General features: G+C 42.3%; 2 protein-coding genes across 3 annotated transcripts; both read right to left on the minus strand.

Annotated features, from left to right (window-relative positions):
• Window positions 1-187: 187 nt before the first annotated feature.
• On the minus strand, window positions 188-8,487 carry LOC139651281 (doublesex- and mab-3-related transcription factor 1-like). The gene is made up of 3 exons (XM_071528146.1): window positions 8,449-8,487; window positions 3,220-3,459; window positions 188-394 (listed from the first exon to the last, which is right to left on the minus strand). Exons 2-3 carry the CDS (start codon window positions 3,436-3,438, stop codon window positions 188-190), a joined length of 426 nt encoding a protein of 141 aa, XP_071384247.1. The 5' UTR covers window positions 3,439-3,459; window positions 8,449-8,487.
• Window positions 6,968-38,609, minus strand: kank1a (KN motif and ankyrin repeat domains 1a). 2 transcript variants are annotated; one of them, XM_071528145.1, is made up of 12 exons: window positions 38,572-38,609; window positions 32,879-33,008; window positions 20,093-22,780; window positions 18,212-18,394; window positions 15,800-15,908; window positions 14,586-14,828; window positions 14,021-14,108; window positions 13,141-13,360; window positions 11,172-11,314; window positions 9,362-9,562; window positions 8,062-8,160; window positions 6,968-7,941 (listed from the first exon to the last, which is right to left on the minus strand). In XM_071528145.1, exons 2-12 carry the CDS (start codon window positions 32,913-32,915, stop codon window positions 7,879-7,881), a joined length of 4,074 nt encoding a protein of 1,357 aa, XP_071384246.1. In that variant the 5' UTR covers window positions 32,916-33,008; window positions 38,572-38,609; the 3' UTR covers window positions 6,968-7,878. The 2 variants fall into 2 exon arrangements, with proteins under 2 accessions (XP_071384246.1, XP_071384245.1); XM_071528144.1 differs by lacking the exon at window positions 38,572-38,609 and adding an exon at window positions 36,729-36,776.
• Window positions 38,610-72,089: the final 33,480 nt, after the last annotated feature.

Raw genomic sequence — 72,089 nt, forward strand, 5'->3', positions numbered from 1 at the left:
CCCACACAACTCCCCAACTCCCATACTTTTCCAGATTTTGTTTTTCAATTCCCAATTTAAGATTTGAAATGATTTTCCCAGCCCTGGCTCGGACTCACGACTTACCTGTACGCCTTCGTCATGAGCAGTCAGTGGTGTTTAGTGGTGAGACAAATGAGAGGGTGGTGGTCGGGTGGGTGGGTGGGGTTTAGTTTAGTGAATGAGTCAGCGATCCCTCACCTGTGACAGAGGGGGAGGAGGCGGAGGTGCTGGTGGCGGTCGGGGAGTGTCCCTCCACAGAGTACAGACAGTCTGCCGCGGCTTCGCTCTTCACCACCACCTCCGGTCCAGACAGAGCCACCGGACTACACAGACCGAGCTCCTCCTCCTGAGCCTGCTGCCGGCGCAGGGCAACCTGGGGAGAGGAGAGGAGGAGAAGAGAGAGGGGAGGAGAGGAGAGGGGAGGAGAGGAGAGGAGAGGAGAGGAGAGGAGAGGAGAGGAGGCAGAGGAGAGGAGAGGAGAAGGAAGTAGAGGAGGGGAGGGGAGGAGAGGGAAGGAGAGGAGAGGAGAGGAGAGGAGAGGAGAAAGAAGGAGAGAAGAGGGAAGGAGAGGAGAGGGGAGGGGAGGAGAGGAGAGGAGAGGAGAGGAGAGGAGAGGAGAGGAGAAGGAAGTAGAGGAGGGGAGGGGAGGAGAGGGAAGGAGAGGAGAGGAGAGGAGAGGAGAGGAGAAAGAAGGAGAGAAGAGAGGGAAGGAGAGGAGAGGGGAAGAGAGAGGCGGGGAGGAGAGGAGAGGAGAGGAGGAGAAGAGAGGTGGGGAGGAGAGGAGAATGAAGCAGAGGAGAGGAGAGAAGGAAGGAGAGAAGGAGAGGAGAGGAGAGAGGAGAGGAGGAGAAGAGAGAGGGGAGGAGAGAGGCGGGAAGAGAGGAGGGGGAGGAGAGGAGAGGAGAGGAGGAAAGAGGAGAGGAGATGAGCAGACAAGAGGAGATTAGGGGAGCAGAGGAGAATGAAGCAGAGGAGAGGAGAGGAGAGATGAAAAGCAGACAGGAGAGGGTGAGATTAGGAGAGGAGAGAAGGAAGGAGAGAGAAGAGAGGAGAGGAGGCAGAGGAGAGGAGAGGAGAGGAGGAAGGAGTAGAGGAGGGGAGGAGAGGAGAGGGAAGGAGAGGAGAGGAGAGGAGAGGAGAAAGAAGGAGAGAAGAGAGGGAAGGAGAGGGAGGAGAGGAGCAGAGGAGAGCAGCAGAGGAGAGGAGAGAAGGAAGGAGAGGAGATGGGAGGAAGGAGAGGAGAGAGGGGAGGAGAGGAGAGGAGAGGAGATTAGGGGAGGAGAGGAGAAGGAAGCAGAGGAGAGGAGAGGAGAGATGAAAAGCAGACAGGGGAGGAGATTAGGAGAGGAGAGAAGGAAGGAGAGAAGGAGAGGAGAGGAGAGGACAGGAGAAGGAAGGAGCGAAGAGAGAAGGAAGTAGAGGAGGGGAGGAGAGGAGAGGGGAGGAGGAGGAAGAAAGAAGGAGAGAAGAGAGGGAAGGAGAAAGAAGGAGAGGAGAGGAGGAGAAGACAGAGGGGAGGAGAGGAGGGCAGAGGAGAGGAGAGGAGAGGAGAGGAGAGGCGAGGAAAGCGGAGAGAAGGAAAGAGAGGAGAGGAGAGGCGCAGACACGAGAGGAGATTAGGGGAGGAGAGGAGAGGAGGGGAGAGATGAAAAGCAGACAGGAGAGGAGATTAGGGGAGGAGAGAAGGAAGGAGAGAAGGAGAGGAGAGGAGAAGGAAACAGAGGAGAGGGAAGGAGAGAAGGAAGGAGCAAACAGAGAAGGAGGTAGAGGAGGAGAGGAGAGGGAAGGATGAGAAGAGAAGGAAGGAGAGAAGAGGGAAGGAGAGGAGGAGAAGAGAGAGGGGAGGAGAGGGGGGAAGAGGAGAGGAGAAGGAAGGAAGGAACAGAGAAGGAAGTAGAGGAGGAGAGGAGAGGGAAGGAGACAAGAGGAGAGGAGAAGGACGGAGAGACGAGAGGGAAGGAGATGAGAGGAGAGGAGAGAGGAGAAGTAAAGAGAGGGAAGGAGAGAAGGAAAGAGAGGGGAAGGCTTCAGACTAGGCCTAATATCTGGCTGTTATTACAAAAAAACTGCTATACAGGCTACAAAAGAATACTAATTTTATATCAGTAATTAGTAAATGACAACATCATCTTCTTCTTCATTAGTGCTATTACTATTATATGAGAAGACAATCTAAATATACACTAAAGCTTATGGATGAGTTACTCGTCTTGGTTGCTTTAGGTATTGACTTCATTGACTTCGTTTTTTTTTTTTTTTGAGTGACATACAGTTGCACTAACAAGAAAGGGTCATTTGACTTATAGATTGCTTTTTTTTTATCTGTAATATTCTGTAATGTGTTTTGTCCAATGTCCTGTAATGTGCCTGTCTATCAAGTTATCAAAGGTCTGAGAGCGAGACTAGGTGAAGTTCTACTTTGTCGTTAGCATTTCTGAATGTGTAATGTTTTTTTTTTTAATGCAGCCTACAGACATTCAACAAGTAGCACTGAATCCATGTTATATCCACATCTCGTTTAGGTCTGTGGCTAACCTACCACATAGAAGGTAAAAATAAAACACATATTACTAGTGAGCTCTGACAGGTGACAATTACATACTAGTCTAGTATTCTGCTGTCTTCCTAAATAAATTCACTGAAAATGTGTGGCTGCTAAATCACTAATGCATCAATGAGCCCGCTGCACAAAAAAGTAAAAATTTTGAAAAATGTTGCTGGATATTTGACTAGAGTTAATGCTATGCTACAATGTAACTAGCCACTAGAGAAAAACAATTAATTTCTATTTATAAACAGTTTACTGTAGCTAGCAACAAGTGTAACAAGAAACTGATAACACAGACCTGAAAACACACATTATCAGCTTATAAACTAAGCTAGCTGTGTTATAGAACAAGCTAGCTAGCTAGTAAACATTTCTCCCCTTGGGCCTCTTCGGCTCCTCTGGCACGCGCGGTCAACAAATGAAAAATAACAAAAACAATACATAAATCCCTCTAATTGGAATTTAAAAATCAGGCAAACATGCATGATTAAAATTTGAAAACAAAATCCACAACTTGTATGTTTACACAGTAGCCCCACAGAAGCAGAAAGTAATCTAATCTCACTCCTGAGTGTGATGATAAACAGCCTCAATTCAAATTGGCTAAACTAAGCTAGCGAGTAAAAAAAAAAAAAACGGTTAACGGTTACCTGGGCCGCCATTACCCTCTGCCTCTCGGATATCAGTTTACACTTGGGACACTGGCAGTCTCTCCAGTTGCAGAACCGCTTGTGTCCCTTCAGAGGAGACACGTAGCCGTGGTTCCTGCAGCGGGAACACTTGGGCATCCTGGTGGGTTTCTGGCCGGGGGCCGGGGACACAGGCCCGGTACAGCCCAGCACCTGCTTGCCCTGCTTCTCGTTGCTCATTGCTGCCTGTACTAAACCTGACTGGAACTTGACTTGCACTTGACCTACCGGCTCCAGGTCTGATGACTCTGAGCTTGGCAAAGGATTGGCAAATTTGAACCCCGCTGATACCCGCCAGAAAGTTACAATGTTAACGTTGCTGTCCCTTCCCGCCCTGCAGGCACTTTTTCTGGCCAACCATGCCCAAGACATCCAGTGGGATGAAACAAGCTGGGAGCGGGGGTGTGAAACTGGCAGCACACTTATCCATGGCACAGTTGTTGTTTTTTTAACTGTTAAACTGTTATTAAGATATATATACATATATATATATAGGCTATTCTGAGGCTACGACATCATTTCCATTAACGCAAGAGCACAAAACACATACCATTTCCCCGTTTTGGTTAGTTTGTACGATCATTTTCATTATTCTGTGGCCATAATTTCATTATTCATGCTAGCAAATTAATTAACATGTTTCCACATACGTTTTTTTTTAAGCGCGTCCTCAATTTCCCTCCAGGCTGTTTTCACTGACGTCACTCACTTGCAATAACTAGATTAATTCACTTGATTGGATTGATTTAATCTATTTGAATTTGCCTACCCTAATATTTTGTACAGTAGCATAGGCCTATAGATGTTTAGTTAAATGAGGATTTTGATAAGGTACAATGGATAGATTTGTTGATAAAAATTTAACTTCAGGTGAGTTATCAAGGCATTAGGCTACCTACTGACAACCCTGCAATGCAATGTGTTTTTATTAGTAAGAAACAACTGAGAGCTAATACACTCTTAAAATGCATGTTATTTTTAACACACTGTGACTTCTTTGGGACATTGCACATTTATGTAACCTTTCAACACAACATACAGGCCTTTGTTAGTAGTGACATTAGGCAACATTTTAACACAACTGCTGTTTTTAAGATACTTTATGTCGAAAAGTAACACACATGCGTGCTATCCCAAACAGCTGTGTTAAAAGTGACAGGTGACAAATCCTTTTTAAGAGTGTGGGCTTCAGACTGGAGGGACACTATCGGGCTCCGAACGGGCTTGGTGTCATTGGCTCTAGCCTATATTAACTTATCACGTGCGCACGTTTTGTATCAATTTGTGTTGTGTTTCTTCTGTTACACTAACAGCAATAAAATGGGGCTTCCTTAATCAATAGGTTGCCAGTCAAATGTCAGAGGAAATATTGGTAGATAAAGCAGACTATACTCTGTTCTACTATTCTACCTCATAAATAACTAATATGCTGACACCACCTGATCCCACTTCTTCACCACTTGTGCTAATATTTCCTTCTTAGGGTGTTCATTGGATCCCATATATAGGAGAGTCCCATGGGTGATCACTGGGTCCCAAAGGGGTGTTCAGTCCGGATCCATATAGAGATCCGATTCACTCTCATAGGATTCCCATGGGAGTTTTCCATAAGTAATTCATAATTGGCAATAATACATTTTCAATCGAGGAAGTTAAATTTAACTATAGCCTATAGTTCCAAACAAAAACCCTCTTTGCACCATAAGATAAAACGAGTTTTTTTTTTTTTTTTTTATCTCTATGCTTCACACACCGTGTGTGGGTGCGCGAGCTGAGATGTTACAATCAAATGAGATGTTAAATGAATAGCCTATCTTTTTAATTTGCATGGATGAGTGAAGTGCAGCTGAATTACCCTCAACGCCCTGACAAAAATCACTATAATATTCCTTTACATGGATACAGTGTGTCTATCAATAGAGAGTTTATAGTGGTCTTATTATACTTTATGGGATTTATTTTGTCTCCTATGGTATTACTGTAATATTCCTTTGGTATTGTTGTAGTTTTGCTGTGATATTTGGGTGGCATCCTTCTAAAATGAACTACAACTACAGCTCTTTTTCATGAGGGAATTACTGATATATGACCTGGTGAATGAATACTCTTTTTTTATTTTTTTTATTTACTTGGCTTGAACGCGCTGAAACTGAATTAACCAGAACACTGACCGGTCAGTCGGGTGGATTTACAGGCTGAAGAGGATGAAGTGAGCTGAGACACACACACAGGCAGCCAATTAAAAGCCCAGGCAGAGGGAGGAGAGGAGAAGTTACCAGTTCAAAACACGGCCGTGGATCAGCCGGGTGAGACCAATAACTGACACGCATCATTGGCCGGGCTGCGGCTGTGAGAGCTACAACACCGACTTTAATTACCTCTATTACTCTAGTAGCATATTGTGATAATGATAGATTATAAAGCCGTAATGAAGTCGCACAGTGATTTAACCTTTCTATTAGCGTGACTCCTTTCCCAGCCACAGTAACAGGCTGCAAAAGCTGAAGGTGACGTCATTCATTCACAATATGGAAACGCTTAAGTGACGCTTTTCAATGTAAAATTTGCAGGAATTGTCTCGTGAATGCAGTGTTTTATATCATGAATACCGCATTCACTGGGAAAGGTATTTCACTGCAGCAGCTTTTGTAAAATAGCAGATTACAGCAGCAGAGGGAGCCAGTGAGATGGAAACCATCAAGTTGTGGAGTAGTGGTTCTCAACCTGGGTGTCGGGCAATATGACTTTGGAGGGTTTCGAGATCATTTATGGGATAAGAAAGAAACATGTTTCTACTATACACATTTTTCATCATGTCTATTTCATCATGTCTTTTCTCTTTTTTTGTGAAATACTGATAATTAAATGAAAAAACTTGGAGGAAAATCATTCTTTGGTTGAACTGTTCAGCTGGTGTAGAGGGCAGGAGGTCATGGTTCAAACCACAAATAACATTTTAGGTTTAAGGAAAATACCATTGAATTTCAGCGTTGAAATACACTGTTTTTACCATAAAAATATCTCTGTATTCATGAACAGCAGTGGTGGAACTCAAATCTTTTACTTAAGTAAAAGCAGCAATACCACAGTGGAAATACTCCAGTAAAAATAAAAGTCCTGCATTCAAAAATGGTACATAAGTAAAAATATAGAAGTATTAGCAGTAAAATGTATTTAAGTATCAAAAGTAAAAGTCCTCATTATTTCAGAGAGTTAAATTATTGAAGCATTAACCTGTAAGAAGTATTTTAATGTTGTCGGTCTAACTGCTCCATATACTGTTGGGGAGTTTAAACTCTAACAATGCAACATATTTTATGAGCTTATCGTATGTTTTGCGTGTAAAACCTTATTCTGCAAAGTAACTAGTAACTCCAACCGGCAGATAAATGTAGTGGAGGAAAAAGTACAAGATTTCCCTCTGAAATGTAGTGGAGGAAAAGTAGAAAGTCTCACAGAATGGAAATACTCAAGTAAAGTGCCAGTACCTCAAAATTGTACAGTACTCAACTGTAATTAGTTACTTTCCACCTCTGATGAACATTCACTGTTGTCTCCCAAAGCCAGACATAAGAGTTTCCCTGTAATATGCAGCAGCAGAGAGATGATGGAGAGGATTTTTGGGTGATCAACAGCAGTGATTTATTGTTTGTTGTGCTTATATCATGAAGACAAGACACTCCAGTCCATATATTCTTTAATTGACGTTTATTGTTATATGGCAAAGTCTCAGGCACTTCAATTCTCAATTTAAGATGAAAGTCAGTACCTTATTGAATACTAGTGGAGGACAGAAACAGCTTATATTACACTTCGGAGACAGAAAGAAACTGGACACAGGACAAAAAAAAAAAAAAAGATAACTAGATTCTAACGATCACAGTATATACAATGAAATACATATATCTGCATTAAAAACTATACCTCGATAAATATATAACTTCATGGATCGTTAAGTAGTAATAGGAAATATTCAAAATACTGTGATTTTTCTTTTTAAATAGATACAAAGGATTTGTATAAAAGTAGAATTTCTCCAGTCTAGGTCACATCTATTCATTGATGCGTTCATCCACATGGGTTTGTATTGTACTGTATGCTGGGATGGTGAGGCGAGCGATAAATATATACAGGGAACATTTACTCTAAAAAAAAAAAAAACAGGGGTGGATGTGAATATTATTACCCATCGTCCTCCTGTGATACTCAAAACGCTCGTAAAATGAATGATGACGATGTGTTGGTGCTCTTGAATGATCAACATTGAGCTTAAGGAATTTTGTAGTCAAATTTTAACAAAAAAATAAAAAAAAATAAAAATGGCATTGGTAGTTGAATCTAGCTCCATGGCAGCCTGGTGGTTCGTTGTTTATTCCCCGTGTTTCAGCTAGAAGCCGATGGGACTTCAGGCACCAGCTGGTTACATTCATTATCAAAGGGCACTTTGGGCTCGTCATGGAGGCAAGTGTGCATGTAAAAAATATTTCCAGAGATCTCATTGGTTGGTTGGTTGGTTGGTTGGTTGGTTGGTTGGGACCAGATCCCTCATCCAGCTGTGGGTAAGGCATCGTTCAGCGTGAACCAATAGCAGCGCAGGGTTTGTGGGCAGAGGCGGGACCTCTAATCAAACATGCTCCTCCGGGTGGGACTAGGCGACGTCTTTCTGCCGAGTCGAGGAGTCCCCTACGATACAGAGAGGAACACACACAGACAAAGAGTAAATATAACAATAAACATGTAAAAAAAAATAAAAATAAATTAAGAATAAAGAGTAGTGTAAATGTAGAGTGTTGAGGAACGCACCGGTGACTGGGCTTTGGAGAAGTTCACATGTGCATAAAGCAACACCGCAATGTCCTTGTGTCCTGCTTCCAGAGCGATGGACAGGGCATTACTCTCATCCTGAAAAGGAAAGAAGGTAGTAAGGGAGGGAGGAAGGAAGAAGGGAGGCATTACGGAAGGGAAGAACGATTGAAAAGAAAGAAAAAGGAAGACGGAGAAAGAGAAACAGAAAGAAAAAAAGTGAGCGTAAAAGTGTCAGAAAGAGAGAAGGAATAGCAATCAGTTAGCCCTCTTACAAGCAGACAGTCAACATAAAAAACATATTTTTAAAGATGCAACATGGATGTTGGATATTCAGTCCAATCAAATGAGATATTAAACAAAAATAAAAAAAAATAAAAAAAACGCTATTGTCTTTGAACAGGAAGAGCGATTTCTAGGCCTGCCCCAACTATTCAAGTTTGTGCATATTCGTTTATTAGGCTGACATTCAAACCAAGGGCTGGGCGATATGGGTGAAGTCAATATCATAATAATCATAAGGATTTTTTTTTTCCAATAACGATATTCTGTACATCATGATATGGCTCACGTGCGTAAAATCACATGTTAAATAATCAAATTAATGTTCATCCCATTGAACTGAATGGTAAAGTTAGGTGTGATTGAAATTGAGATGAAATTTTCAAATAATATTCTTACCATTTGTCTGAGTTTCTAAATAAAATTTGCTTGTCATCATCAGTTTAGACAGCAGAATTGTGTGTCATTATATCCCAAAATCACCATATCATCACCATATGATTCCACTAAAAGACGATAATATTGGATTATCGCCCAGCCCTATTTGACCCTAAATTTAGGATATGAATGTAGGGCTGCAACTAACGATTATTTTCACTGTCGATTAATCTGTCGATTATTTTCTCGATTAATCGATTAGTTGTTTGGTCTATAAAATGTCAGAAAATGGTGAAAAATGTGGATCAGTGTTTCCCAAAGCCCAAGATGACGTCCTCAAATGTCTTGTTTTGTCCACAACCCAAAGATATTCAGTTTACTGTCATAGAGGAGTAAAGAAACCAGAAAATATTCACATTTAAGAAGCTGGAATCAGAGAATTTTGACTTATTTTTCTTAATAAATGACTCAAACCGATGAATCGATTATCAAAATAGTTGGCGATTAATTTAATAGTTGACAACTAATCGATTAATCGTTACAGCTCTATATGAATGTTAACCTATTCCTACTGTACCCCAACACACCCCAGACCCCCCCCCCCCCCCCCCCCCCCCGCCCCACCACCCGGGTGACTCACGCTGTCGCTGAGCGTGGCGTCGCAGCCCGGCTGGCCCAGCAGCAGCTTGACGATCTCCACGTGTCCGTGCTCGCTGGCGCACATGAGCGCCGTGGAGCCCTCGTCGTCCTGGATGTTGACGTCGGCCCCCTGAGCCAGCAGGGCCCGAACCATGTCCATCCTGCCGTGACTGACCGCCAGCATCAGCCCCGTCTGACCCGCCTGGAACACAGACGGCTGTATGGTTAAAGTCTGTGTGATGTGTGAGTGTGTGTGTGTGTGAGTGTGTGTGTGTGTGTGTGTTCTTGTACTTGTAGTTTTAGACCTTCAAAGTGAGGACTTTTTTTGCAAAGTGAGGACATTTTGGCTGGTCCTGACTCCTTCAAGTGCCTAATTTGGGGTTAAAATTTAAGATTAAGTTAGGTTAAAATAAGGTTTAAGGTTAGTTTAGGGTTGGGACTTGGGTTTAGGGTTAATATTAAAATTAGGATTTGGTTTGGGTAAAGGTTAGGCATGTAAATCAGACTCTGTTCTTGCTTTTTATAGGTTGTTTCCTCACTGCTCCTTGTCCTCTCCTTTTAACTCATGGTTTTTATTGTCTTTTATAATGTATTTAACTGTTTTGTTTTGTTTTACTGTCTTTTATAATGCTTAATTGCTCTGTTACTACTCCTTATTTGCTGCTGTCTTGGCCAGGTCTCCCTCGCAAAAGAGATTCTGAATTTCAAGTGGCCTTCCTGGTTAAATAAAGGTTAAATAAGATAGAATGTAGTAGTGAGGGTGAAGGCTGGGGTTAGGGGGGTTTGAATGTAGTCAATGGAAGGACCTCACAAGTGCAGTAATACAAATGTGTGTGTGTGTGAGTGTGTGTGTGGTTTATAAGTGTTAGTGACACAGAAATAAAGTGGCAAGCAGTGAGGGCTTAATTGCTATAGCTTGCCCTACAGGATCTGTCACCTCTTGACTGACAGCTGCCTGCAAAGCTCCACACCCTCTCCAACACACAGAATAATTACAATCATAAAACCTTATAAAGACAGCAAAACAGACAGATCTTTATGTTTGACTTCCCCTCAAAGCTCCACACAGATCCCAGTCCTGCCTGTTCTTCATTTAATCCATTATTCATATAACATAGCTTGTGTTAAAGCTGCACTAGTCAGATTTTTATGTAAAAATACACACATCTTATCAGTCTAAATCACATTTGGAGGGCCTGCAGCAGAGAAAAGAGTCCCATCCCAACTTATTAATCCTGTTTGCCCAAATGAATTTCTGGTGTCAGTTATGGTCACTGGCAGGAAAACTTCTCTATCCACAGGAAGTGACGAATCAAAACTTAAGAGTAAAACTGTCTGCTAAACAGCAGCAAGTCAACGCTCCGTCCAGAGAAAGCTGGACTCAGCGATGATGACCACTTCCACCGGCCACTAAGAAGAGGAAATTTAGGTCTGAGCAGTTTAGTGTTGTCATGTTAACACAATTTCTGGGTAATGAAGTACTTCAAACTTTTAAAAAATTCAAACAGTTAGCTCGTGCTGCCACTTGGGGGCAGCAAAGTGCAAAGTATTTAAACCTTTTACACAGGCGTTTATAGGACAAGAAAGCCTCTAAAAACCTCTAAAAAATTTTTTCCTAATAAAACCTAACTGTGCCTGTACTTCACATTAATCTACAAAACATGAAAAAAGAGCCAGTCCCTTGAGTTGCTATCACTCCCTTTATTTGCCTGCTCATTGAAAGCTACAGTGAGTGTGTGGAGGGTGTTGGTGCCCTGCTACCGCCCTCTGACCCCTGACCCCTGACTCCTGACCCCCCCCCCCCCACTGACCTGGCTGGCTCGGGCGTTGACGTCTCCCTTGCTGAAGAGCTCCTCCACGACGCGCATGTCCTTGGGCGCCTCCACGGCCGCCAGCGCTGCTAGCATGATGGGTGTGTAGCCCGCCTTGTTCTGCTGGTTCACGTTACACACATCTGGAACACACACACACACACACACACACACACACACATCATGTTAAGCACTTTACAGTACCGCGAGGGCGTCCGTTTTCAGTATGGGTGGTCTCGCTGGGGATCAAACCCCTGTCATGCTCTGCAGCCGCCTGTAATCTTTGATGCGTTGCCGGTGATTGACTTGTCACTCCGCAGCCTGTCGTCCACGTCAGTCAACAACACAATAATGTACAAGGACTTCTGCCTTTTTTGTGACGCCTCAGTCAATCACTTCTCCTCCCTCACAAAACAACAGAGGCCTGCGATAGGGCGCCATTGTCTGAACCCTAAAGGACGCATCCTTCTAGACTTTTTACAAGCCGTCTATTCAAACCTGGAGCCTCGCAAGGAGACAAGAGGAGACGAACCCAGATACATCAGATGGGAATGAAGGGAGTGTGGGTGGGGGGGGGGGGGGGGGACAGGGAGGGCAGGGGAGGGGAAGGTAAGGAACTGGGACAATGGCTACAATGGGAAAAGGGGGTGGAAATGGGAGTCGTGGGCTGTCACACAGCACAGGGACACAAAAGGCGAGGGAGACAAAAGGCCTTTGGTGCAGCGAGTGGCCGGGACCTCATCACAGTCTATTGAGCCTTCAGAGAGAGAGGGAGGGAGGGAGGGAGGGAGGGAGGGAGGGAGAGAGAGAGAGGGAGGGAGGGAGGGAGGGGGAGAGAGAGAGAGAGAGAGAGAGAGAGAGAGAGAGAGAGAGAGAGAGAGAGAGAGAGCTGTGGATCAGTGAGGAGCAGCAAAAGACACAGTGGGAGGAGGAGAGATGAGAGGAGAGGAGGATGGGAGGAGAGAGGAGAGGAGAGGAGGATGGGAAGAAGTTGGAGGAGGAGGCATGATGGAGCAAGAGAGCAGAGAGAGACAGAGAGAGAGAGAGTGAGGGAGCTGTGGATCAGTGAGGAGCAGCAAAAGACACAGTGGGAGGAGAGGAGAGGAGGATGGGAAGAAGTTGGAGGAGGAGGCATGGTGGAGCAAGAGAGCAGAGAGAGAGAGAGAGAGAGAAAGAGAGAAAGAGAGAGAGACAAAAAGAGAGGGAGCTGTGGATCAGTGAGGAGCAGCAAAAGACAGTGGGAGGAGAGGAGAGGAGAGGAAGATGTGAAGAAGTTGGAGGAGGAGGCATGATGGCGCAAGAGAGCAGAGAGAGAGAGAAAGAGAGAGAGAGAGGGAGCTGTGGATCAGTGAGGAGCAGCAAAAGACACAGTGAGGAGAGGAGAGGAGAGGAGAGGAGAGGAGAGGAGGGGGATGGGAAGAAGTTGGAGGAGGAGGCATGATGGAGCAATGGGAGGAGGAGGTAGAGGAAGAGGAGGAGGAAGAGGAGGAGGAAGAGGAGAGGAAGGTGATGGAGCGTTGAAAAAGGAGAGGAGGTGAGTCGTGGAGAGTGGAGAGACGATGGGGTAGAAGAGCTGATGCTGTTGTAATGAGATAGCTGGCTAGAGCAAAGGAAAACTTAAGCTGCATTTTAAGCAAAACAAAGCTATTCTTAGTCTCAGAAGTTTGGATAACACACTGAAGTCTTAGAAGCACTGGTTGACAAGAATTCCTCTCAACTTGTTACCCAAACAGGAAATAAAATTCTGTAAAAACCTGGCACCTGTGCCAAGGTCCTTCAACTGTGTATTGAAGGGAACAAGTGAAAATTCAGCTATACTTTGTGAACAAGTATGGAAGAATACTTTTCATTGTAAAGCTGCATTTTGGCTATTGTATATACATACTTTGCCTTCATAAATGTGTTAGTTTTATCAGAAAGTTTACTAATGTTTTGGTCCAGGTTTCCAGAAGCAGCCCGCTCCTCTCACCTGCATCCAGCAGCTTCTTGACCACGTGGAAGTTGGAGTGCGAGACGCTGTAGTGCAGCGCCGTGTTGCCGTTGCCGTCGGCCATGTTGACGATGTGGCGGAGCACGGCCGGCGAGACGGCGCCGAAGGCCCCCAGGTAGTCCTCCACCATGGCCGCCATCGCCGCCTTCTGGCTGGACACACGGAACCACTCGTGCTGCACCGTGTTCAGGCACGCCCTCTGTGGAGACGGGAGGGGGAGGAGTTTCAGGGAACAGTTTCAGTGTGCAATTATTTAGGGATGCAGATGAGGGAATCAGGCCAGGAGTCATAAGTGGGTGAATGAACAAACAGACGTTTACATCTGTAAATTCATATTCTGAACCAAAAACTGAATGCATGCCTGATTTAAGGGTGGGTGAGCTTAACCAAAAGTTTCATCAATACTGACAGCTGACTTCCAATAATAAATACATCAGCCTAACATCAGGCCGTTGCCTGCAGCTAATAGCATAATGCAAGCTTCTTGAAAGGAGTGGATATGTAATCCTATTCATAGGATTACATATCGGAGTAAGCAAATTTAAGTATTTTACTTTAAGGTAAGTTCAACACTAGAACATGTTAAGCAGAATGTATGAATATAAAGTGTAATAAATAAAAAAATATATTGAGTTGGCTTGCAATAAAAATGTCAATATATCAGTATTAACCAGTCACCACAAGGGAATACAACCACAGCCAACTGTTAGTTGGACAGATGGGTATGATGATGATTTCCTGTAGCCAAAAATACATTGAAAAGCCCACTGGAATCTAAAAACTGTTAAATTCCATAGTCTCTTCCACCCAGGCCTAGAAAGGTACAGAGACCATATAGAGAAACTCAAAAACCTCTCACCAGATCTTTGCTGCTCACAGCCTTTGGGTCGCTGAGGTGAGTCTTGAGAACGTTGCATGCAGCCAGCATCTTCTCACTTAGCTCATACCTTTAAGGAGATGGAAGACAGGCATGGACAGGTACATATTGTAATTTTAATATGTTCTTTTTTTAAATGTACAGACAAAAGGCTTCATTCCCAGCTGCTGTATCCAATGTTACCTGATTCATATTACCCCCTATTGCAAAAATCCCAATGATTACATCCACTATAAATGTTGCTGTCAAAAATGTTACTGTTACTAATATGACATCATAAGATAAATTTTTATTACAGCAGTAATTTTGCAAGAGTAGGAATCAATTACTTTAAATGGTTCCTCTCTAGTGTCTCTCTCACCAGTCTCTTTTAATGCCGACAAGTGTATTTTCCCCACTTAGCCCTGCTTCACTGTGTAGATCCATCTCAGACAGGCATTTGATAGTGAAGTAGGTTCAGGACAATGAAAACACTCAAGTAGACTAAAATGGACTCATTCAACACAATCATTCAGTGGTTCTGGTTTCTTTTTCACTCTGCACCCACCTCTCTCTCGTCTCCTGCTTCTCCGGACCTTCCTCTTCCTCCCTCCTGTCCACTTCCACCGCTCCCTCATGCTGGAACTCCTCCCGGATCGTCTTTCCCTCCACGTTCCTGTATTCCTCCTTTCCTTCGTACTCCTTCTCCACCACCACCACCTCCTCCTCCTCCTCCTCCTCCTCGTCTTCCTCCGACCCAGAGGAGCTGCTGTCCTCTGAGCTGGAGTCGTCACTGGACGTAGTCTCATACCTGGACCAGAAGGGGGCGGCAAAAGCAGCACAAATTCAAGGCAAATGCGAGGAGGCTGCAGCACCTTGAATTTCACTACATTTGCATGCAGTGTGCTCTCATCCAGAACTCCTAATGGATCTAACAAGCCTGGGGTTAGCATACAACTGCATCATAGCTTCTCTGTAAAATAGATTTAACTTTTTTTGTCACATAGTACAACAGTTCCTTCAGCCTCACCTGGGATACCAAAACAAAACACATCAACACACAACAGGGATTCCATATTTAAAGCATTAAAAACAACATACACCACCAGTCAAAAGTCTGGACCCACCTGATTGAATGTTCTATGTTTTTCATTATCTTAAATCTATTTTGGTCTAAAGGCTTTTGCTTAAATGCCTGAAATGTGTTTCTTACACAAATATAAATAGTGAAGTTGATCCTATGTATGAATTTCTCTCCAAAGCCTTTGCCTTTCCATCAAGGCAAAGGGCGGCTACTTTAAAGAATCTAAAATATAACATAGTTTTGATTTGTTTAACACTTTTTTGGTCGCTGCATAATCCCATTTGTGTTATTTCATAGTTTTGATGTCTTTACTGTTATTCTAAATGTGAAAAATAGTAAAAATAAAGAAAAATGTGTGTCCAAACTTTTGACTAGTAATGTACGTACATACATAAGAAGCCTAAAAGTGTGGTATTTGCAAAAGGTAAGCACAATTTCATCTGCAGTTTAGGAGGCTCACTGCATTTGGAATAAATTATATCCTTCTTAGTTGCCATTAGCGACTTGTAGCACTTATAGGGACGAGTGTGTCACTAACAGAATAACAATACAGAAGTAATAGCCATTAACCAGTTCAAATAATTGACAAGGGTGCCATGGAAGGATGTAAAAACAAAATGTGATCTACTTAAATATTCATGATGGCATTTAAATATAGGGTCAAGCCCGAGAAAGTATGAATCCATTTTCCGACTCACCCTCCGTTCACCCCGACAAACTGCAGGTTCTTTTTGGTGCCGTTGGAGCCGGGTCGGCCATCTTTCTTCTTCATGATGGACTTCAGGGTGTTCTGACTGCACGGCTGCCCTGAGGGGGGGGGGGGGGGGGGGGAGTCACAGCAGCATTTTAGATGAGAGGGATATATTATTGTTACCGACCATAAAAGCTGACTGGTGCTGACGTCAAAGCAAAAGTAACATTTATCAATCCATCTAGTTTATGGATCATATAATATGACGCCCTTTCACAAGATAACCTCTGAAGACAAACCCCTATGAAGAGAGAACATAATGGCAAGGAAATAATATAATGGAAAATGCTTCTCATTCTCCATTTGTTGATAAATTATCAGCCCCTTCAAGTATCTGACTGTAGGCTTTCTTTCTATTCAGACAGCAAGCTTGATTTCAATGCTATCCGTTTATGTGCCATAAATTGGTGAGGATGACAAAAACTGGTGAACCACAAAAATGTGATGATTGATTAGGAATTAATCAGACTGTTAAATGTGGTAACACTGTGTTAATTTATGAAAATTGTGGGACAAGTTTATTTTGTGGTGGCTTCTTGGTTGTCAATAGAGTCCTAGAGTGTCTAGCATTGAGAGTCTTTGCTAAGGTGCAGGAGAACCAGTCAAATCCACAGTGAAAAAGGTCTTTCACACACTTAAGTCTAAGCCTTACATCCCAATAATGTGGGTCTTGTGCACCGAAAGCTTGGCCTAATACATGTGAATTATAAAGAGAGAGCACAACAGACAAGAAAGCATCTGCTGTTTAACTCCTGGTTCTGACAGATGGTACCAGGGAGAAAAAAAGCATCACAAGTTTTCATTCAAAACTGCAGGCCAATAGAGTATTTTACTTTGGAAAGAAAAATATATTATTGACATTGCAAAATAAATTGGAATCCAAGTTTTAATTTCAGTTATGAAGATGAATTATCCTAATCACGTCTCCCTTACCACTCTGCACTGACTACATTCAAAGAAGACTGCAGTAAACAGTAAACAGTAAACAGCGTCCAAATTGCCTAACTAGCCTGGTCAATTCATTCCAAACAGCTGATAGCATCTGAATGGGCCAATAAAGTTCTCTGACATGATCAACGGCTATGGCAGAGAGGAAAGTAGACATTAAGTGTCTTTGTCTAGTTCTTTCCAAAGCAATCAGTCAGTGTGGCATGGGAACTTGCCCCAAACCCAGAAGTATCCCAATCATTTTAAGTACAGGCCTTGCAAACCAAAATACCAGGCTAGAGCCAGAACAGTCAGCACATCTGCCAAGACTTGCCCCGATGGAGGGGCCTCTTCTGCTGCGCTGGGGCAGAACTGGGAATGTGTGAGTAAGTATGTGTGTATGAGACTGTGTGCTTTCATGTATGTACATGTATGCAATTCTGTGTGTACATTAGCGTGCGTACACTCAGTAGCAACAGAGCCATGCGGCATGTTTCCTATGTTTTGACAGGTGGGAGTGTGAGCAGCCAGAGGGAGCCACTCTGCTCCTCCAGAAACAGACCCACATGCCACATCCAGCAGGAGGAATCCAGGCTACATGCTGCTGCTGATGATGTTGCATGGTTTATATATGAAGTATGTGTGAAATCCATAACTGGCAACAGAGGTAACACACCTTCTGGCAGCCATATTGGAGGTCCTGCAGCTACTGGGCAACAATAGCGGTGATCAGCGGGTGGCGTTGGCCTTCTCAGAACTGAACAGACATGATTAATTTCTGCGCTGTTTTTGACTCAGAACTGATAATTTGCCAAATCTTACTGATTCTGTGTGTAGATAATGTCAGCTTGTTAACCATAGTACCTGGTCAGCTCCATCAATCTCTTTTTGTAAACATCTGATTAGCACACTAGCTAACGTATCTAGTAGTGGCTAGAGGTTGCATGTTAGTATTAACATCAGTTGCTTTGCTAAATTAGCCTGCTTGCTAGTTAGCTAGCTAACAAAGCCGAAATCCAATTGCTTGACCCTTTTCAAGCTACAACTCACTCTAAGTGCACTGGACTAGACACTGGGACCAAAAGGGAAAGGACTAAAGACGAGACAGTTTACTGTGTCACAGTAACCTACATTTGGAAACAAATCTACCTTATCAGACTATTCACTTTTACTTAGAACATTACACCTTTTTCAGGTATCTCTTTCTTGCCCATTCATTGTATATTTAGACATCATTTGCACATAGCCAATTCTTTAATGAACCTCCATGATGGTGCAAGGTTGCTAGGAGATTTGTGACAAAACTGCAAAGCCTCTATTACTTTAAAAGCGGGTTACCACATGGCAGCATTTGCAAGTGTGAAATTCTAACTTCTAACATCTTCTCTGAGGTAGTGTGGCAGTGTTTCAAAGTGTCTGCCCAGGTTGGTACCGTGTAATGCCGTGGACATCTGCTGGTCCATCCGGCTCTTCTGCTCAGCGATGGTGATCTGCTGCCGCTGTGCAGGCGTGCTGGCAGGGTTTTCTGCTGGATTCAGGGCCGCTGTGGTCTTCTCCGTCTGCGACAGCTCTGTCCGGACGCTCAGCGACTGGCAGTAGATCTGCTGACTGCCGTCTACACCGGGCAGAGAGGGAGGGAGGTAGACTGAAGTAAGTAACAGATGCACAGGTACAGAGGAACTGTTCAAAGAGGTAATGAAAGTTTCGGGACGTTAACTACTTTCACCTTCACTGACGCCTAGATTTCATTCAAGTGATGTAGATGTGAAAGCAATAAGCAAGGGGGCCAAGTTTCACACTGGATCCCATTGTGAAGAGCAGGATATATTGCTACACTGCTAAACCTATCTAGTGCTCTTTGATCTAGAAAAGCTTGCTGGGTACAGACTGCAGCTTGATTATTAATGAAGGAGACAGACAAGCATGCACACATTTCATAAACACTTGTGTAGTGAACAATAAAGTGAACACAAAGCTTTCTGTGTAAGAAGACCAATAACTGCCAGGCATATGTTTAGCAAAAGTGGCATGTTTTTGTTTTGATATGTTTAATTTTGATATACTGTATCTGCAATATAATGTACTGCAGCGAACTGACTTGTTAAGGTAATATAGGGATAGTATGTTTAAAAAGAAAAAAAATATTATTGCAACTCCTTGTATGCAGAAATCTGTCCATCTCTAAACATTAAAATCAGTATCTTAAAAGGCACTTTTATATACCTTGATGTAATTGTACTAATTGTGTAATTGTCTTTATATTGACATTAGTTACTAGAACCCTACTTCAGCTGGTCAGTCATTTTATAGTCCAAAAGAGGCCAGTCACTGACCACAAAAACAAGCTTGCACTGAAGACGGACAATCACCCTTCATTCATCTGCCAACCAGCATGCCCCACACAGTTATGTAACTAGGAGGGAGCCATGAATCAGCATCAACAGTGAGGTGTTAGCAAAGGGAGGGCGGCGGGCAAAAACAACAAGTGGCCAATTGGTGCGACATTACTGGCTCCCAAAAGAAATGAGCTCATTGTTGGTTCGTGTCCAAAGCCCCCGCCGCATTTTTCGGGGTCAGAGATAACTCTGGCCTGTCCGATCCCATCAGGATTCACTTTACACATGCAGACAGTGTGTGTGTGTGAACCCCCTACCCCCAACCCCCCACTCCCAACTCCCTCCTCTGTAGTACAGCAGGAAGCTTCGGTCATGAACAACATCTTTTATCAGACATATCATTTGCACTGTATCAGTTGAAGGCAGCAATATCGTTTTGTGGCATCTTTTTGGGTCAGTGACATTTAAATGCAATTTTGCTTTCTACTGAACAGCCCCATGAAATTGCAGCAAAAACATTGAGAGAGAGAGAGAGAGAGAGAGAGAGAGAGAGAGAGAGAGAGAGAGAGAGAGAGAGAGAGAGAGAGAGAGAGAGAGAGAGAGAGAGAGAGAGAGAGATTAATCTGTAATAAACCATGGAAGGGGATAAATCAAAATCTGCACTCTTTTCAAATGTCCCCCTGAGGCATTGAACAGACTTGCCTGCTTGCCAAATATTTTGGTTAAGCAAGATATTTTGTGTGTGTGTGTGTGTGTGTGTGTGTGTGTGTGTGTGTGTATGTGTGCACGTTTTCTGCTGTCTGCCCTTGAAGCTATGCTAAAATTGCCTTGAATGTCTCTGAGCAATTCATCACTAGGAAACCACGTGTGTTATTGCAAAATTTGTGGAAGAGGAGGAATGCCATTATTTTGAATCTTGCTACGAAGTGTGTGCAATCATCAGCAGCCTCAGCAGTGGAAGTGGTTTAAACCCTCACCTTTGTTTGAGGCTACCGAGTCTGGTTGCAGCTTCAGGATGTCCTCAACGCTTCCGTACTTCATGACCGTGTTGATAGAGGAGAGGGTGTTGACCAGCTGACTGTTGATGGAACCAAACTGGGACTGGGGCTGGCCGAAGGCATCCGCGAGCTCAGTGTAGTTCTCTGCCAGTAGCATTTGCTGCTCCTGCAACAGCTTCTGCACCCTCTCGATGTAGTGGTCCAGTCCCACGCCCCCCTGGGCCTGTGCTTGCAGTGGCGCAGCCTCAGTCCTGCTCTCCAAAGTCTCCTTGCTGCTGCTTGTGACAGATTCGGCTGGCTGGGAGGGGCCACAGGCTATGTTCCTGGTTTTTAAGCCGACCAAGAAGTTCTCGTGAATGCTAACCGGTCCCACCCCGCAATCTTTGGTTTTAGTAGAGGTTGATTTGCCTAGGAATGACTCCACATCTGTGGTGGTTCCCACAGCAACAGAACGCATCTTAGCTGTTGCGTGAACGTCTTTGACAAGTCCTTCCCCGGCGGCAACTGTCCTAGTTTCGGTCACAGTCGTGCTGGTATGTTTGTCACAAGTGATCAATACGGTGTTTGTGCAAGAGTCAGTCAGGACAGCTGTTTCTGTATTGGTGGCCTTGCTCACAGCTTCCGTCTCAGTATTGGTTTGTTGAGATGCTGACTCAGGAGCAACCATGACACCAGAGTCCACTTTGATAACCAAATCTGGGTTAGTTCCTTGAGACACCAGCTGCTTGATAGGGCTAATTATCACATCCACTGAACATTCCCCACAGCCAATTGATCTCGACTCCTTGCTCAACTCGGTCATGGGTTTGCAAAGGGCCAAGCTATCCACCGATTCCTCTGTGTTAACTCCCACCTCACAGACGTTCAGCTCCACACCTACACTCTGGTGGCACATCTCCACCTGTCTCCCTACACACTGGTCATTCACCTCCACTCTCTCACGCACTACCCATCGCTCCATGGGCACCTCTGGGCCGACGGCGATACTTTGCACACTGGGCTGACAAGACACTCCTATGGTGTGGGTGTGTAAAGTCTTAGCCGTGCTAGCATGACTGAACTCCAGGTGATTACCCACTCCCTGGCTCTGTGTCTGGACTTTGGCCTCCACACAGGCACTGTACATCTCTGGCCTGGCCATTGAACCTTTGTCTGCTTTTTTCTTGTTTGACCCACCAGCTGCTTGGAGCTCCAGTTTTAGCTTGCCCATCTCCATCTGGTGAGTGGTTTCTTTCAGCTGCACCTCCAAGCGGTAGATTTTCTCCTTCAGTGCTTCGATGGTCTGCTGCTGGAGCTCAATCTCTTTCTCAGCTTCACTGGTCATGCCCAGCATGGCCTCGGTCACGCCAACCGCAGCGCTGCGTGTTTCTTGCCGCTCTGTCACAACTCCTGCGTCGCGGAAACAATGTTCTTTTGTCAACTTCATCTGAGTGACAGTAAGGTTGTTCATGTTTTCATCAGTACCAACACCAATGGACTTTTGGTGAGCCTCGTTTTGCGTGTGGGTGGGTTGGATTTGCCGAATTTCAACTCCATTATTGTCCTGGGTTGTCTTCTCTAGAGCTTGGACCTCAGCAGCCAGGCGCCTGAACTCCTCCAACCGCTGAGCGTTCTGTTCCTGGGCTTCAGGCTCCACAATGTGCAGCTCTGTTTCCTTCTGGATGGGGCCTGGGCTCTCCAACTGGTCAGCACTGCCTACACTGTAAGAGCGCTTGCGGAAGCCACCAGAAGGGCCCTGATTCTTGGACTGAGCAGCCAGTTGTCTTTTCTCTTCCTGCAGAACTGCAATCTTGACCTGTAAGATGGGAATGGTTTTCACCTGCTCCTCTAGCTCTTTCAACCTCTTGAGGGCCACCACCATCTGCTCCCGGATATGTTGCAGGTGCAGTGGGCTGACATTAGTCACCGGGGTGGTCATGCCAGAGCTCATGGGACTGTGGCGGATGGAGCTGCCTATGGAAGGGGGGTAGTAGGGGTTATACTCTCCATTCGGGAGGTGGCCGTTAATGGGCAAAGGTTGATGGGTACCGGGGGAGATCTGGCTAGGGGCCATGGAGCCTGAGAAGGAGGACAGGGAGCTGCTGGAGCCCATGCCGCCGAAGCTGGCAAGTCGACGGCGGGGGGCGGGGGGCTCACTGAGGGGCTGCATTAGCAGTCGCTCCTGTTCGAGTCGACGACGGGTCTCCATTAGGGTCTTCTCCACTTGGGGGTTGTGACGAGGGACAACCCTAGGCGAAGGGGGTGGCAGGAGCTGCTTGGGCTCTAAGATGCTCAGGTAGGATTGTTGCAGTGGGGGCTCATAGGCTGCGGCTGCCCTGCTCAGGGTGGGGGTTAGTGTGGGGGTGAGCGGTGGAGCGACCTGGGGCCTGGAGGTGAAGAACACTGGGGACTGCTTGTTGTCGTCGCTGTTGGAGGAGGACAGGGAGTCTGTGGAGGTCCATTCAGCCTGAGTGCTGCCCCCGCCAGTGCTGCCCCGAGGCACCGCCAAGGGTCTGGCCACTTTGGGCTTCCTCTGGATACTCAGCTTCTTAATGGTGTTGCCCCTCTCAATGTCATCCACATACTTGAGGAAGTCCAGGTCTAGCTGATAACCGTAGGGGGTTTCAACATAGTAGGGGGCCACAGAATCCTTCTCATCCCCTGTGCTTGGGCATCTCTGTCCTCTCTCTGCAGAAGAAACCAAGAGAGCATAACATTAGGAAAGAATCCATTTATCATTCCATTCACAATTCCATTCAACAATCATCGGATTTCAGCGTTTTTGCTACATAATAGTTTGAATTGATGTCATGTATAGAAATGTAACAAAAAGTTAAAGTGTATCCTGTTGAATTCTAGTCAAAAGTCTTGTGTATGTCTTCTAAACAAAAATAAGACATACACAAAATACTGAGAGCTGAACAAAGGTTTATTTTCCAGTCCCTAAAACAATTTAACCTGACACTCAAACTAAGCGCTAAGTGTTTCCTCGGCCACAGACGATCACTCTAATTTGCCAGCGCAAGTACAAACATGACTCAAGTTTTTCACATCTCTGCTGGAAAAGCATGAGCGGTAATCATTCTGGCAAGAGGTGGTTCAAGTCAACCTAAAACTATGTGAGAATGCAGTGGGCCAGCGATATCCTGACAAATGTGCAGTCCACAAAAAGTAAAAAAAATAAATAAATAAATAAATAAAAATTATCAGGTGAAAAAGTACATTTAAATGTTTTTAAGTTTTGTCTCGGAACGGTTACTTTTAAGTACTTGTTCAGACACTGGCCTGGTATGATTTGTACAATCTAAATGTCAATGTGTGGGGCTTGTGACAGACAAACAGACTTCCAACCTGCATATCCCCTTTTGTTTACAGAACATGGATAAGACAGAGCCAACGGGGTCAAGGAGATGATGAAAACACGCCATGTCAATATTTTCTAGTCCAAAATCCATCCACATGACAACATTTACTTTACTAGTTACTCTACTAGTTACTCTCTCACAAAAGACAAAAACAATTGCCCAACCATGAAATTCTGAACATACAAATTACCTTTTGCAGACAGAAAAAAAAAAGCAAGCTAGAATGAATTCTTGAGTTGAAACACTTTAGGCAGATCAGTCAAAGCTGCTTATATCAAAGTCCAAATTCCACACATCCAGTTGAAAAATGCCCTCCGTCACAGAGGCGAGAGATCTGCTTCTGTAGAGCGAACCGTCTCTCCAGGCCATTAGGAGACTCTGCGTTCACACTGTGTTGGCTAAATACAGCGCCTTGTTCTTGGTATGCGCGGAACTCTTACCGACTAAAGCAAACACGGGCTTGAAATAAACAGCCGTGCTCTTACTTCCCAGCGCACCCAGCTCCAGCGACCTCTCCCGTCAATCCCTTCCATTCAGTTAAAACAGAGGAGGGCATTACAAGGCTTAAGCCTGCTGCTAAAACCTCACTGCCTTGTTGTTCAAGCTTCACTTACCTCAGTCAAACAGCTCTCTCTCCATTTTCCTTTTTTTTCCTTTTACCCCTTCTCTGCTCACAGGGTTGGAGGACGGGATATAATGGGAACAGGCTGCAAGGGCTAGAAAACTGCTGTGTCTCCCTCACTCTGTGCACTCTTTCTCAATCCTCACTCCATAAGGGGAAAAAAATTCCACTATTGGTGTAAACTTAGCAAAGCACTGCTCGGGCGCACCATTGGCCGGCTGCCTCCTCCAATCCCGTGTAGCTTTCAGCCGGGCGCTTCCCTACCCAAATAAGAGTCCTGTTATTCAGTGTAGGGTGGCTGAATTCATGACAATAACAGCCTGTGTTCTTGAGATACACAGCTAAGCTACTGTAGTGCAAACCGTTAAACTTTGATTTACTGTTAAAACAGTAGGTTCACCTTGCACTAGGTAGTGTCAGCAAATAAGTTACTTATTAACAGTTTATTGCAACTTGCACTCACAACATATACCAACTTTGTGTTTAGGCCAGTTCACGTTTAATTAAACTCTTAATGCTGTTGTACTTCATTTTTAGGAAATAATCAAGACAATGTGAATTATGTATTAACCAAGTGTGTGTTCGAGACAAAGCCCATACTGTGTGTGTGTGTGTGTGTGCCCTACTGCAGCTTGTACCGACCTGAAAAAGCACATCCTGTTTCTTCTGGTATAAATATTCTCTGTACTCCAGCACAGTCACGGTCTTGTGCTGTCTGGGGCTGAGGACTCCCTTGGCATGAGTTACCAGCCATGTCATAGGGGAGTGACAGGCAGCCCTTTGGTACCGGGGGGCGCAGAGACCCCGAACAGCTGAGCGATGACCTCATCAGTGCGGGACAACTGAAGAGGTCACGCTCCAGTGACAGGGAGCCAATAGCGCCGCGGACAAGAGCCCGAGAGCTGCTCCAATTATCAACAGCTGTTACATTGTCAATTTGACAGGGATTACACAACTCTCCCACAGTACTGTGAGGCAGCACATTGTTCTGCAGCCTTTTTTTTCCAATTAAAGAATGGTCAATGGCTCTTTCTATGGCTGTCAAAACTAGACGAACAATCGTCTGTTCCCAATATGAAAGTGGCAGCCAAACCAGAAAATGACACATTGGTTGATAAAGTTGATATCCTCAAATTTTCCCAGGCAAGCAGCACAAGATCGAGTAACCTCACCATGTTAGGAGCCTTAAAGTGGACCGCAGTCTAGATTAAGTTTATATCTATAATCATCTCTGCCTCTGCTAAACCGGCAAATGAGACACCAGTTGATAAAGTGACATCTTCAAAATCTGGTTCAAAAAGGATTATCTGAACACTGGATTACAGCTTCTTTCTTAATACTTTCTTTAATGCAACTTTTCAACCCTAAGGTCTTTCTTCATGACTCTTTTATCCAGCTCCTGGCCTAAATATAGGTTGGATGTGCTCACCTCTATACTCTTTTCATATCTTCAAAATTTACCAGGCAAATTTTCATTAGGATGAGTAGCATCGCTTGCATTTTAGGAGCCTTAAAATAGACCTCCACCTGGATTAAGTTTTCACCTGTAATAGTCTCTGCCTAATACAAAAGAGCTAGCCAAACCAGGAAATGAAACAGTAGTTCTTAAAGTCATATCTTCCAAATTTACCAGGCAAATTTTCCCAGATAAGCAACATTAGCTATGGATAGCTTCACTAACATCTTAACAGACGGACCTCAACCTAGACTAAGTTTTCATGTCTAAAGAGCAGGGAAGAGTTAAAATCATTGGAAAACAATGCAAAAATCTGAAAACAATTGTCTTTATTGGTCCACAAGAGCTGAGGGAATTGGCCAACTGAGAAGAGTTTTAATTACCGCACTAAACATTACGTAAGTGCCAAGTCAACAACTCAAAATAGAGTTCAGAGCTTGGCACACAGCTTTCCAACCCCGCTGCTCTAATTTTCTCAGCTGGGATATTGGAATATTTAAGCCTAATTATCGAACATTAGCTGTAGATCCATTCCGCCAAACACCTTTTGTATAAATTGTAAAGCGGTCGTCAAGGAAATGTGGCAGTAAAATAAATACTCGGATGTTTCCAAACACCACTCACATGTCGTTCACATGCTGAGTTTAGAGCAGCCTGTCACTGTGCTGACTGAGCGCAGGGCTAAATGTTTAAAACCAAGTCAAATACATTGATATTTGAAGGAGGCACAGTAGAATCTTTCACACTTTACTTCACCAACCCATTACTCAACGCGTACTCATGTGACACCAGTGGGTCACACATGTTTAAGCTATTTCCATTTTAACAGAAGACATGTGCTGTGCATAAAATTCCTTTAAATATATCAAGTATTGGATGGACGTTTTCACATTTTGCTCCTCGGGCATTCTCTGCCTTTCCCATATTTATACAATAAAGATGTAATATTTTGTTTGCTTTTTTGTGTGTCTTTATTATGAGAGCATATTTTATGGCACTATTATTAACTTGCTCAAAATGTTGCACCAACTCAATTTTTCTACGAAGCCCATTAGTTACTTAGAGCCCAGGAATCCTCCCTGTGTTTACTCTGAAAATAACATGCAGATGGCCATGTTAGGCCTTGATGTTAAATCTGTGAGGAAAAATACACAAGCGGCGCTTGGCTTATTTTGCATTGGCTTTGTAAAAGTTTAAATTTAGAGCTGACAAAAGCCTTTTAACATCCACAGTGCCCTCACAGGCAGAATAAAGCACTAGTCTAAATATGCAGCACCGTTTCCCGGTTGCAGGTCATCGACAGCAACACCAGAGCAAAACAATCTCTTGCTTTTCAATAACTAATCCATTAATTCTATAATAACTTTTGGAACATTAAACAACTTTTAGTGCATTAAACATGAGAACATCAATAGTTTCTCTCACATACAGGTAAGCCTTTCAAATCACTTTGGCATTACCACTTTGGCTCAGAAACACCAACCACAATGTGTGCACTGACTTCCTCACATACAATGTACATACATGCCATATCACATACATGACCAATTGATAGATGTACCACAGATATATACATATATGCCACAATATTCTACTGTGTTCACATCAAATCAATCAAGCAAAACAATCCTGCTCAACAAAATGAGCACTTCACTCTGACACAAAGCAGCATAAAACTGTGCTATAGTTCTCAGAAAGCATATCAACATTTCCCTAAAGCTCTACAGACTCATTCTAAAGACAGTGACTGATATATATATATATACAGTATAGTGTCTAATATGCAGCTGTAAGGTCTAATAATCCTGTATTGTACTCACACTTGGTGCATGACGCTGAGTGAGAGCAAAGCAAGACTGTGATGCAAGTGCTTAGGAGGTGGGACTGTGCGGTGCCCAGAAACACACACACACACACACACACACACACACACACACACACACATACACATACACACACACACACACACACACACACCCCAACACAAACAGGTCTTTTTCCTCATACAGTCAGCCTGGTATTTCCTGACCCTGCCTGTGAGCGCTATACGCCTAATTAGTCACAACAAACCTTTAGCCAACGTTTGATCAACGCTTCATACAGCTTCATCTCAACACTGCGGCGAGACACATCCGTCCTCATAAAATCCCAGGAAACAAGACGAAACAATAACTAAAGTAACGCAGCGTTTTCCTGCCCATTTCATGGCAGCAAGGGGAAACGCAGGTGGGACAGATAGAGCAAAAAAAAGGTGCCGACCGTAATGTGTTCGATTTTTCTAGCAACTCGCAAGCCGGTGCCAGAGGCTCCTGCCAAATTCAACAACTTCGCTCTGTACATGGTGACGCAGACTCCAGGAAATGTTTGGGCTTCCTCTGCAAACAGTAAGGCAGGAGGTGATGTATGATCAGCTTTGTCCATTTCACTTCATTCTCACCGATGGCAAAGCAAAACAATCAGGCATGCTCAGTGTTGTGAAAACTCTTTGCAATGTCTGTGAGGAACAGCGGCAAATAAAAACAGACATTTACTGTCAGCTGTGCTGTAGGACAATTCAGTGCTGCCCTTGCACTTGTAGGTAAACAGCAGATCTTGGTAATGCCACATTTTAGTGAGTTAGAATTGTTAGAAATATATAGAATATTCCTGTGTTCGCTGCTCATTCTTTACTGCCTTTAAATCTGATGTTTTCCTGTTAAAGTAACAATACATAAATAGGACATTAGGCTATATATTATCAGTCTGTGTCTGTCTGTGTCTGGATTCCCCAGTTTGCCTGAAATTGGCTTTTCAATGATGTTGGGGATGTTTTGGGGCGTAAACCATCTCCTGTGGGCGGGGCCATCATGTGCAAGGAAGTCATAACAACAACAATAACGGCAAAAAGCACTGAGAAACAAAAGTACAGTGAAGCTAAACTTGCAGCAGACAAGACCCATTCAAAAACACAGCGAATATCAGCACTGCTTTATTTTATGTTTATATTTTTCTAATTGCTGATTGGCTGCATTCGCCATCTGTTTTTTCAACACCAGCGGAGGCTTTACGGATGCCAGTTACCTCCGCCACAGGATAGATGCAGGACTAACAATACACTTCCTGCCTCAAGGCGAAAAGTTGGCGGCTATTGCAGTATTAATTCTGACTTACAAAATCCAAAAAATGTCAGCAGACATCGACAAGAAGGAAGGGCTTATAACAGCATTGGCAGCTTTTGTAAGCCCCTTAAATTGGGTTTTTATGGAGATAACCGAGAATACAAGTCTAAAACAATTCCTATTATATCTTTATAAGCTACCTAAAAACAAAAAGCATAGTCCGACTGCAGACGGCACCTTTCAAATCCTGACAATAACCTAATTAATGCACACTGAGGTAGTCATACACAAACAAACTAGACAAACTAGATCTACATTTCAATTGAGCAACATCATCGGTATCTTTTGTTCCATCAAGACACTGAGAATCCAGTCCAATCAGGACAAGAGAATAAAGAAGAACAATTATTCCATTTAGTATAAAGAGAGGCGCTGCCCAGCCCCTTTGGCACACACTCGTTCGTCCACACAGCTCTTACATAAACACAGACACAATAGGAAAGCGGCTCATCGGGCATAATAAGACAAAAGTGCCATGGGGTATTTTAAGTTGTAGCTGGGTCGGTCCCTGCTGGGGAAACAACACTACTTCAGTGGATTTGAATTACTCCCCGCCCCCCCCACCCCCCATTACTGCCATGCTGCTCCTTGGCTTGACTAAACGCTCCCGGCCGGTTCTGGACTCAAACCCAAGGCCGCTCCGGTCCGCACTGGAGCATGACTCAGCCTCTGCAAGCTGTTTTTATTTTAGTCAACCAGTCCTTCACTGCATGAAGAAAACACTGTTTAGGGTGCTGTGATGCCAAGCCAATGTGCAATACCTTTTTTTTTGGGGGGGGGGGGGGCAGGGCTCATAACAGCTGGAACTACTGTAGGTGAAGTCACAAATAAATCCATGAACTAGACCAGTGGTTCTCAACATGGGGTCTGGGGACCATCTGAGGTCCTTGAGGGGGTTCCAGGGGGTCCCCAGCAAATTTATAAATGGTTAAGCTTCACCATTATTTCATTTACAAGAAGTTAACTCAATTAGAGAATGCAGAAGGAGGACTGTTTTGATCATAGTTTCACTGTTTCTCTCTACCTACAATACATGGAATTCTGGACAAAATCAGATCTAACAATAAAATATTCTCAGCTTTGGGTCAGAGAGACAAAATCTCATCTAAATCAGGGGTCCTTGATATGAAAAAGGTTGAGAATCACTGAACTAGACTGCGTATGCTCAGAAAACTAAAACCAAAACACTGTTCACTGTTCACTGCCAGGCCCAGTGGGCAGCACCGTGCAAGAACTCAGATCCATTCTGCAATTTTCCTGGGAATACGTACACATCACGGTGTATATCGATATACTGATCACTGATCAATATCAAGTCAGTGCAACACCATTTTGAGAGTGCACTGGCCCTTAAAATAGTCTTGCTAAAACTAACTGGCAAGTGAAAATAAGGAGCGTGTTTTGAGAACCACTTTTGGCAGGGTGTTTCAGGAATATGGCCTGAAAACAGTCCTGTGGTTAAAATGAAGTGAAAATTGGAATCAGCCGAGGTTTAAAATTTGCAAGATTTCCCGATGCCTTGCTTCTCTGTGCAATATGGCCTCCCACATAAATTTTGGCAGTTGTTTAATCTGAGGTTTACTGCACACACTGGATAAAAAAAAAAGAGGCAATAGTCTGATCAGTACAAGATGAAATAGAAATGGCGTGTGCTGCTCTTTGTGAATATAAAATCTACCCAATGGGTCTGCTGTGTGTAGATATTACCGGCTGTTATCCTACAGCTAGATTACAATGCAATTGATGATGCATTACAGCAGAATTATTACTGTCTTTGTAAAAATTCCTCCTCCTCCAAAACAGAAAGTGGCTGGTTATCAAGGCCTATGAATTCCATAATCTTTCCTGTTATCACTTTTATCTTCCATGCTCTGGATTTGTATCTTTTAAAAGTTTCCTTAATTGAAGACTGTGTGAGAGAAGTACATCTTGTTCTTTTACTTTCTCATACTCTCCATATTCCTCATTGTGAAGAACTACAGATACAAGGGACCTCTATCGCACACAAATTTCAAACAATGTTTTCTTTGTCTTTTTTCCGAGACTACAAAAACCCACAGACTGGCGGTGACATTTTCGCTGCAAAACTGATATCTCTCATTCAGAAAAATATGGGTCAAATTAGTTTGTATCATCAAATCGTCTCTTCTAAATCGGCCACCTAACCGATCAGAAATCTATAGAGTGAATATCAGCAGATTTTGAGTAGTGGCCTATCTACTGGAGCATCCAGCATCCTTACATTATAGCATAAGTATTATTGTCTTTGTAAAATTCTTTTGGTGCAGCAGTGACCACGCTGGCATGATGATCGCCAACACCACACTGTAGTTATTTTTACTATTTTCTGCTGTGAGGGGTTAGCTGTGTTAGCTCAGCTATCTGGGGTGAATTCACCATCTCTAAAAAAGAGACAATAAAACTCACTCCTGGGTTAAATCTGTCCAGCCTTTGAAGTGAATCTGTGCATTTCTCTTGACAAGAACTCAGAGAGACTGTCTTGGCACCAAATGTCTCAGAGCCTCATCAATGGCGGAGGCAGGCTCACACTAAACACGGCCCACAAGTGTCCTGAAAGCATCTGTCATGCATGCTGTGCATTCCTCCAGGGATTTGGAAGTAAGAAGCTTCACTTTCTCTCCTGTTTGCCTGGCCAGGAATGCGAGCCGTCTGCAGGTGTGCGCTCTGTGCTCGCTCTGCCTCGGCTGACAGGGTTTATTTCGCACTAAAGTGTGGAGATCTTCCCTACACATGCGTGTCCAGCATGTGCACACACACACACAACCTCAGTGTGTTTCAGGGGGGAAGGGAGGAGGAGAAATAACGTATAAAACAGCTACTTCATTTGGACAACAACTGAAAGTCTTTTGAAAGCTACATTGGACATCTGTTTTGACTTGCAAAGGTATTCCTTTTGGGCTGGAGCTGCCAAATGGCTCGTTAGGAAGACTATGGCTTGGCTTGTCCTCCATAAACTCATGTTTAACATTCCTTCAAGTATGTGTGATGTCCGTTTGCCATTAAAGGCCATGAGACGCCTATGTGAACAAATATACACAGCCTGGTTTAAAAGGTGCTGTAAAGCTCTATTTAAAATCTTTATTGAACAAAATCTAGCCAACTTCTGGTTTGTGAAAAGTTGGCATGATTGTCATTTAGATCAGTGGCGCTCAACCTAGGGGTCGAGACCCCCCAGGGGGATGCGGGATGATTTTTTTGGGGGGGGGTTGATTTATGCGATAAGAAAAAAACATTTCTACTATACAAATTTATTATCATGTCTATTTTCTTCCGATTTTTCTCTAATTTTTGCCTTTTTCTTGTGACGTACTGCATAGTTTTCAGCCTCTCTGCCTTCTCTTTAATTAATTAAATGAAACGACCTGAAAAGGGAAAATCATTCTTTGTTTCAACTGTTCACCACCTTTGTTTTAAGGGGTCATGAGCCAAAGAGGTTGAGAACCATTGATTTAAATGAAGCAGTCATACTGAAAGATGCAATTAACTGTATATTTGCTCACTCCTTCAGCTTATATAGCGACTAGAACTCGCTGTAAACACTCTAGTCTAGATGTACAGATCCAGGACCAGGAGTTAAGAGTAATGTGGACAGCGGTCTAAAGTCACATTTCAATGCCTGTAAAGTTGCTGAATTATGCTTCGTAAAAATAAAGAATTGCATATCATCTTCTATTTCTACATTCTTTAATGCTAGGTTATTGGATAGGCTTCACCCCTGGTGTCAAGAGGCAAAAAAAAAGTGATGCAGGACTTGACCAGCTAAATATACGTGCCTGACACAAGCCTGAAACCGGATGCCTGATCCACATTAGGCCCCATTGTATCCCCATCCAGCTAGGTTTAATTTAGCCGGGACGAGCACATATTATTCCTGGGACAGCCAGGAATCATTTGACATGTACTGGTACATATTTACCAACAGTGTAATAATAATAATATAGTGCCTGTAAATATAGTACCTTTAAAGTCAAAACAAAAGCAGAATACTCTAATTCATTTAAAAAAGCAATGGAACAATGTGAAACAGGAATTAAATAAACAGAGGTGGAGAAGAGCAACATTCAAACACAAATACACACAAAATCTTCAGACATTTAAACAAAAAATGAAAAGTGTCATGATGAAACGCCAAAGCATATGAATGGAGAAAGGGGGTTCGGTTACCTGGGCCATTGCCATTGACGTGCATGGTTTGAGCCATGGCTGCAGCTGTGTGCTCTCAGTCCCACAACAAGACCTACTGGGGTCATGCAACTGCCATGCATCAAGTCCAGCTTACCATGCAACCTGCAACCTGAGACAGAACACAACGGAGACATTTACTCACAAACAGTTAAATCATCAGAGTCACATGCAAACAGGTAAGATGTTCAATCTGAGAGGGTTCTGCAAATATCTCGTCCCACTGTAATCCCAACATAAAGGTCTATTTTTATGTTAAACAACAATATAAATATCTACATATTCAACTCTAAAATATGCTTGGCCGATATCCAAAATGTAATATTGCGATGCTGTCAAAATATTGTGATATTTGACCCCCGAGGGGGAAGGGGGAGGTTGGCCTTTGTTTCAGTTTTTATTTCATTCCGTTATTATTTATAGCCTAGAAATTTGATCTTACTATTCAAGCAAAAACAACGGCCAATTGGTGTAATTTGCCAATTCCTGCTATTTCCAGGAAAATGGTCTGATTGTGGAAAAGAGAACACACTGAAATAAAATGACAAATTCTTCACTAAAACTATGATTTTTTTTTGTTTGTTTTTTTTATTTTGATATCACAGAAAACATTGCGATAATCGTAAAATATCTCAATATTCAATATTATCAAATATTGGCCCAAGCTTACTTGAAAATACATTCTAAATTCAGGCTTCGCTGTGGCATACTGTCAATTTTCATATCAACAGCCCTGTCGATCAATTTAAAAATGAAAACATGCCTGCAGTTGGCTGCAGTTTACAGCATTTTGGCTGTGATTAACACTCCGCCTCAATACTTTCACAACTGATTTGGCCCTAAAGTCTTCACGGCTACATGAAAATACAACCTGCTGACAGTGCATTGTGTTTGTTTGGATGGAGAATCAGGACGAGGACACATCTGGGAGCGCAAACAAGAACACAGAAATAGCCGAAAAAAATAAGTTCTCTCAAGTTTGACCGAGTAAATGAAAGGTCTTTGTTTCAGAAGAGTCCATGGATGTTATGTCCCACAACACAAAGGCCTTTCTCTTTAAAAACACGAAGCCCACTTAAAGCGATCGACAGCGCTGACCCCCGCTTTTTCACAGGTGTGCTTGCATCTGACATTTATGAGCATAGAGGTCCTGTGTGCACTTGCTTGGTCATTATCAATGGATACATTATGAGCAGGCACAAAAGAGCTATTCTCTTCTCTTATAAAAAGGAGCCAACATGAAAAAAAAAAAAAAAAAAAAAAGAGTGAGCTTCATGGGCCTCAGAGAGGGGAGTTTGAAAACGGGCATCTGGAGGAGTGAAGATGCAGACAAGGTTGGCTGGGTCTGGCTGGTTCCATGAAGCAGATATACACAGGCCCCTATTTATTTATACACTCTGAAGACCTAGGCCCTTGTTTACCAGTACTGACCTAGGATCAGTGACCAGTGTCCTCTTGATCGCTGGTTTCCAAAGAGGGGTTCAGGGCCCTCTAGAGGTCCTCAAGACGGTAAAATTAGCTAAATTAAAGATACTTCAAATTCACTATCACTGCTATTTAATTCACTAAAAGTCAGTTTAATGAGATCAGGTAGAAGAAAGACTACTTTGATTATGCATCACCTATAATATCAATGAGTATGTGATTCTTATGACTGTTATCTGTTTGGGGGATTCTTGACCTTGAGATCAATTGGGAACCTTTGCTATTGTGATCCTTCTTTATATCGATATATCACGATATGTCCCACATATGCAAAATAACATGCTAAATAATCAAATGTTCATCCCATCGAACAACAAAACTGAAATATGCAAATAATAAAAAATTTTTGTTGTTAAATTTTGTTAATTATGTGTCACGATATCCAAAAATCACCATTTCATCACGATATGATTCCACTGAAAGACGATAAACGATAATATTGAATTATCGCCCAACTGACTCCAGGTCAGCAGTTCTCCTCTGAGCCACTTGACCCACATGGGAAGCTGAGACCGCATGACGAGTCAAAGGTAATATTCAAAAGGTCGCTCTGTCAGTAGCTTCATTGCAAGCAAACTCTCACTGGGCCCCGAGAGTGGAAATTCCTCTGATCTCCAGCACATGTAAAGCCTCAGAGGAAACATGCATCAGTCACCATGCCACCGAAGAGCAAGAAGTATCTCTACTGAAGCAAGTTGTTTACAGTACACAACCAAAAAAAGCAGTGCAGCGATGTCATCAGTATGGTGCATCTAAATCTAAATCCTAACTGTCCGTCACCACTACCAGGACCGATTATAGCTCTGATATGGAGGAGAGAGATCCAAGCCTTTCATTAGAGAGCTGGCTGAGACTGTTCCAACCTCCAAATAGGCCTGGACCAAGTTCTCAAAAGTCTGAAGTGCCGCCGTGTCTCAGCTGCTCTCCTCACATTATAAAAAAGGTATGTGTAGCATTTTAACATCAATAAATCATTACATTAAATTTTGAGACATTCGTATAATTACCGTAAACAAACGACACCATTGCCAAGAAGACCGGCAGCCTCTACCCGCCTCTGCACTGCAGTTTACATTATGATCCACTGAGTCTGTTTTGGCAAGAAATCTGCTGGATTGCTTTACGGCACAAAACAGGAAGAGGGCGCTGTTCTTCCAGAGCAAACGGAGCTAAAAGTGGGAGTATTTGTTGTGTTCTTTTATCTTTCTATTTTCCTTGATTTGATTCTTTTAATGCAGTGCATTTTGCTTGTTCTTTTATATGAATTTTATCTTTTTATCTGTCTTTTATCTGCCTTCTATTGATGTAGAGCACTTTGAGCTGCATGTTGTGTATGAAATGAAGGTTATTATTATTATTAAAAGCTTTCAGAGTTTCTTGTCAGATGATGGAGTGAGTGAAAAAGTGATGGAAAACAAAAATGTCTTCCAACATGTTTATCCTCTTCAGTAAAGCCAGAGAAAACCTTTGGCTGAGGAAGAAACACCCTCTTTGTGACAGAGAGCAATGGGTTTTATGGGAAATGTGGTCGCTGGCACACTGGCACCAACAATACCACTGGTGTGAGATAGAGGCTACCAATCATCTACACCAGTGGTTCTCAACGTGGGGTCCGGGGACCACCAGGGGTCCTTGAGGGGGTTCCAGGGGGTCCCCAGCAAATTGATGAATTGTTAAACTTCACCATTCATTTGTTTACAAGAAGTTAACACAATTAGAGAATGTAGAAGAATGACTGTTTTGATCGTAGTTTCTCTGTTATCTCTCTACCTACAACACAGATAGTCATGGAGTTCTGGACAAAATCATATCTGACAATAAAAATATTCTCAGATTTGGGTCCGAGAAATGAAATCTCATCAAATGGGGGTTTAAATTGGGGGTCCTTGATATGAAAGAGGTTGAGAATCACTGATCTACACCATGCTCTCATTTGTTTATGGCATTTACTATATACCAAGGTAAATTAATCTGACAATGACATATTGATGTTTACAAATGCGACACATAGCACCTTTAAATGGATGTGATGGGACAGAAAAGGTGAAAGGGAAAGAAATCAATGAGCCCAGTCCACAGCAACACATCTGAACACAACTGTTCATTCATACATTCCTGTTCCAGGCAAATTGTGCTCATGACTCACGTCTCTGTTAGTCAAAATTGTTCCTCTTAGCATACAAAAGGTGTGTTTAATTTGTAGGTCAAGTTCAACATAATACAACAAAAATGTACATGTTAACTGCGTATTCCTGTGAGTTTCTGGTAGTTTCTAATCAATACTGTCGAAGCTCTTTCCTTCAATTCCATGCAAAGAAACTATGGAAAACACACACACTCGACTGACCAAGCATCTCCCAAGTGTCCTGTTCCATGGGCTGCCAGTACGCACACCTGAAGGAAGGAGCAGGAAATCCTTAGATATACCATCGGAAAAAGCCAGTATACAATTTGAGTGAGCACTTAAGAGTGAAGCATCGAATCCTATCATCCTCCTCATATCAGCTGGATGAGTCATTCAGTTTGCCCAACGAGTTTGTGACAAGTTGTATATACAGTCAAGTTCATGATTACTGAGTTGGCAGAGGAGAAAAGCTTCAGTTATTGGCTGATAAGACAAAGCTGAGCAATAAGCCTTTGACAGAGACATGGCATGTGGTAAATAATCAACAGTGGAAAACTTAATAGGGGAAAAATTAAACACTACTCTGTTGCTAGGGTGGAAAGTGTTGTTTAATTGATGATATTTCAATGCATAGAGTCTTCAGCCTGTTGCATAACATTTCATACAAGGTGAAACCCTGTGCAAGTAAATAACTTTTCTATTTAAGACTTCACTGTGGCTTGTATGAGCTCCTAATTTATAATGAACACTGAGGCCTATGAGGTTACATTTGTGAATCTATTATCTGAACTAAATATTTGAGGGATTACTTTTAATCTAATTAGTCATGTTTTTGATGTCAAGATAATGTGAGATTAACAATGAAAAAAGCTATTTTTGTGGCCTGTTCAACTGAAAATGCTGTGGGTCAAGGCTGTTTCTGATGCATGCTCACTCCTAAGACAAATGACACTTTGATCACCAGTAACCACAAGGATGCAGATTCTCTTTTCTCTTGGCTTGCTCCATCTAGGCTGGTTTACAAAGCTTAATCTACATCAAACAATGCAATAGGCTATCGCAGCAGTTTGCTCGTGCTCCTTACCTGTATCTCTCATTCTAACTTCCTCCCACAGTACGCAGGTAGCAAGAGTGACTGAATCCACAAACCCCCGACAGCTAGCCTACACCCGGCGATCCTCTGAGCGAGAGGGATAGGTTACCGGGCTAAGATTAGCCGACTTCCTCAGATGACAGCCAAACGATCTGTGTACTATAAGAGGAAACAGGACTTTAGGCTGTTTGGGCGGACCCGGCCCCTTCCCTAGGCCTCCAGGTGAAGCGCATGGCTAACTAACCGGGTTAACAACCTCCGGTCACTCTGCAGCCTGGACCGACCTTCAACTAATGGCTGGAAAACAACAAATGAGCCGCACAATGGTGCCGCTTCATAAATGGTTAAATATTAACCAGTCCAAACAAAACACCAGCATTTCCTTTCACCCTCTACCAGTGGAAGGTGGAGACAGACAAGGTAAGCAAAAAGCCATATCACCAAATCTCTATTCAACTGGGCCGCGGACATTTCCCTGAGGACCACCAATAATGAGTTTGGGTAGAAGACAAGTATATCAGGCACTGAGGGAATACAGAGTTAGCCACATAACAATGAAAACAATCATGTGTTGATTGGACCGACATCAAAACCCCATGCCCAAATGTTGCGACAAAGCTGTCCAAATGAAGTGTGGTTGCACACTGCTTGATGGATTTTCTTGTTTGCTGTGGTATCGTAATGGTATTTTGAATTTTTAGATATTTTGGTATCATGACAACACCACTGTGCACACACACACACACACACACTCATAGAAGTGGTCATGAAAGGCTAAGCCGATAGGTTTGAGTGGGAAGGCTTGGTTTGCTGCAGTTTAGAAAGTAACAGTTGGTTTCAAAGGGTACACAAGGCAACCCAAACTACCAATCTGCCTCCATGACCTTTCCTCAGCATAAACCAAAGCCTTACAAATATCTTTTTCCATCTTAGACTTTAACCAAAGACAAAGACGAAGAGCTTATGACTCACCATAATTCACTCCATACTGAGCAGAACAAAACGATCTGAGCTGGGGGGAGGCTGAGAGGCTAACAAGACTGAAGAGCTGAAACAAGGGCCGTGTCGTGAGCCGACATAAACCAGAACAACTTGTTTTGTTCCTCCTCACCTGTTTCATAAAAATCAAACACGCACATATAGCTTCCAGTCTACAGTGGTATGACAGGAGCTGCAGGTGTATGTCTGCTGATTTACAATGACTCAGGTCAGGTTCCCTTCAGAGGGGCGTGTGTCTGTGGCTCAGAAGAGCCGGCAGATGATTTAACACGACATGCGTGACTCATGTCAAGGAATATAAACAAAAACACATGCAAACTAACACTGGTGCAGTTGGGGCTGCACAGTTAATCATAGATAATCATATATTGTGATTTTATATTTCTGAGATGAACAATTATGTAATTTGGTGATATTCAAATGCCATATTATCAATTTCCCTGAATGTCCTGATGTGGTATAACAAGCACTAACATGACAAATCATAACCTTGAATAAACAGCATACACTCATGTGACCAAAACAAAAAAGTTAAGATGGAGAAGCAGGCAGAGAAACCTTACAGAGTATCTTTGGAAAAATGAGCAAAGTGGAAAAGAATGAAGACCCAACGTTAGAGAGTAAAATCCTTTTCCTTAACAATTGTTTCAGTTCCTAAAGGTGGATCATCGCCTGTCATTTGGAGATACTTAAAACAAGGTTATGACAAACAAATAGATTGTGAAAAGTTTGCCCTAAGGTTGTAGCTGTGCCCCATAGTAGTAATTTATTATTTGAATTTTGTAAATAAGGGCGACAATGGGTGTAAGAATGAAAACTTTCTAGCTGCTGCTGCTACTTTGAGCTATACAGCACTGAAAAAAGTGACAATATTTTTCCTAGGTTTCCTGAAACTGAGACAAACAATCCTGATCACAATATTTAGCAAAATAATCTAGATTATTGCCATAATTGTGCAGCCCTAGACGCAGCGCAGGGCTTGACAAGATACGGGGCGGCGGTTCACATTTTCTACTGTGCAACAACAAACCGTTCTTCAGGTTTTGTAACCGGTGTGTCAACAGTAAACAGCACGGGTACCAAAGTTTTAGAGAGGGCCATAAAGGTTGCAAACCCGCTGCGTTGAATATTCAACAGAGTTGTTTTTCCCCCTAATAAAAGCCCGGCTCTATGCTCTTGGTTTAATGGAGGGAAAATGCCTCGAGAGAAAGTGGAATATTTTCTCAGAGCATCAGCAGGGTTCAAGCTCCAGATTGTGGGCAGCGCAAGAAACGAAGCAGAGGAACTTTTTTATTTTTCGTGCAAAAGTTTAAAATACCTTTATTTTTCTATTGTTTCCCTGCATGTTTCTGCATAAGTGCCTTCATCAGGGGGAAAGACGGACGACCACATCCCCTCTTCACCATTATATATAGCATTTTCTATGACAGTCATTTCGTTGTGCATGTTCGTGAACTGACAGAAACAGGCAAGTGGCTTATGTGTACATGTAAGCATCGTGTGTGTGTGTGTGTGTGTGTGTGTGTGTGTGTGTGTGTGTGTGTGTGTGTGTGTGTGTGTGTAGCTGCGTAATTGCCGAACAAGCAGTGGCTACTTGTCGTCTCAGCTCTGCATCTGGCCCTCATTAGGAAATGCCTTTGAAGCTTTGCAGAGAGAAGCTGCTGCGCCGACCGTGGAGAAGACGGGAGCGGGGTGAGGAGGCGGCCGGACGCCCCGCGGACTCACATCCACTACCGTCCGGCAGAGTCGGCCATCGGCACTGACCCGGGCTTGTGCCGTCCGGCGGGTTCGCTTCCCCTTTGATGTCCCTCGTGAACCTGCTGAGTTCGCCCCCCCCCCCCCCTCCCCTCGAAAGCCCTACCCCCTTCAAAGCCCCCCGTAATTATCCCCGCAAGAAAGGGCCGAGGCAGAAGAATGAGAGGATTTTGTCTTCCATGTTGTGCTTCCGCTGTCAGGAGAGCGGCGTTCTCGCTCGAGGAGCCACAAGGTCAGGGGAGGGAAAAAGAGAACTGTGCCGTCTTGAAGGAGGCTTGAGCGCGGGGCCTGAGTTACACTTCAGTCCAGTGCTGTGTGTGTGTGTGTGTGTGTGTGTGTGTGTGTTTTTCAAGTGGCTGGAAGTTAAGATTTCCAAACCTCAGGGGAGACGGGAAGCTTTTGTCGCAGCACACCAGAATAGGGCTGCAACTAACGATTATTTTCATTGTCGATTAATCGGTCGATTATTTTCTCGATTAACCGATAAGTTGTTTGGTCTATAAAATGTCAGAAAATGGTGAAAAATGTGGATCAGTGTTTCCCAAAGCCCAAGATGACGTCCTCAAATGTCTTGTTTTGTCCACAACCCAAAGATATTCAGTTTACTGTCATAGAGGAGTAAAGAAACCAGAAAATATTCACATTTAAGAAGCTGGAATCAGAGAATTTTGACTTTTTTTTATTACTCAAACCGATTAATCGTTTATCAAAATAGTTGGCGATTAATTTAATAGTTGACAACTAATCGATTAATCGTTGCAGCTCTACACCAGAAGTTATCTTCATGTAAATGTGTCAACTCTTTGCATTCCCAAACGTCAATGTGTATAAACAGTGCTAAGGACGGCACTAATCCCAAAAGAGGGGACTTGTTCGATATTAACTGACAAAAAAAAAAAAAAAGAGGGCACACCATAAAGTTAATGCCATCACATCAAAACTAAAGCTGCAACGATTAAATCGATTAGTTGTCAACTACTAAATTAATCCCCAACTATTTTGATAATCGGTTTGAGTAATTTTTTAAGAAAAATAAGTCCAAATTCTCTGATTCCAGCTTCTTAAATGTGAATATTTTCTGGTTTCTTTACTCCTCTATGACAGTAAACTGAATATCTTTGGGTTGTGGACAAAACAAGACATTTGAGGACGTCATCTTGGGCTTTGGGAAACACTGATCCACATTTTTCACCATTTTCTGACATTTTATAGACCAAACAACTAAGAAAATAATCGACAGATTAATCGACAATGAAAATAATGGTTAGTTGCAGCCCTAATCAGACCTACCTTTACAAATGGGTCCAGCATGCCAGTCTTTATCAAAGTAGTAAAACGTCAAACCGACAGTGAAATCGTAACCCAATCTTGACTTAAGGTGCTCAAATATCAGGAGTGTTCGCTCACAAGTAGCCTACCATGACTCCTACAAACTCCTGCTATATCTGGGCCGTCGGCATACGATGCCCGCAAGCATCCATAAACAGAGGATGAGTCAGTCTTTAGCCAGTCGAGTCACTGTAATCACACATCAAGTTATTTCTGGCACTATCACTCTCAACTCCCTGCTATTCTTCCTCAAGTTCACCCACAGGCCCGGTGCACAAGACTAGAAACGTGGCCATTTGAGAACAAGCATTTACTCAATTAAGACTGTAATCATGAAAATCAAAAAGTTAATTACACATGCACCCTGTCATTAAGCTCCCAAGGCCCAACTCAACTCTATCCATCATTCACTCCTCTATTCAACCCTTTCTCCCTCATTCATCTCTTTCATAAAGCATGCATGCTGGAAATAGATTTGCAAATGTCTATCCTTCACTGAAAGTGGATCCTTGTTATTTCAAGTGAGGGGCAGACTTCACTTCAGCAAAGGAGTATCCGAGCATAAAACGACTTCTGGGACGAGGCTTTGAAATTACAGAGCATCGGACTGGCCCATGTGTGAGGCACATGCGGCGGTATCACTACAGCTGGATGAATCTCAGTCTTTACCATATATTGCAAAATCCGCTGGTGGTTCAAATGCATTGCAAATGTGGGTTAAGATTTAGGGTAAACTCTGTAGTACTGAAAGATATACATTCAGAAGCTGAACTGTCTGTGAGAGGAGGTGAAAGCAGGTCATTTAGTCAAGTGTTTAATTTCTCCTAGAGGATAATTTCTAGGCACGCAGCAGGGTAAATGCGTACTTATGAACAGACATCATAATAGGCAATAACACTGGCAGCTCAAAAGTACTGTGGTTACCAAAAAGACTCATAAATCAACTTGGAATTCATTTACACACACACTTAACCTAAGAAATGTATTCAGCAATCAAAGGTTTAAGGTGAATAAAGATAAAAAAATACAGCATTCATGCCAGAGTCTATGGAAAAATTCAGAAAATTCTCTTGTGCTAATCTTCTGCTCTCAACTCAAGCGTCCTTAGTGGCTGATTGGCTGGTAACACCCCACCTCCACACACACACACACCCACACACACACACACACACACACACCTCCCTTAGCCTCCCCCTTAATAAACCTTGGAGATAGGAGTGGAGAGCTCATTTTAGAAAGGTGCCTTGGACTGCTGTGCCTCTGCTTTAGGAATGTGCCTCATCTGGTTCAACAGTTTGTCTGGCTCGACAGCAGCAGCAGCTCTCCTGAAGTTCAGTTTCCCCTCATAAGACCCCCGGTACCAAGACCGTCCAGCGCTAACAACACCACCAAATCCGATAATTGTAACAGGATTCCCACTCTTTGCTCGGCGGGGGTTTGAACAGCCGAGACAAGCGGCAAGGCTTCAAAGAAAAGTTAAAAAACAGAAAAGAAAAAAATTAAAGAAAAAAAAAAAAAACAGGGCTAGATCTCACACTGCGAGATTCCTGAGTGTGTTTGCGTGAGTTCTTTGAAGATGTGGTTTTGATTGTCCTGACATATGATTTATTCTGTTGGAAGACAGCCTATGAAAGGTGCAAGAGGGTAAAACTCTGGCAGAGGCTCCATCTACATGCTTTAGGATATCTTGCCAGCAGTAAAAGAGGCAACAGCAATCAGGTGCTTTTTTACTGACATGCTCCAACAAAAGTTTATGCCAAGCTCCAAAGAGGAGTGCATGTCTCACCCTTTATTAGTTCAATTAGTTCAAATTAGACTTAGACTACAGGTCACCAAAGGCAACAAGACTGAAGTTGTTTGCAAAGAAAAAAAAATAAAGAAGTGCAATTTATTTAATCCTTTAGATTAGACTAGTCCTCAGTAATTTAAAGGTTGTTTTCATGGTCATTGTTCCTCAAAATGTCCATATACTGTAGCAGTCATTTAGTGTGAAAGTTTTTAAGAAAGTATAAATTAGAGAAAGATTGCCAACAGCTCTTTCTTTTAGATTAGAATCAATCCTCAGGCATGCAATGACTGTTTTCACCTTTCAATTGTTCCTCAAAATGCCTGAGTACAGAGGAAAGGATAACATTGCCCTTTACACCAGAAACTGTACAGCACATGATTAATCAATTTATCTGGCTCACTACAGGATGAAGTTGCCCCTGAGCACTGATTTAAGACTTCACCCTCTCAGACTCTCCTCCTACCTTCCCTCCAGACACAGCGACTCCTTCTGCTGACAACACTGCCCCCTAGGGGAAAAAGACGGCCCAACACCAGGGACCATGTGGCTCAGTTATAAACACCAAATCCCCCAAATCAAACACTAAATGATGCAGTCAGTAGAAAAGTGGAAGAATCGTCAGATTTCTAAACACTGGCTAGTCACTGGTACTGCATGTTTTCATTCATAAATCACACTCATCCTGAAATTGTCCACACATGAACAAGCTTCACCCTCACCGTGTTAACTCAAATAAACACAAATGATTATTGAAATGTGCCATATTCTTCTTCTGTCCTGTATTTACCCTCTCAATTAAGTAATTTGTTCCAGATACAAAAAAAAGCAAAAACAACTCACAGATAAGAACCCCATGCATCCGTCTGGCAATTTCACTGCGCTCAACATGTGGCTGAGCATTATCTGGACCTTTGAACTTCTGCCATCCCATGTGAAACTTCCTGTTTCAGCACAGCATTAAAGTGCTCAAAAGCTCTCCAGGGGGTCCCCAAACAGATCGAGGCACCAAGTGCAACCAGAATTGTAGAAAGCAAGGCAGCCTTTTCTTACCAAGATGCAGTGGAGCTTTGAGCCTGAGTTTCCAAAACAGCAGAAGAGTCGAACAACATGAAACATGCTCCTGTAATTACACCGTCATTTCATATCGTTGTTTCTTTTGGGGCACACTTTCCCTCTCATCGTCATCCAGCGCTCCCTCTATCGCTCGCTCGATCTGGCTTGGACCACTTTGAAGCTTCCACTGTTTCACCAGCCTGTGCCGGGCCGCTCTCCTCTCATTTCACTCTCCCTCTCTCTCTAACTAAGGCTCTGTCATTCTCTCTCTCTCTCTCTCTCTCTCTCTCCCCACACCGCCTCTCTGTCCCCTCCCCCCACGCATGCCCTCCTCTGTCCGGCCTGCACTTGACCAAGGACAGGCTGGAGCCACTTATTTGTTTAGCTCTTGAGTGGAGCCAGGAAGGCTGAGGGGGGCCCATGGGCTGATGAACGAACACCACCCTCCACCCCCCACGCAGGGGACCATCCTCAATGGGGCAACAACCAAACTAGCCAAAACAGGCTCAAGAAGGCACTGCAATTCATCACTGCATCTTGATTACGAATGTGACCCATTCAAAACCTTGGAGGATATCTTCGACCATGGCTGAAGATGCAGCTGGTTGAAGATGGGTTCTGATCAGATGGCTTCCTCCTTGGGTCTAGGGCTGCAACTAACGATTATTTTCATTGTCAATTAATCTGTCGATTATTTTCTCGATTAATCAATTAGTTGTTTGGTCTATAAAATATCAGAAAATGGTGAAAGTCAGTGTTTCCCAAAGCCCAAGATGACGTCCTCAAATGTCTTGTTTTGTCCACAACCCAAAGATATTCAGTTTACTGTCATTGAGGAGTAAAGAAACTAGAAAATATTAACATTTAAGAAGCTGGAATCAGAGAATTTTGACTTATTTTTCTTAAAAAATTACTCAAACCGATTAATCGATCATCAAAATAGTTGGCAATTAATTTAATAGATGACAACTAATCGATTAATCGTTGCTGCTCTACTTGTGTCCTCCAAAACAGACACTCAAAAAAATTGATTTATTGTTAAAATTCACTTTGAACATCTCAGGAATGGAAAACTCCATGTTCAGGTCCACTGTTTGCCCTACTGCGCAAGGAGTGATGCATGGACCAAACATGCAAATCCTGATAAGATCCCTGTGCAGCATCATACAAGGCTGTTTGTTGTGTTGGGTTTGTTTGGATTTGCTCTGCAATATCTCACTGTGACATCTTGAGGCTGTTTGGGCTACATCTATAAACACCTCCCTCTACTCATGGTACCTTCTCTGCAGCTCGTCTCTGGGTAACACATGGCAACAAATGCTTCATCTACATTATTATGCTAGCTCCAAACACACCAGAGCATCACTGCCCGAGTTACTGATTATACATTTAGTTCAGTGAACCCAGGAAAAGGACCACATGTTGATGTGAATATGAATACACAAAATAAAAGGTGATGCATAGATTTGAGCAGTTACTGAAGGAAATGAGAGCTAAGGATGATAGAAGGTGACTGTATTAAATGATTAGCATATCTTGTTTGGCAATTTGATGAGAAGTAATGAGAAGAAATCAAAATTTCTATTTGTAAAAAAAAAACTGCAACTTGGGCTCATTTGATGTCACAGGCTCTTGCATTTAACATTTGTCTTCATGATTTTGGAGGAATGCAGTATGTGTATTCTTGCTCTCCACAAAAATCTAGGACAGATACATTTTAGTCTTTGCAAAACAACTTCACACCAAGTCTGTAACAAACCGAACCCGCCAGATGAAGTCACTCAGCAGTAGCAAGCTCCACTGAGAGGCTGTCACTCCAAATGCTTTCACTTCTCCGTTGTCAGCTCGGTCAAAGAGACATTGTGGGAGAAATTCCCTGTCTTAAGTGCTCCCATGTTTGCTTTTGTGCCAAGTGAGCCCACTCTCCTGACCTTTTGGAGAAGGACCAATAAGATCCAGCGCTGCGTCCTCTGCTGCCCTTCTCCTCTGACAGCCAGCCAGACAATAAAGAACAAGCTAATTAAACTGATGACAGCCTGGGGGGCAAGGAAGCGCTTTCACTGGGGGTTTACTGAACTAAAGCTAAAGACACCAAGAGCTGGCCTTAAAGCCACCCTCCAGTGAACTGACAAACATTTGGAATTTTTTTTAAAAAACAAGCCTTGCAAGGGAATTACTGGTTTACAAAGCAAAGGAGGAGTAATGACTGATTCTTGCCAAATGAAGCAGGTCCAGCTGTACATTTCTACCCTGACTCACCTTAACTTCATTTTCACTGCCATTCAGAGAAGTTTGGGAATCTAAATATCAAGAAGAGGCCTTCAATTTAGCTCCTATCAAGTTGGCTTATTTGTGTGTATAGATATGTGGTTTTATGCAACAGCCTCATCTAATTTGACATCAAAGTGCTGTTCTGCAGGCTATTTGTTTTTGTTGCAGCCGGTGCTGTTCATGTTGTGCCATCCTTTAATGTTCTTGCATCATTTTATGGTTTGATATTTGCGTTTGTTTTTCTTGCCCTTGCAAGAACACAGGGCGAAGAGAAGAAATATTGTAATAGGTTGAGTGTCCATGAACGATGCAACAAAGAAGTATTTCTGAGTTTTGTGCTGCTTTGCTCCGTGTGACTTCATTTCAAAAAGGTCAAGATCAAGGGAAAAAAGAGGTTTTGTAACAGTGTCCAATTTTTGGTTGAATGCTGACCAAGTGCATGCGAATGCTTGACATAATTATAACTTCCAAACTTGAAGGTAACAATAGTCAACAAAAAGCATAGTGATGTGGGAAAGTATTCAGTTTATTCTGCAATCTAAAATTATATATGTAATGTTCAACAGAACATTAGTGCATGCATGCTTATTTAGAGTTTTGAATAGCTGGGCTGGATCTCTGTAGTCCTTTACAGTAGTATAGTATAAAGTCCTCTAGCCTTGAATGTCAAAAGAAACAATGCTAGAATACTTGTAGAATATAGTCTTGCTAATTAGTTTAATATACTGCTATTTTAGATTATAATTTATGGATAATTTAAGGTGGTGACAGTATGCACTGCCCTACTGGTAAGACTGTACATCTTTGTCAAGCGGATAACTATGTTAGGAATTTTTCAGGAGCCAGGCAAACCTTGTCTGTCTCAATTAGTCCCGGTCTCTCGTGGAAAGACTTTTGTTTGGCCCGCCCAAACACTTGAGCTGCTGTACCAATTATGGCGTTAATGAGTCACGGGCAATTCTACGCTGGATTAGTGCCAGAGAAAACGGTATTGAGATCCTGTATAGAGATCCTGCTCAGTTTGCCCTCAGGCCCATAATGATTAAGAGGGTATAAACAAGAGGGGAGGGGATGCCAAATGGCATCCAGCTTAAGAAGCCGGACACGTCCTAAAGCAACAAGTTGTCACGCAAGTTTGTAATCTGTTATCCTGCATACTGTGTGTCAGTATTCATCCAGTGTGAGCGTACTGTTCTGCTACAATTATACAGCTGAGGCAACACACAAGCGTATGAAGTATGTCTACACCTTTCCCTCTCTGAGACTCTGCTATCAGTGACTTGCAGCCAGTGTCTGCTAGTCCCAGAGTCCCAGAGAGGGAAAGGTGTCTAAATGTACGCCTTTGAGAGTAGAACTGAATAGACGTAAAGAGGTTAATGTCTGTGCCGTTAGATAATGTAGAAATTAGCATTAGCAATGGTTAGTTGTCACACGTTAACATAAACATCAGTTGCTTTGCTACGTTAGCTAGCTAATAACACCAAAAACCAGCTATTTGTTTATGTTAACTGAGCTGACACTGCTAAAGCTACAGCTCAGACTGCTTTGGAGTTTAGATTCGGACCAAAGAGGCTGTAGGGCTGAAGACAAGACGGTTTACTGTGTCACAGTAACCTACATTTGCAAACAAATCTACCCGTTTACTTTTACTTATAACGTTATTGAATGGGCCTACACCCACACAACAACAATCTTTTGCCAGGTATCTCTTTCACACGCAGTTGTCAAATAGTTAGCTACAGCAAGTTCTCCAAAGTACCTCCATGATGGCACTAGATGTGATTACTGCAAGATTTGTGATACAATAGCAAAGCCTCTATAACAATGTGACGCTTTCTTTATTCTCATAGGAAAATTCTCCCAGCAATATGAGAGAGGTCAGGCTCAGCTACAGAGCAGCACCCTGAAGCTGGTAGGGGTTCAGCATCTTGCTCAAGGGCTCTTCAGCAGGGCGGATGCTTGCTGGCATGGGAACCTGAAGCAAGGTGTCTATAACCATTACACCCTGTTGCCCCAGATAGCGGGGGCGGGGGGTTTTAAACATTTTGCCAGCCTCTTACCATTATACCCCTGGTCTGCTACATCAGTGATTCTCAACCTTTTTCATATCAAGGACCTCTACTTTAGTCCACATTAGGGCCATGGACCCCCATTTGATGAGATTTTGTCTCTCAGACCCAAATCTGAGAATATTTTTATTGTTAGATATTATTCCAGAATTCCATGACTATCAATAATGTAGGAAGAGAGATAACAGTGAAACTATGCTCAAAACAGTCATTCTTCTACATTCTCTAATTGTGTTAACTTCTTGTAAATGAAATAATGGTGAAGTTTAACAATTCATCAGTTTGCTGGGGACCCCCTGGAATCCCCTCAAGGACCCCTGGTGGTCCCCGGACCCCACGTTGAGAACCACTGTGCTACATCACTATGAGGAAGTGACACAAGCCCTCTGTGTGGGGGGGGGGAGTGTGACGATTACCGAGCGGTTATACCCTCATTTATAGAAACTACATAGCGGGTCTTGGGCTTGGCTTGTTTTGAATGGAACATCAGGCCATGGGGTTTTTGGAGCAGCCATTCAAAATCAATCAGCACTCCCTCAAGCGCCTGTTTTTCACCTCTAGGGTTTGCAGCCCCAGCTGTGCCATGGTCCAAATCCTGGGAACAAAAGACAGCCTAGCATCACGGGGACTGACACCTCCCAGCCTCAGGGGCTTTCAGCCACAAGATGAGCATCAAACGGCCTCCAAAAGAAAAGGTGTTTCCATTGAATTTTATATCAAAACCATCAAACCGCTTCGCTTTTGAAAGCAGCGAGTCCTTAAATTGATCGAAAGCTGTTGATAAGTGTAATGGCTGAAAGGCGAGCAGAAGGCAGAAACTGAGAATGAGACCAACAGGTGACAGAAGAGCTTGTATGTGAGAAGGCAACGCGGTGTGGATTTAAACTGAGCAGATTAAAGCAATCCTAAATCTCATGAGTAGATACAGATACTGGATAGCCATTTAAAAAGGTACATCACTGTTGTTTTCGTCTCTTTTTTGCATCATATCCCTTTCCTCTAGCTCTTCTGTTAAATCTATTCTCTAGATGTTATTACTCTGAACCCTTGTGCACATTACTATTTATTGCTTGTTGTGCACATTACTATTTGTTGCTTGTTATGTTGGTGATTGAAGAGTTTCAGCTTTTTCCACCAATACATTTTATCGTAAGATGCTCTGGACAAAGGCCTCATACAAAACAGCTAAAACTGAAATGTAATGTAAAATATATTCATGTCCATCTGTTGAGCACCTCATGCCCAGCTGGCCCTGACGCTAGCTGGCTTTTGTGACTATCAATGCGCTCTCAGCTGGCCCCATTGTTTATCATGGAGGGGATAGGAGCATTGTGCTTAATAAGGTGACATCAGTGGTTAGGCCTGATTAACTGGCTTCAATGTCATTTGTCATCAGGGATATCAAGCATGCTAATCTGGAGGACCAGCCGTTATCCCTGCTCAGCCACTGGGACTCCTTAGCCTTGCAATGATAAAGCAACCAAACAAAGCCAAACTGCAGTGATTAAGACTCTGCTTGAGACTCAATATTACACCACCTTGTGAGGTATTTAGAGGAAGTGAGGGTCACTTTATCCATAACGTCACCGCAATGGGAATTTTTAGTGACCAATTCAGTAAACAAGAGAGAAGCAAAATAAGGTGACCGAAGCTCTAAAACCAGCCATTTAACTTCTCATCGACTCACAATCCTCACTTTACTTTCCTGTGCAACCTTTTCATCGAGACGAACCTCTCTTCTGTTTTTCAGAGGCAGCGCCCCAAAGGGGGGAACTGAAGGATGGACTTAAGCATGTGAAAGAAAGGAACGTAAGACAAGAGAGGGAGGGAGGAATGGGAGGTAGAGAGTGTGGACTAATCCCATTAAAGTGGCAGCTAAATGATTTGTTCCACTGGGAGAAGGGGAGATGGGGGGTGGAGGGGGGTTTTCTGGGGGGGATGACAGTGGCGATGGGGAGCGTTGAGGTTCAATCCTCCTCCAAAAAGGAAAACCATTCTCTTCTTCTTCTTCTGTTCCACTCCTTCCCTGTTAGCAGCCCCTGCCGTCCTCACTGACAGCGCCCAAAGCTGTCCACACGCCACTTTACTCCCAACACGAGGAATTTGCAAATTTGAAAGTCTAATTGCTTCCCATGGGCAAACGAGGGGGGCGGGGGGGGGGGGGGGGGAAGTGTTAGAAACAAAAAGGGGGGAAGCGTGGAGGAGAGTGGATTGGGTTTCTGACACGCCAGATCCACCATGGAATTCAGCCACCGCACCACGACCCACAAAGGATAAATAACACATTTAAAACAACGTCTGAGGAAGGAACGCCCACTCAGATTAAAAAAAAAAAAAAGAAAATATGATTAACGAGCTTAAGAGAGTGTGTTAACAAAACTGCTGACATTGTGGAGCTATGAGCAGCTTTGGGACCCCCAGCCAGGAAGACAAATGCCCAATCCGATCTGATCTGGGGCGTCCTGTTAGCGCGTACGCATGGAAAAACACAAACCACAGACCCAAAACAGTCGCTGAGAGGTGCGTCCTTCAGCACTGACAGTCTGACAGACACATGGGGTTGTTTCCACTGTCGGAGACCGCATGCCAACAAAGAGACTCCCTGTCTTCGTACAGTGCACTTGAAGAGCTTCAGGAAGTCGTTAAAATAGCAAACGGATGATCTTTGGCTCTGAAAACGGCTCCTAGCTACCTCTAGGTGGAGAGAGAGGGAGAGAGAGAGAGAGAGAGAGAGAGAGAGAGAGAGAGAGAGAGAGAGAGAGAGAGAGAGAGAGAGAGAGAGAGAGAGAGAGAGAGAGAGAGAGAGAGAGAGAGAGAAAATAACTTAATCTGTAAAGAAAGGGGATAAATCAAAATCTGGACTCTTTTCAATGTCCCCCTGATTTGAGCTCACAATGGCTCAAAGCTCAAAAAACACAAAACAAAAAAAGAAATCAGAAAATAACTCTTTTTTTTAAACCACCAAACATATGGTTTTGCCCCCACAGAACCAATTATGAGTTTTGGCTAAAAGGGAATTGAGTAAAATCGACAGTGACAGTTTGACAAATCCACATCTTGCACAATAGACAGCAGCTGAAAATATACTGTGGAAAAGAGGATCACAGGAAAAAAAAGCCATTCCCATTTAGTTTCCTTCAACTACTGGTTTTATTGGTTACATCCGAGCTTGCTGGCACAAACATGCCTCCGCATTCAGACTTATTCCACAGTCATGTGACAAGGGGAGTGAAGCTGAGATGAAATTACACCGAGGGTCGAGGGGTCAGGGTGATGATCTGCGAGATCTGTGTTCGTTTGATTTTGGTGACATCTTTGCTGCTCAGCGCTCATTGCTGTAATGTTTCTGCACCGCACTTCACACAGATCACCTGTCAATCAAACAGTGTGGGCGGGACTGTGTTGGATTTTCTGTTGATGCAGTTTAGAGTTTCTCTTTTCTTTTGTCTGTTCAGCCATGGTGGCAGTCACTGCTCATGCTAACTATACTCGGTTCTTCTTCTTCTTCTGTTTATTCCAAACAAACTGCTGTTGCTGCTGCCAGAAACTTCTATCACTTCCTGCATGCCAGAGGATTTTTCTCAGGAAAGAGCTACCAGACACCGGCTGTTTAGACACCAAAATCTTTGATAAACCGGGTATAGCTTAAATCATAATAGAGAGTATCAAAACGGACATTTATTATTAGTGGGAATGTGGAGAGATTCAAATATTTTGGAGTTCGGTGATACGTTATATCTCTCAAATGACCTCTTCTCCATTACCTCTAATAGTGCTAGTCCTAAACAGTGTATAGTAAGCATTTATCCAGACAATTGTTCTCTATCTAACAGAGAAAGAAAAATGGTTGACCTATGTCTATTACAAGCCAGGCACTTGATTGCCCTGTGTTGGAAGAATGTGGGTTGCCCCTCTCTAGGTCACTGGTTAGAAAAACTTAACATCAAGTTTGGCTCTTGAGAAACTCACGTATATAATTAGGAAGAAAGCTTCTGAGTTTTATAACATCTGGGAGATGTTTTTGGAATTTGTTAAAAATGGTGACATTGAAGAGGCATTGGAAGTGTGAAGTTACAGTGAAAATAACGAATCTATTGTGAGGAATGTGTGCTGTACGCTGCTCTATGTTATGTTAATCTTTCTTTTCATTGTAAATTTTTGTCCTTTTTAACTTGATTATTAGCTAATTAATTATATTCAAGTGATATTTTATTATTATTATTTATATACTGCCATATGTTTGATTTGGGGGAAGGTTCAGTTATGTATGTACAATGTGTTAAATGTATAAAATCAATAAATATATGTAAAAAAACCCCGGACATTTATTGATATGAAAACGTCGCAAATTATTACTTTAAATGCGTAGATAAACATTTAAGCATACATACAAAAATGAGAAATCTTGCCCCAACATTCAAATTACAAGCTTGTCATTTGCTGTGCCCTTAAGGCCAAGCTCTACGTTAAAAAAAAAGAAAGAAAACAAAAAGAAGTGAAAGCTTGGATTCCCAGCCTGTTGACCAGAGGAAGCTGTAATAACTGTGGGACTAACTAATGACTTCCGTGTCGTCCTTTTCATTACTCTGGCTTCAGCTAACGGCCACAGGGTCAGAGGCTACGACAACAGTAGCATGCCTTCATAGGTATAATGCAACACATTGTATTGTGTTAGGAGTGGAGGGGGAGAGGAAGAGAGAGAGAGGGGGGGGGGGCTTCCCAGTGGGAGTCATCCTGGTCTACAATAGCAGTGGCATTCCACTGGAAACACTGTGGCATTATGGCTGCCCTCCGTTCAGTGGGAGGATCCCCTCTTCCACCAAAACAAAGGGATTAGCTCTCGGGGTATTCTGGGAATTTTCACTGTCACTTTTGGGAATGTTTCAGAGGGGAAAAACAAACAATTCTCTGCTTTCAATTCTGTCAAAACAATTTCAGAAACACTTTTATCATTCGTACAACGTCATGTTTTGCTTTCACAAAACATCATGAAGAGGCTGGTATTGACAGTAGCTAATGACAACCCAATGTTTTCAGTGTGCCAACTTCCCACACACTTACAGGCCATCTAACGTCAGCAGATTTTACATAACTCTGCAACTGCTGATATTCTATTTTATTGCTTTTATGGTTGTGTTATTTTATCATTTCTACTGTTTTTTATATTCTATATGTGTTTATATTCCATTTTCTCTTCCACTGCTGAATCACATTACTTTCCCTTCTACCTAATTTTACACTGTGATCCATCCAAGTTTCATTTGATCTTATTCTTATACAGCGGTTCAGATGAGCACTCGGTTGGGAGGTGGGCATTTATTTTGTGAAAAACTGCCAAGCTTTGAAGTAGTACAGGCACAATATGATCAAACTATGATTACCTTAGTAGCTGGTGTGGGAAATGCCATGGTTATTCTGGATGGAACACATTTTATGGAACTATAACCGATGCGAGATCCATACTGTACCAGCAGTAAAGATGCTTCAGAGTGTAAGGGAAAATGTAGCAGGTGTAGAAATGTATTTCAGTGGGGACAAATTTACTTGCACTATGTAAATAATGCTGCTCCTCATCCATCAGTTTATCAATCAATTAAGTCACAATCCTCGGATACTCAATAAGGTATTGGTAACTAAAAACGACAAACTCTAATATCAAAGCCAAAGGTATATTCATTCAAAGCTAGGGTATTCCAGCCCCTATTACAATGTAAACTACTACAGCCAATCATACAGCTTAGGTTCCTAAGCAACAAGTTCAATACTGCTCTTCTTTCAGCTAAAAAAAAAAAAAAAAAAAAAATCACCTGAGGATTAGGGAACTCCTACCCGATTCAAGTATTTTGTAGGGCTGTCCCCAATACCATTTTTGGGCTTCGGAGCTTCGGGTAGTAATCAAGAGCGGGGGGGGGGGGGGGGGGGGGGGGGGGTTGAAGAGTCATACACCTTCAAACTGCTTGGTTTTCCATACACGGGTAACAGTTCACCCGACAGAGTTCACAGTTCCTCCTCACAAAAACACAGCGCTGAAAACATACTTAACATACATAGGAGCTATAATTATATAATATATATTCAATTAATAGCCCGAGAGAGAGAGAGAGAGAGATGGTCGAGCGAGCTAGAAAGTGAATGAAGAGAGGGAGCGGTAGTAGCGAGAAAGCCGGTGAATCAGAGAAATAAAACGTTATTTTCTGATAGTTTCACAGCGGTTACGTTCTAAAGCACAGAGAGAGAGAGAGAGAGAGAGAGAGAGAGAGAGAGAGAGAGAGAGAGAGAGAGAGAGAGAGAGAGAGAGAGAGAGAGAGCCCCGTATCAAAATACCGGTAGCCTACCTTAGAAAAAAGATTTAAAAAAAAAAAGATCAACGGAGAAATGTCTTGCTGCTGCTTCTCCTGAGTTTTGTTCAGCAAATTTGACAACTGACAGCTTGAATTTCAGGTCGTACTTTTTTCTCTGTGCCGCCATGGCGATCAGCAAATGTGACTGACGTTTGAATGCAAGTAAAAAAAAAAAAAAAAGAAACTGCTTCACAGCGTCAATGGCAACCGGCTTACGGATTACATATAAAATTACATTTAAAAAAACAAATATCCGAATCCCAAAATTGAAAACCGAATACCTACCCAACGAACGAATATCCGAATAGTCGAATATTCGGGTCCAGCCCTAGTATTTTGGGGGGTAAAAATGGTGTGCCAGTCCTTAAGCTTAGACTTAGTAGTACTCTTAGTCTGTCTGGCTCAACAGATATGAGCCCATGCAGCTTATCTGTGATACAACTACCTCGCTTTCCATTTCAGTGCCAGCCCACACATTATTAATATCCGTCATTTACATTCAAACAAATTCTCAGAGATGATGCAACACCTGGGCTTTGGCTTGGCATAAAGGATAAGTTACGTATTGCGTTATAAATAGTAGAGCTGCAACGATTAATAGATTAATCAATTAGTTGTCAACTATTAAATTAATCGCCAACTATTTTGATAATCGATTAATCGGTTTGAGTTATTTTTTAAGAAAAATAAGTCAAAATTCTCTGATTCCAGCTTCTTAAATGTGAATATTTTCTGGTTTCTTTACTCCTCTATGACAGCAAACTGAATATCTTTGGGTTGTGGACAAAACAAGACATTTGAGGACGTCATCTTGGGCTTTGGGAAACACTGATCCACATTTTTCACCATTTTCCGACATTTTATAGACCAAACAACTAATCGATTAATCGAAAAAAATAATCAGATTAATTGACAATGAGAATAATCGTTAGTTGCAGCCCTATTCCAGCCCCTATTACAATGTAAACTACTACAGCCAATCATACAGCTTAGGTTCCTAAGCAACAAGTTCAATACTGCTCTTCTTTTAGCTAAAAAAAAAAAAAAATCACCTGGAGAGACGGGAACTCCTGCCCGATTCAAGTATTTTGGGGGGTAAAAATGGTGTGCCAGTCCTTAAGCTTAGACTTAGTAGTACTCTTAGTATGTCTGGCTCAACAGATATGAGCCCAGATATGAGCTTATCTGTGATACAACTACCTCGCTTTCCATTTCAGCGCCAGCCCACACATTATTAATATCCGTCATTTACATTTAAACAAATTCTCAGAGATTATGTAAGACCTGGGCTTTGGCTTGGAATAAAGGATAAGTTACGTATTGCGTTATAAACAGCAGAGTTGGTCCTGGTCAGTGTGTTTACTTCCAGTTCTCCCTCTCAGTAAATACAACTGGACAAAGAAGTGATGGATATAATGAGTCTGCACAGGAAAACACCTTCATGAATTCTACCATTACCAAGTCTCTCTGTAATTACTAACATACAATAGGCTGTATGCCCGACAGCGCCTGTCCATGAACAAATATTGACTTGAGTAGTGACCCATCCTCTGCTATTATTTCAGTGACGCTGGAGGGGAAGCAGAGGGGGGGTGGGGGGGTGGGCGGGGTGTTTGGTGGCAGATGTCACTGAATATGCAAAACAGCCAGACGAGCGAGGAGGGGAAGCAGGTGTAGTTGCATCAACAGCATCCACGATAAACAGCAGATATGATGACATTGTCAAACATCTTGGATAAGTATAATACCAAACAATAGAAAATATTGTTTTGCTTGGCTGGACAAAAGGATAATGTCACTTCTTATCTCCAAAACACAGCTGCATGAGGTCAGATCCTGGCAGGGACATGTGCCATGCCTTACTTTCAGTTATTTCAAATGTCTTACTTTTAGTTATTTCAAAATGTCTATCAAAGAGAAGCTCATTGCAGAACTGATCCCCATCACACCCCATCATCTCAACTAGGCCTGTGCTGATATGAAAATTTCATAGTACGACCATCTTGACCAAAATTTACTTGATATACAATATTATCTCAATAATTGACATTTTTCTTGAATAACAAAATTATAAAATGCTGATTTAAGCTTATAGAAACTAAGGATAGTTTTAAACAACACTGGACTATACAATAAAAGTCCAAATAACAGCATCTAAAATAAAGTGAAATGTGTCTCAAATAAAGTGCTACTGGTTTGTATCCACTTTAAATCGGTCAGTTATTGTTTTTTTACCGCGATATACAGTAAATCGCTTATTGTCCCATCCCTAATGTCAACAAGTACAACTCATAACATTGACTTGCATCCTTCTTAGAACTCACATGTTGATGCCAAATGAATTGTCAGAGAGCAAGCGTCCCGCTAATTTGAATAAACAAAGCAGGCCAAGTTTCCAAAGCTTATAAAACTGGTTTGGTGAACTACTGCCTGCAAATTATTATTAGACAGTAAACACCCAGCAGTGACATTTTCCAGTCAATAAAGTCTCATGGCTCCTCCTCTTAGATTAAAAGTGCTAATCAAAGAGCATGCCAACCATCTATAGTTGGCCATATTCAAGCAATAACATAAGAGGGAATGCTATGTTGTTTACACTGGTGCCAATAACCACAATATAGCACAACTTGGATTATGTTATTGCTTTTATACAACATTTTTACAACAGTATCAAACAGTAAACAAAGATACAAGCTTTGGGTTTTAATTTAGTAGCCTAATTTTACTTTGTCTGCCGCCAACAAAAAATTAGTTGCTAAGCAATAGACATTCATGTTTGCTTCACAACAAGGCGGAGTGATACCATTGGAGTTATTAGGTGATAAAATTCATATTATTGCGGTTGTATACACTCATGGAACACCTCTCGTCCAATCACAGTGCATGGTTGGAAACAAACGTTGTATTTAATGGTCTGACAGGCAAAATTTATCCTTTAATCTTCTTATCCCATTTAATCTTTGTTCATTCACTCCCATTGAACGCCAGACCGTCCAAGTCTTCTTCCGTTTTTATTCCTAATGAGGGTTTTGTGGAACTTTTAAGGTTTAAGGTCTTTGATACCTGCTAAAAACACCTGAGCAGCTTCATCCCCTGAGCGGCCGCAGGAGGACGGCGCCTTGTGTTCGGCGCCGTTTGCGAGGGGGAACATGGGATAGGTCAGGGAACCCGTGGACAGCAGCGTTGCCACGGTGATCTGCCCCTCACTTTGTGGAAACTGAAACCTGAGAGGCTGCAGGGCCATTGTCAGGCTGACTTCACCACAGATCGGCGATGAGGAACTGGAGACACGCAGCCAAACACTGCGGACACAGTTCACCGCCCACTGGAGCGGCAGCAAGACACATGAAAAGTCCTGCCCTGTTTCTGTGTCTTATATTCTTGTATTTGTCTTGTATTTTTGGGGCACTGCTTGTCTGATGTGAACTAATTATTTATGATTATTTATGAGTAATGATTTATTGAGTGAAAGGTAGCGGTCGTAGAAGAAGGGATGCTCAGTATTCCCTTTCATTGATGTTCAAATGTCTTCATCCTTTACTGGATAATACTTGATTGCCTAGTCATGCAACCATCTACTTTATTAGTGTATTTTATGTAAGGCATTTTGAGCTGCATTCTATGATTTAATTATTATATAATCATTTTAACTGACCATTTAAGTATGATAGGGCTGCAACTAACGATTATTTTCATTGTCGATTAATCTGGCGATTATTTTTTCGATTAATCGATTAGTTGTTTGGTCTATAAAATGTCAGAAAATGGTGAAAAATGTGGATCAGTGTTTCCCAAAGCCCAGGATGACGTCCTCAAATGTCTTGTTTTGTCCACAACCCAAAGATATTCAGTTTACTGTCATAGAGGAGTAAAGAAACCAGAAAATATTCACATTTAAGAAGCTGGAATCAGAGAATTTTGACTTATTTTTCTTAAAAAAAAATTACTCAAACCGATTAATCGATTATCAAAATAGTTGGCCATTAATTTAATAGTTGACAACTAATCGATTAATCGTTGCAGCTCTAAAGTATGACAAAAAACTCTCTAGTGGAAAGTAAAGCCTTGTCAATCTGGAGTATTGCAATCTTTTCTTGATGTTTATCACTTAGAAATCATATCTGGAACTAAAAAAAACTTTATTCCTAGTTTAAAGCACAAGGCAAAACTGCAATGCAATACACTGATGTGAAAAACTGACACAAAACATTTGCCATAAGGAAACACCAAACCCGACACATTCACTCGGTTCATCAACATCCTCAACACGTGGATGACAGAGTTCAGGATCATACAGCAGTCGTTCTCTCTCTCTCTAATCAGAGCGGGACGGTGAAGCGCAGCCTCCTGCAGACGCCGACCCCGTATTAAAAAAACGCTCCTCATGTGGTGCGCAGACAGCCGGCCTTCATGTGGAGAGCAGCTTTAACCGGAGCCGATAAGATCAATGGTGTCACCGGGGAGTCGACCTCCACTGTAAACAAAGCCCCACTGACCGCAAGAGGAAACAATTTACTGCCCCAGTTTTAACAGTTTGCTGAAAAACGCCCGAACCTTCTTCAAGGAGATGTTTATACACCGAATCAAAGCAGCGGAGGAGGCATCCAGCCACAAAAGAGCTTTAATGCAAGAACTTTAACGGGCAAAAAAAAAAAAAGTTTTGTGTCCGATTTGAAAGCCTGCTTCAGTATTATTAGTGAATTCACCCGACAGTGAGCACTTCCTACGACTTTAACGCCCAGGTCATATCATATGAGAAGAAGAGGAAGAACAGGATGCCATCTCCTCACTAACACTTGGAAGAGTTCATGTTTAACTCGTTACAGAAAGCCCACATCCAAGATGGCAATTGTAAGGTCAGTTGTAGCGCTGCTTGTTATCAAAATCTGTAGACTCCTGCACACTGTCTTCTCTTATAAGGATTTTATTTCAGGACACAACGTTTCAGTCGAGTGATCCTCGACGTCATCCCTGACGAAGGTCACTTGACTGCAACGTTGTGTCTTGAAATAAAATCCTTATAAGAGAAGACAGTGTGCAGGAGTCTACAGATTCTGACTTTTCTATCTTTCTCCTCCGACGCACCTGGCACATACAATTGCTGCTTGTTATCAATCAAGGTATTTTACAAGCAACTTATTTAGCCTCTTGTGAAAGACCTTGAAGAGCAAAAGAAACAGACATCGGTGGATTGGCTGCCATGTGTTGTCACACTTCCATAATTTGTGACGCCACAAAAAATTCTCAAATGTCCTACTTGTATTTACCATTACGAGGCCGACAGATTTACGGTAAATCTGAGATGACGGGACAGTGGCATAAGCCAGTATTTTAACATGGACATATATGATTAATAATGTCTGCAAAAAAGGGGGCGCACTGTGGCAGCAAAAGCTAAAAGTTTATATTTGGTAAAGAAAAACCTTGAATCCATGCATCGATCTCAGTGCTATGGCTGATTTAGAGGCTCCTGGCCCTCCTGATTAATAATGTCACCAGGTTTATCAAAAAATGAGCAAGTGATGAGTGGATAGAAATAATATATTATGGAAAGGTTGTCATTTTCCCTCAAAGTCCAAAAAGGAAAATTTTTCCGGATTTGGACCAAGTGGACTGAGTACATTAAACCTATAAGGTCAGACTTTAGCTGACTTGATAGGATAAATGAGTGAGAATACAATGTGATTTATATTATTTTATTACTTCTAACAGCTCACTCTTTATTCATTTTCTTTTTTTTACCCCTTCAACCCTTCGTAGTATCTAAGGTGAAAGCTTCCCATGTTCAACTGTAAATAATCAAAGCTAATGTTATAAAAGAAAACCTTTGGAAGAGCTAGGCTGTAAAATGGTTGTCAAATGTACTGCAACTTTTTTTGTTCTAAATGTGCATAATGCTATGTGAATCTACTTGCAGTAATACTGATACTATGTACAAAGATGAATGTGAAATGAATGCTTTTCCAAAATAAAAATAAAAATCAGCCAACAGCGTAACATTAGGAAAGTTAATGCTCAAAAATGCCAATAGACCGATTCTTGCACAGATTCATGTGCCAGTGAAGAATTCTGCCAACATGATCCTGGAGCTGTAACCAGACTGGAGGTCTGAGGGGCTACTGGACAGATCTTCACTGGGATGCAATGGTTTAGTAACAGCTGTATAGACAAGACAGACCCCACCCCACCCCCACCCAAACTTTGACCAGCCCTTCACCCAGTTCACACCATGTCACAGACGTCACCTGTGCTGCTCCGGCTCCAATCATTTCTTATCACATAGTTCCAGCATTTCGATGACACAACTATGGTAGCAGCAGTTCAGCTCAATATAAAAAAAGTAAAACGTCACAACTACAGAAATGGGATTGATGACACACTTTCTTACTTTCTTACTTTCTTACTTTCTGCTGGATCATTTTCTTTCCCATACTTTCTGTACACTGCACAAAAAAACAACAACATAGGCGGGGCGATATGGTTGAAATCAATATCATGATAATCATAAGGATTTTTCTCGATATCAATATATATCACGATATGGTTCATGTATGCAAAATCACGTTAAATAATCAAATGAATGTTCATCTCATTGAACTGAATGGTAATGTTAGGTGGTAATGTTAGGTGTGATATCAAAACAGAAATATTCAAATAATATTCCTACCATACCTCATTTTATGAGAGTTTTTAAGTAAAATTTGCTTGTCATCAATTCAGACAGCAGAAATGTGCGTCACAATATCAAAATATCTTCATATCATCACGATATGATTCCACTGAAAGACGACAAACGATAATATTGAATTATAGCCCAGCCCTACAACAACATGCTGTTTAGTATATGATGTGAAATCTAAATAATGCAGGTGGTTTTGGCATTAGCAAGTTATGTGAATCCAAATGTGTAACTCGATAAGTAAATAATTATGAGGAAACCAATACGACAGGCAGGCAGCCTCCCAAATTCAGGCTAACTTAAAAAAAAAAAAAAGAGACAGGATTGGACTCACCTCACTTAGGTCTTATTTCTTAATTCTTTCTCCAAATTATTACCAGCATGCATTTCACTCCTCAGCAGCAGTAAAGTCATATAACAGAAAGCTCCCAGTGTGACAGGAGAACCAGTGAGAAAACATCCCGAAGAGAAGTGAGGGATTAGCACGGAGACGTCAGCCGCCCGGCACTGTCTCACACGGCAGAGGACCGGCCAATCACAACACAGCCACACACACACACACACACACACACACACACACACACACAGTGTAACTTGACAATGCTAACCAGCCAGTGAGGGAGACTGAAACATGAGCAGCCCGGTGGCTCTTGGGTTCTCTCAGCCGTAAACAGTGGCATCGCTGGCAGCTTCTCTAACGCACATTTAGTGCAGTCCAGGGTATAATGGCAGCGTGGAGAAAAATTAGGGGCGTTTCCAACAGTATTTGGGTTTTATTTATGTCAAAATACACCTGTCCTATCAGCCTAAATCACAAAGAGAGGCTGCAATAGAGGAAGAGTGTCCCTTCCACCACTGATTGAGATGCCGTAGATTCGTTTTATTTGCACAAATTAGATTTACTGGTGTTGGTATGGACACTCCTCCACCCACAGGAAGAGACGAATCAAAATTTCAGAGTGAAATCCAAACTGTCTCCTAAACCAGTGGTTCTCAACGTGGGGTCCGGGAGGGGTTTCCAGGGGGTCCCAAGCAAATTGATGAAGTGTTAAACTTCACCATTACTTCATTTACAAGAAGTTAATACACTTATTGAATATAGAAGAATGACTATTTTGATCCTAGTTTCTCTGTTATCTCTCTACCTACAATAAAGACAGTCATGGAATTCTGGACAAAATCATATCTAACAGTAAAAATATTCTCAGATTTGAGTCCGGGAGACAAAATCTCATCAAATGGGGGTACGTGGCTCTAATGTGGGCTAAATTTGGGGTCCTTGATATGAAAAAGTTTGAGAATCGCTATCCTAAACAGCAGCAGAGAAAGCTGGACTCACCAACATTAGATCTTTTTTCCTCTCTTGTCTCTTTGGTTTCCTTTTCCCATAAAGCATCACAGACCGGCCGGGTTGGTAAACATGAGCGAGCTGTGTGCAGTTTACTGACATCACCTTACAGGATTTCTGGGTAATGAAGTTCAAACTTTTCAAACAGTTAACCTCTGTCTGCCATTTGGTGTCTCCAAGTTGCAGAGTTGCCTAGTGCTGCTTCACAAATAAAGCTTTTTACTAAACTTCTGCTGTGCAAGGGAAAAAAGTAAACCTCTCCTTTATGTCAATCATATTTCATGTGTCACACATGAGACTGACTAATCAAGTTTTACCATTTTTGGTATACGAATAAGAATCAGAATCTTTATTCACCAAGTACAATGTACAAGGAATTTCTCTTGGTGCAGGTGCCAACATAAATCTAATAAGAATAAGAAAAATGTAAAAAAAAAAATACAATACCATATAGGGCTGGGCGATGATTCAATATTATCGTTTATCGTCTTTCAGTGGAATCATATCATGATGATATGAAGATATTTTGATATCGTGACACACATTTCTGCTGTCTAGATTGATGATGACAAGCAACTTTTACTTAAAAACTCTCATAAAATGAGGTATGGTAGGAATATTATTTGAATATTTCTGTTTTGTTTGACATCACACCTAACATTACCATTCGGTTCAATGAGATGAACATTAATTTGATTATTTAACGTGATTTTGCATACATTAACCATATCATGATATATATTGATATCGAGAAAAATCCTTATGATTATCATGATATTGATTTCAACCATATCGCCCAGACCTAATACCCTACAGTACAATACAGGGAAAATATAATACAATAAAAAATAAAAGATATGTGCCAGGAGTTATGTACAGATATGTGCAATGCGTGTGATATGATGCGTTTGGTATACAATGCTTGAATGCAGCGTAAGCCAGCTGTTAATGGCTGGTTACTCCTTATGATAAGAGGGTCGAGTCCTGGCTTAGTCCAAACACCCAGACTGCCTTCTTGTGGAGCGCTTCAACTTGACAAGCAAAAGTCCCTGCATGCCTGCATAGCTGAGGGATTATCACAATATCAACTGAGGCCTGAATTCCCTTGCACCTGCCTTGTTCTGCTCAACGCACAAGAAATGGGAGGGATTCTTCACTCCTCCCTCTTCCACATGACTCGCCTTTCGTTCGCTCACTTATTTTGAAGGGGGGGAATGACGAGGTAAGGGTGAGCTGCTTCTTCAAACTCACAGCTCTTCCTCAACTACACAGCTATGGAGTTTAATAAGTATGTGGGAATTTTAATCCGTCAGGAAAACATACAAAATCCCAATGGCTTTAGCTGGTTTGCAGTAAAAACATACTTTACTGCATTTGGACATTTAAGAGTTTTGTCTCAAGGCTTTTTCACTTTCTATATATCAAGGTTTTCGCAATTTTCAGCAATGAAGAAAGTGAAAAACATCTGTATTCTCCTTCAAGCATGGGTAAGGCAGTGAAGAATAATTGGGTGTTTTGAGGTTCCCCGTCTCACCACACTTCTGTTTTTCTGCCACTCCTCTCCATTATGAACAAGCCAACAAAACAATCATTTACAACAAGCCTTGTCAAGCAGCGTGACTCCAGAGTTTCCTTCAGGGGGCATCTTTTCAGCGTGTAATTAATTTAATTCCCTGAATCCTCCTATTATGTCAGGCAAACACCATGAATCACTACAGCGTCCACCATGGGACTGAGAAGGTCCCAGGCTGGAGCGCTCCTCCTTCAAAAAGGAGGCATTAATAGACCGAGGTTGGTCAGTCTGTAGCACAAAAACAAATAAAAACACTAAACTGCATCAGGTCCAAGACTGGTTAGGCTTCTCTTTTGTGTGAATAAACCACAATAAGGAAGGAGAAAGTGGTCAAAGGGTCCAACTATGAATGTCAAACTGATGACTAAAATGTTTTCCGGGCTATATTTTGTCTGTTCTTATAGGAAGGACAAAAATAATACTGAGTATCCAAACAACTCAGTATTTGTCAGGGATCAGGAATGCAAAAATGAAGGAAAACAGTAATCTATCAAGAGAAAAGAACAAAAGTTCAGCTGAAAGCCTGGAAAGAAAACATATCACCATTTAACGATCTCATTTAAATCCCAAAGTTAGATGCAAAACTTAAAAAATGGCAATGTTAGTACTGCGCAATGATCGTCTCCGATATGAGCAGCACGTGATTAACTGAGAAGCGGTATGAATGAAAGAAAGGGCTCAACACAATAGGAAACAAAACATCTCTGTGAAACACACTTCTAGGTTTAGCTGAGGTTAATCCCGGCTGCAGAGTGAAAAGCCTTCACCCACTCATTCATCCGCCCAGAGTCAATTTTCTTCCCACCAAAAATCACACACACACACACACACACACACACACACACGAGTTCCAGCATGCACAACGCAATCAAATAATACAGTTGGGATACCTGGGTCCTCAAATAAATAAAACCCTTCTTCCCTACTTGTACTTTACTTGAGTATTTTAGAGGGAAATATTGTACTTTTTACTCCATTACATTTATTTCACAGCTATAGTTACTAATTACTTTTCAGATTAACATTTTATATTTAAAACATTTGATCATCTTTATAAAATAACTATAAAATAGCATTGTTATAGATTAGACTACCCAAAAGTATAGCTAAATTGTTAAGATTAGCTTCACGTTGACAACTTTAAAATGCTGCTTACATGTACATGTATGTCAATAAATCAGTATTAATATTCCAATAATGTATGAAAAATATAACTCTCTAAATGGGGACAGTTTGCATAATGAGTATGTTTACTTTGATACTCTAAGTACATTTTGCTGCCAATACTTATGTACTTTTACTTTGAATGCAGGACTTTTACTTGTAATGGAGTATCTTTACATTGTTGTATTGCTACTTTTACTTAAGTAAAAGATCTCAGTACTTCTTCCACTACTGCCGTGGACAGATGACAGCAAGTGTACAACACCTTTCAGTCGAGGTTCTTGATAGCCGAGTGTTCGTGAACTCTTTGAAATCAGGACCCAAATGTGTCCCATCCTGCTGTGGCAGCTGTGAGAACTGAAGGACTCGGTGAAACTCTTTGCTAGAAGGTAAGGGAGAATTTGCAAGAATTTGACTTAATCCTGGGCACAGCTTCAGCAGATGCCGCTGACAGGAGCTTCAGTTCTGCAGCTTGAGGCTTCAAAGGCAAAAGGGGGCTATCAAGCCCACCGTCAGAGACAAAAGCTTCCTCTCATCAGGCTTTTTCTGGACACAAAAGAGCAGAAGAGCTCTTTAACAAGCAAGCGTGAAAGGTAGGCTTTTAAGAGGGACATTTTTTTGTTTTATAGATGTTTGTAGATTATATAATAACTTCCAGGATCCTTTTAATTGGATTCTAACTGTTTAACACTAAGGGTGCTTTCACAGCAGGAGTGTTTGGAGTGGTTTATTCAAACTCTGGCACAGGAAACATCCCCAAAACTCAAGGTTTTCTTGGTACACAGAGACGGATGTTGACCTAGCATAATAACATGAACCAAGGACAAACCACAGTCTGGACTGACGCTCATATTCAGCGGTTTCTTGATGTGTTCTTAACCAGTATGAACACCAGACAAGGTAAATTACAGCAAAGAGGGTAGACAAGTCCACCATCCTGAGCTAAAGTTACAGGGATCAGATTTGTTTTGACTACCCCTCTCAACCAAAATCTCTAACCTGGTGGGATGGCAGGTCACCAAAACTCTGTCCAATAAAGAAGCTAATTGTGAGTCCATGTGACTTTTGTTTACAAGCCCTGGTTCATTTGTAATTGGCCAGTGTGAACTTCAATGAAACAAATATACTATGGTTCGGACCAAAGTAAACAAACTAAAGACGCTAAACTTTTGCGAAAGTTCACATAACATTGGCTTTACTGAGATACCTTTTCAGTCATTTGCCAATCACTGGTATGATTCCTGTTCAAAATTTTAACAAAACCTCCTTTGGCACCATTCAATAATCACTCCCTTTATTCAATTCAGGAATTTTCCATGATCCATCCTGTGTCTACAGCTTTGGTGACTGTGTTGTTTACTATTAAACAACAGTTCATAATAGTTCACTTTGAAAATTTTGCTTGGCCACCAATTACGGAAAATGACGAAGTTCCTGGATTTGCCTTGAGGCTTCCCTGTGACACCGAAAACAATGAAGATGTCACATAGAGGGGAAATTGTTGCTTTGGCACAAAAGTGCAGCCTGGGTAAACCTCAGACCGTCAACCTCTATGACAGCTCCTAGTTTTAAATGAAGCTCTACCCATAGAGCTTCACTGAAACCTTTCATAATTTTTCAACTCATTTTCTTAAGCGATGTTACTTTTTTGTTTGCCACTGAATAAAACACAGCTGTGAGATACAGTGGCAAACATTTCACTCACTAAGCCTAATAAGTCTCCATTTCCAAACTAAATATTCATGAGTTTTAGCCTACATACTGTACTTCGGTAACAGTGCTGCCATATAGCAACACTTCTTTATGACATTTCCACTCTATTGCCAAGATCCCTATGCTGCAAACATCCTGATCCACAACATTTGCATAAAATTTACACCCTGGCACTCAGTTTAGAGAACCGGAACTCTGAAACCAAAACAAACATCAATGAGACATTGTGATATGTTAAAGATATACTGTACATATATCAGCTATTAGATGTTCATCCAAATGTGGATCTGATATCAGAAAACAATAATCAGCCATTCAAATGTTCATCTTTAACCATTGCTTTGACTCAATGAAGACCTACAATCACATTTGTTGACATCAAATATTAGATACCGTAACATCAGACTGTTGCAGTAGTTTCAAGAGTTTGTCTTACAGATTCTATAAAACATTTGCACTCCATGAATGCATGTGTAAGCCAAAGCTAGCCAGCACAAACGTCTCCCAATCCACCTCACACCGCTCTGACTCTCTAAAGCCGATAAATCCCGAAAGTCCGGATTTAAAAAAAGATTTGAAAAAGTTCTGCCAGAGCTTTGATCATTCCAATAATCGCTTCCTGGTAAATTTGCAAACAATGTGTCGCAGAGCTGGTAGTCCACTGGGAATAGTTTGGGAAAAGCCTGATCATTTTGATGTTTGCTTTTTTTTGTTTGCTTTCAATAAGTCTTCCATACTATCACTCTTTGATGGTATGCTCCTGTACCAATTATGTTCAAAGCTCCCATGCAGGCCATAAAACTTTAGATTATCCAAAAACATGACAGAATAAGTAGGCCCTTGCTATTTAGGCCTAATATCTAAACAAAATATTTGGGGAAAAAAAACAGATTATCCTTCATCATTCATCAAACCAGTATGTGTCTAAAAGCTCTCAGCCAAGTCTTTATGGGGGGGAGGCTCTAATTGGTCAGCTTCAGCAGATCTACTGTTCAAAGTAGACTTGATCTTGTAATAACAGGGCATCACTGAGGCTCGTGTGGGTCTTCATCCCACACTTTAAGACCCGAGCAGCTGTGCTAACTCCCTTCTCCTCCTCAGTCAAACATTCAGACCAGTGAGCAGTGTTGACTCTGCATTAAATCAGCAGTGAAGCTCCACCACAGCAACAAAGTCACGACCACAGCTGGAGAAAATATGAAATTAAAATAACAAAAAGCGCCACTTTTCCCGTTTTACACAAGAGCGAACGCCGTCCTAATCGTTTTAAAGATAAAGCAGTCCTATTTTTAGAGCTGAAACACGCAGCAGAAGCACAAAACGGGACCAAAACCATGCACAGATGTGGAACCAAAACTAAAATTACCACTCAGCACCACTTCTTGTACATAAAATTACAGAGGAAAACACCGCGGGCATGGGATTCCACATCACCGGACGGGCGGCGCGAGCAGAGCGAGGCCGGATCGGACGTGCAGCTCGCTCGGACAGTCCGAGTGGAAGTCATTTTCTCTGAACAAACATGGAGGGATGGGAGTCCTGCTGGAGAGGCGGGTGGGTGGGGGAGACCGGCTTTGATCCCTGTGGACAGAAGGGTCGTCCCAGATAGGTGTTAATTGAGAGACCTCTGCCATTTGTCCACAAGGGCCGGTGGTGGTGGTGTGTACCCAGAGAGCCGCTAAGCCTGATGTACCAAGCAACACCAGGCTGCACTCGCACCAGATCTGCTTTAGGAAAACCTCTGTGAGTCGGTGGGAAACCGGGGAGAAGCCGTGGAATGCTCCGCATGTTGTCGGTCATACACAATGTACAGATTAACACTAAGCTTGTTACAGTGCATGCAGGTCTGAGCTCAAAAATGTCAGCGAAATAAACAAGAGGCACTTGAGCTGCTTTACGTCCATTAATCACCATATACACAACATAACCGGTTATGGTAATGCTGTCATTAATTAAGCTGGTTAATGCACTGGCAAATATTACAATGGCAACATACTTGTCTTCACCTTGCACATCGGTGGTATTAATATGAACTCTGTATCTTAAAGAAGTGATTCTCAACCTTTTTCATATCAAGGACCCCTAATTTAGTCCACATTAGGGCCACGGACCCCCATATGATCTGATTTTGTCTCTCGGACCCAAATCTGAGAATATTTTTATTGTCAGATATGATCTTGTCCAGAATTACATGACTGTCTGTATTGTAGGTAGAGAGATAACAGTGAAACTGTGATCAAAACAGTCATTCTTCTACATTGTCTAATGGTGTTAACTACTTATAAATGAAATAATGGTGAAGTTTAACAATTTATCAATTTTCTAGGGACCCCTTGGAACCCTCTCCAGGACCCCTGGTGGTCCCCGGACCCCATGTTGAGAACCACTGTCTTAAAGTACTAGTCCATACCCGGGAATGCGCGCGCCACGACTCCGCGCAGACTTGCCAAAAATGCGCATAAACAGCGTAAATGTGGGAAAATGGAAAAATCAGCTTCGTCAGTCCCTGCCTATGCCAATGCTCAATGCCCATGTGCAGTTTCAGATTGATTGGCCAACCCACTGAGGAGCAAAATGGATGCAGACAGACAGACAGACAGACAGACAGATGGACAGAGTTTTCCTCATTTAATAGTAGGATTAAGGAGTTGCAAGAAATTCTATTTTTCTCAATCTGATCAGATCATCGACTCTATAGGGGGAAGCTGTGGTGTCAGTATGAAGTTTCGGTCATGTATTGTTCTTGAATTACTGTGTTCACAACAGAGACAGACAGGCAGACAGGCAGACAGGCAGACAGACAGACGCCATGAAGACATGATGTCCCACACAGCATGTACCATGGTGGCGACTGGCGAGACAAAACAAGACTGTGCTGCTGGCTGCAGTGTCCAAAATAAACTTTTTTGGGTCACCTGCCAAGGACTGGTAAACTTAAGAAAAGGATTGTTTTTACCAGCCAAAATAAGTAATTGGCGTCTTTCATAGAGATACTGTATGTCACCCTGCCAGTTTTCAATGCTATTTGTGTGAAGAATCGGGTCCTGTGTTAACTTTCTTACTCGGATACAACAGATCAAGTTTATAATTCATCATGAAGTGCAACAGAACTCACATTACAGGAGAGCACTTTGAAGCATTATGTTAACTGGTTTATCTGCCAAAGGCTAATTTTACTGGCATTTGGCAGGTGATAGGTGCAGGCCTGAATTTCATTGGATGGCCTCAGGTTACTGAATCCCCAGTGTGAAGATTTAAAAACAAAAGTCAGGATAAATTATTGGCATAAATCGAAGAAAACAAACTAATGAGGATAGTTAGGATATGCAGTTACAAGCAGACTATTTTGTAGTATTGAACAGTGTTGGGAGTATAATGGCTGGTCAAAATCATTTATAGTGCACAGTTTCTGCCCATCACTGTGACACTATTATTTTCACTACAGAGAGAAACGTTAACAAGCGTGATTCAGCACAGTTTGATCCCTTCAGCTATGACAAGGTGGAGGATAAGTGGAAAACAGTGGAATATCATGAAAGCAATTTTTTTGAAACACCCATCAGATTCATTGAAGGCGTCCCAGGCTGGCTCTTTTCATGTCTGATTATGCTTTTTGCTTTGGCCACCTGGATGAAAGCGCTGTCTGTCACGGGCTTATTATACCCAAGTGTAGAAAAATGGATTTGGGGATATGTCAGAAATACCACAGTTGGAAGCCCAGGAATTTCATTAAAACAGCCGTCATGGAGCTCATATTCCTCCCTTGACATATCAATTCACTGCTTCATCTCTTTTAAAAAAAAAAAAAAAAAAAAAAAGAAGGTAGAAAAGCCTCTGAAAAAGGATTCAAATTGTAGACCAGTTCCAAAAAAATACAATAGAGGCCACCATATGGGTCCAAATCTTAGCACAATCTACACCCTGTGGACACCCCAACTACTCTAATCCTAAAATGCCTCAGTCCCCCCCCTCCACCCAACACACACACACACACACACACACACATACACACACATCTCTTATAGAGCTATCATCTGCCTGGCTCAGCCTCAGCCACTACAGAAAATAGGTAGTGGCATGCCACATCATGAAGGAGAGGGTGAAAAAAACAAAAAAAAAAACACACACACACTGCTGGAGAGTGATTCCTTGTTGAAATGTTATAGGCGGGCGGGCGGCTCTGAGGGGCTTCACTGTCTCCAATATGACCAACAGCGGTTTCATTTACACTGTCTGTAACATTTCAAAGTTGATGACAGTCCCTTTCAACGCTCTATAAAGACGCTTTTGTTAGGCTCAAGCACTGTATTTCAGGCTATGGGGAAGGAACAATGGGAATGAGTATACTGAAAAAAAAAAAATCACATCCTAGTGGGGGCCTGAGGTGGGGATGCTGAAGTGAAGACA

Source organism: Centroberyx affinis, unplaced genomic scaffold (assembly GCF_046629955.1).
Source record: "Centroberyx affinis isolate AG114_WGS23_722 - 3 ecotype Tasmania unplaced genomic scaffold, CSIRO-AGI_Caff_v1 ptg001623l_1, whole genome shotgun sequence".
In the NCBI taxonomy this organism is placed as follows: Eukaryota; Metazoa; Chordata; class Actinopteri; order Beryciformes; family Berycidae; genus Centroberyx; species Centroberyx affinis.

What these genes read in the sequence shown, in the direction of transcription:
- LOC139651281 (XM_071528146.1), bottom strand. Translation starts at nt 3,438, where the DNA reads ATGAGCAACGAGAAGCAGGGCAAGCAGGTGCTGGGCTGTACCGGGCCT. An exon ending in AGAGGGTAATGGCGGCCCAG is followed by an intron (nt 395 to 3,219) that starts GTAACCGTTAAC and finishes TCCTCTCCCCAG; the next exon opens with GTTGCCCTGCGCCGGCAGCA.
- kank1a (XM_071528145.1), bottom strand. Translation starts at nt 32,915, where the DNA reads ATGGCTCAAACCATGCACGTCAATGGCAATGGCCCAG. An exon ending in CGTCAATGGCAATGGCCCAG is followed by an intron (nt 22,781 to 32,878) that starts GTAACCGAACCC and finishes TTTCTTCTGCAG; the next exon opens with AGAGAGGACAGAGATGCCCA. An exon ending in TTTGTCGGGGTGAACGGAGG is followed by an intron (nt 14,829 to 15,799) that starts GTGAGTCGGAAA and finishes CTTCTGGTCCAG; the next exon opens with GTATGAGACTACGTCCAGTG.